The sequence below is a fragment of the Rhinatrema bivittatum genome, chromosome 12 (assembly GCF_901001135.1).
Source record: "Rhinatrema bivittatum chromosome 12, aRhiBiv1.1, whole genome shotgun sequence".
Classification (NCBI taxonomy): domain Eukaryota; kingdom Metazoa; phylum Chordata; class Amphibia; order Gymnophiona; family Rhinatrematidae; genus Rhinatrema; species Rhinatrema bivittatum.
The window spans coordinates 13,689,436-13,758,674 of record NC_042626.1 but is presented as its reverse complement, the minus strand read 5'-3'; the positions used below and the strand labels follow the sequence as shown (position 1 = coordinate 13,758,674).

Genomic DNA, 69,239 nt, shown 5'->3' with positions numbered 1-69,239 from the left:
TCCATATTGACCAACTTGCTCTTACCCATGTGCTCAATTATTTATACCTTCCAAAAAAATTAATAAAGGCCAGACTTCCTTTAGCTAACTTCATGCTGGCTCTCCCCTTTTAAGCCATGTTATCTGGATTTTCTGGAGGCATTTGATAAACCCCTCAGAGGCAAGTCCTTGAGAAAATTAGTGTCACGGGATTGGTAGCGATGTCCTGTGGAATGATAGCTGGTTAAAGGACACGAAATAGTTGCACTGAATAGTCGGCGTCTTTACATGACCTGTAATTCTGTTCATAATTGTTTTCTACCATTTTTGCCTGGCACTGACATCAGACTTCTTGGCCTCTAATTTCCAGGATCAGCCCTTCTCTACAAACAGTATCTTGTTTTGGTCACGCTGTGCCTCTCTGTATAACAGCAGCGTGAGGGAGCCCCATTCTGAGATTTGGCCTTGTAGAAGGTCATTGAGTTGTGTGTCCTTGCCGTTAGACAGCTTGTAATGTAAGTTTGCACACAGGATAAGGGGCTTGCTCAGCTCAGGGTTGGCCACTGATGGCTGTGAGACACAGCAGCGCCAAGTTCTCTGTTCCCTGGCCTTTTTATAGGGACCAGAGCCACTGCTTCCATGGGTCTTCTGTCTGCTATGCCCAGATGCTTTACTTAAAAAAACGATTGCACCACCACACAGTAATGATTGCAAATGGCCCATCCAGTCTGCCCAGAAGGATTTTTCAGAGCGGGATGTCTTGGATCAAGTTGGGGAAAAGGTGCTCCAGGCCTGCGGAAGGTTTTCAGAACTCTGACACAACATCCATGAACATGTTTAAGCCAAAGTGCTTGTTTCATCAACAAAGCAGCAAAAGGTTAGAAAAAGGGGAAAAAAAAATGAAATAAATGGCTCCATGTTTATAGGAGCTACTGACTGGGATATAAACACTTAAGTGCAGCAACTGGAACAAGGAGCCAGCGTTCCAGGCCATGATCTTCAGCCAGAGAACACGGGGCGTGTCTGCAGCGAATGGTCAGACCGTCACCTGGCCCCAGCCCAGAGACTGCAGGGAGCCTCTGTAGCAAAAGTCTGGCCAGCCAGAGACTGCAGGGAATGTCAAGAGTGTGACTCAGCCCCGCGCCAAGGGCTGCAGGGAACATCTACAGCAAGGGCAGAGGCTGTAGCAATGGAGCCAAACTGCCACTCAGGAAGTTTGGGCCATGTGGTATTTACACTCGGTGCTGTTTGCATGGTGAGGGCCAAAAAGCACAAGACTGAGCTGCAGGAGCATCAGACCCAGTGAGTATTCGGGGGGGCTGGGGAAGGGAGGGGTGAACGTGAGCCATGGGGGGGATGAGAGTGGCCAATGAGGGCTGTGCGTGTGGTGGGGTGGGGGTGATCTCTTTCTTTCAATGGGTCCCAGAGATTGCAGGAAGCATCTGAAGCAAAAGGCCTGACCTTCACCAGGCCTCAGCACAGAGACTGCAGGGGGTGGCTGGAGCCAAGGGCCTGACCTTGCAGACTTTAGGAATACCTGCAGTTTCTTGCCTCAGTATATGATCGGCAATCCTTCAGTGATAGGGCTGGAAGGGTTTCTTGGCCATCCCTTGTCTCCCGGAAGGATCTGCCTGAACTAAACTATCCCAGATCGATGCTTATCTTAGCTGCGCTTAAAAGCCTTCAGTGACGGAGGCTGCGTCACCTCCGGAGCTAACTTGTTCTAGTGTCCAAGCTGACGTCTACACTAAGTCGCCCCTACTGCAGTCTACGCCTATTAAATCCTTGAGCCCGTGACCATCCCATAAGTTATGCACGAAGCGCCTTGTTCCATAAAGGGACAACTTTTTTTGAATGAGGGCCTAGGTGTGTCGGTAGACAGGTCACCCCCCCTTCAGCCTGAACATGGGCTTGGTCAGGTACAGGACTGACTTCGGAGAGGATAGATGCCTGATCTGAGGTAGTTGTGCCGGCTTTGGTGATTTTGCTCTTTTCATAGATTCAAGCCACAGTCTTCACTCCCACCCTCAGCCCCATAGCAGTTGGCAGTAGGCAGATCAGGGCCTCTTAACTTGTCACCACGGTCCCAGTCATCTTCGATGCTTTTTAGATATGTGCTACTGCCCTCTGCATTTTTCTCTCCTTTTAAATCTGAACCAGTAGCACTCCCTTCCCCCCCCCCATCACCTCTGCCTGCTGGAGGTCCCTTTCCTTGCAGCCTCCGTCCTCCTGGACCTGTGGCTCCTGATCCAGGTAATGCCAAGGATGGGCTCTGAGTTACATTCTCGGTCGCCGGGCCCTGCTGAGAGGATGGGATTCACAGGGAGGCTGCTGTCAGTTCCCTGCAAAGGTTGTGTACATTAGTGTGAGAAGAGCCAGGCGGTGGGAAGCAAACAGCCATAAACAGATGCTGAGAAGCCACGACAGGCTCGTAAGAGCGTAAGAATGTTTCAGCAGAGGCTCTGCGCACGCCCCAAGCCTTCGGCTGCGCTCTCCTTTTCTACCTCTCTCTTTTTTTTTTGTCCATTTTTAGCAAGAAAAAAAATCTTTCCGAGCCCTGCGGGAGGTCTTCCTGGGAATATTAGCCTTTGCCGAACAGAGGAACTGCAGAAAGGTAAGAGCCAGAGAGAAAGAAGGGAAGAGACAGACAGGCAATAAGGAGAGAGTAAAGAAGGGATTATATGTGAATTCCTGCTAGACTAGAGACACAGGAGACTTTAATGAAGTTGTATCAAACCTGAGTTTTAATTAAATCTGGATGATTTCTGGAAGGGTGACAGCACACCAAGCTACTGAAGTGGGTGGTATAATCTGCACCTAGAGCTTTTTTTGTAGTTGCCCATCTGAAAGCAGCAGGCAGGCCTCAGAGGGCTAGAATGAGATGCTGGATGTTGCTTTAATCCATTATAGTTTGCCATCAACAGCAATGAGGCACCTGGCTGGCACTCCTGTGGCTCTTCCCAGGCCACTGTCGAAAATTCATACGAGCTGACCCTCAGGATCTTCTTTTTCCTAATGTCGATTTTTAAATCTTCCACTGGTGCCCGCAATGCAGTTTTAAACCTCTTGGTAAAAGAGCTCCTTAAAATCAGAATTACTTGGAAGCAGAATTAAGAGTTTCCTATCTTATTTATTTATTATGTATTTAAAATTGCTGGTATTCCGCCTGGATCAGAACTTCTATGCTAAATGTAAATTATTTTGCTCTCGCGTTTTCCTATTACCAACATCCCCGACGACATCATTTTCAGAAGTCAAGAGGCTGCCATCTGTAAAACTGTTCATAACCTTGATCGATCCATCTTTGACTATGCGTGATCACATTAAGCACTCACTCAACCTTCTTTCTTCAAGCTTCGGCTGCTGCGTCACCTAAAAACCTTTACTAGAGCCTCCTCACTTTCAGTCTCTTCTCTTTTCTGGATTAGACTGACTATTGTGTAATTCTCTCTTCACTGGTCTTCCTTGCTTATGCTATCCGCCCTCTCCAAATTAAATAATGCAAAATTCTGCTGCCCGTCTCTTAACGAATACTCCCCTACGTAACCACATCACGCCAGTACTACAGCCCCTTCATTGGTTACCGGTTACTTACCGTGTTCAATACAAGCTTGCTGTTACAATTCACTCTCTGTTGAACAATATCCCTACTCCATGGGTTACTGCTGTGTTGAAATTTTACATCCTTGGGTCGGTCACTGAGATCCTCACATCAAGGATTGTGGGATGTTCCCTCACCGAAGCTGGCTTACCTCGCCGAAAGCAGGGAACGTGCCTTCTCGATGCCTGAGCTGTGCCGTGGAACTCACTCCCTTGGGAGATAAGATCCATCACAAATATGATGTTCTTCAGGACTTTTCTATTTCAGTCGGCATACGCTGCACCTGTCAGACCTCGTATTACAATATTGTTAGCTGTTTAAGAACTGCAGAGGTAGATTTGTATACTGTCTGTATTACTTCTGTCTTGAGTTGCTATGTGTGCTTTTATTGTACCCTGCCCTGAACTTTAAAAGGGCGGGTTGGACATTTTTTTAAATAAATAAAAAATCCATGATAAACAGGAACAAAACATAAGACAAAAAAATTAGGCAGGATTCCCAATCAGTTAAAACAACCAGAGTACAAAAGTGCAGAACACAATAATGGAAAACATGCATGAATAATACAAATGCAACCAAAAAACCCCCCCATAAAACAATAATATAAAATCGTAACATGAAATGGTAAAAAACTGCCAGGAATAAACTATGTTTTGGTGGTGAATTGCTGATCATTTCGCACATTACACCAGAGCCACCCTATCCGTCACAGCCATTGCTTAAGGGTGACACCAAGGCTGTGCACACACCGGGTTTCTGAGGACGTCATGGTCTGTAGCCCTTAGCCGAGGACCGTGGCGCTGATGGTTGGGCTAAATAGGAAGAGAGTTATAAAATGAAGAGTTCAAAAGAAGGGCCAGGGAGTTGTAGCCCAAGTCCGGACTGGTTTTGACTGAGCTGCAAGGCCAAAGGATCAAAATGATGCCGCTGAACCATTCCTCTCCCCCCTCCCCCCCGGACACCCACAAACGTTACCTGTTCAGCAGTCAGACAGAAACATGACGGCAGAAACAGACCGTTATAGCCTCTCTCACCTGCCCATCCACACAACTGCTCGGCTCTACAATCCCTACCACTCCCTCAGAGATCCCCTGTGCTTACCCCAGGCTTTCTGGAGTTCGGATCCTGTCCTTGTCCCCACCACCTCCACGGGGAGGCCGTTCCACGCATCCACCACCCTCTCTGTAAAGAAATGTTTCCTCAGATTGCTCCCGAGTCTACCCTCTCTCACCATCATCCAGTGACCCCCCCCCCCCTTGTTCTAGAGCTTGCTTTCCATAGGAAGAGGCCCGCCTTCTGTGTATTGAAACCTCTGAGGTATTTAAGTGTCTCTATCATATCTCCCCTGTCTCGCCTTTCCTAGGGTGTTCATGTTTTAATCTTTAAGTCTGTCCCCATACATTTTACAGTGAAGATCAGGGACCATTTTAATACCATTTGTCTGGTTTGTGGTCTCTAGAACTGTAGTGAGGTCTCACCAGGGACTTAACCTGGAGCAGTATCACCTCCTTTTTCTGCTGATCATTCCTCTCCCTCTGCAGCCAAGAATCTTCCTGGCTTTTGCTGTTGTCTTGGCCACCTATGTGGCCCCCTTTGAGATCATCAGATACGATCACCCCCCAGCTCTTGTTTCATGCTTAGAAGAATTTCACTTCCTGTACTGGATCACTCACTTGGGCTTTTCACACCACCAGAACCCTTTAAGCAGTCACTAAAAGCCTGTAGGATTGCCGCTCCACAGCTAATCCATCCCTGGTTTTGCCAGGTGCCATGCATGGCATTGTAGTTTGCATTTCCCTAAGTAAAATAGGAACTACGTCTCCATGCAAGTAATGGGGCAGAACGAGACCTGCGTCAGCCTGGCCAGGTGGCATACGGAGCACTCTGTTCCTCGAGTCCTGTGGCCCGGGCTCCTTTCCTGATATTCTGTGCATGTGATGAATTTTTAGGCTTCGGCCAGTTGATACCATAGTGTGGCTGTCCTTGGAGCTCACCGCCTCTCGCTGAATGTGCAGCATGAGATGGGGAGTGCAAATCAGGTCCTCCAGGGCCAGGGACAGTTTTAGTGTGTGTTTTGGGGGGGGGGGGGGGGGGGGGTAGAAAGCCAGGGCAATTGCCTTGGAAAAGCTGAGTGATGCCATCGGGGCAGAGCCTCTGGGCACTGGCTGTGCCCTGGGTCCTGGTGCGTCTGTTGCCGGCCTGGTTTTCAGAACATCCTGAATCGGTATTCATCAGACATGTTTTACACCTTTAATCTGAGAGATTCGATTGCGTATTTTCATTACCCTGAAAACTCGAGGGGTTTGGGGCCCTTGAGGTCCCTGGCGTAAGAGGAGGAGAAGTTTTGTGCTTCTGCCGGTAAAGTTTCCCAGAGAGAGCCGGTGCTCCTGGGTGTGACATAGTAGGTGCGGCACATAAAGACCCATTGGCTCATCCAGAGGTTTAAGAGGTCCGTATTCAGAAGCATTTAAGGGTGTTTGGGAGGGGGGGGGGGGGGAATTTATCTGGCTAAGTCTGGTCCTGCCGGATAAAGATATCCGGCTAACTTTAAGTTAGCTGCACTGTTGAATATACCTCCAAAGTTAGCCGGATAAGTTTATCCAAACTATAACTGAATACGACCTCTAAGTACGTAGGATTGCTACAGAAGTGCAAAGTTTGGGGGGAGGAGGTGATATGGGCCAGGAAGAGGGATTCCAGGGCTGGAGAAGTGTAGGGTGGTCCAGCTTGTATGGCTGACAGGTGGAAGAGCAGCATGGGAGGGAACGACTGGGCAGAATGCATGAGCCCATTGGTCCTTATTGAATTAAATTTAGTAATTTTATTCTGCGATACGCAGCTGGTTGGCCATTACGTAGGTTAGAGCAACGATCTTCACTATGGTGGGGGCCATTTTGGCAAGAAAACTTCAGTGTGAGAACCAGGATCACTGAACAAAGTGGATGATGCTGCGAGCAAGAGGGTGGTGTGTCTACCTCTTTATTGATGTGGCCAGCCTGGTTGCTCAGAAGCTCTTGGAGTCATATGGACTCTCCTCCTCCACACTCGTTCCATCTTCCCAATGCCTCCCCCTTCACCACTCTCTTTGCAGCTCATGCCCCCACACTCCTTCTTCCAATGCACTCTTTCCCTCAACCCCTGACCGCTCTCCCACCAGTCAACTGCCACTCTCCAGTCTCCAGCCCCACTCCCTCCTGTCTCTGGAGTCTTGCTGATGGCGCAGCCTCTGTCAAAGCTGTTCTGTTTCCTTCTGATACTGCACAGCAATACTAGTACACGGCAAGACGTTTCCCCAGTCCTTTACGATCTGCACTGGCTCCCGATTGAGGGAGTGAAGTAAAAACTTGTTTCAGTCATGCACAAATTCATTGATAGCGTTGAGTATCCATGGATTTGTTCTTTACTCCAAGTCTACAGTCTGCAGCAGACACTCCGGTCCTGACAGTCCTAGCTGCTTATTATCCCCCCAATTAAATCTGCACGCCTCGACGAAACACGAGAGAGGGCTTTTCCCATTGCTGGTCCTGTTTTGTGGAATAGTCCTCCAGAATGCTTTAGATTACGTCTTGCACTAAGTCATTCAAGGAATAGCTGAAGACTCATTTATTTAAGTTACCATTTGCCCAGCTGGACTCTTAGTAGTCAGTTAATTGATATTTTTCTCTTTGTTTTCATTGTTTTTGGACTGAATTTGCTGTATTGTTCTTGATTTTTATGCTTGTTAAGTTATAAACCACTCTGAACTCTGCCTAGGCGGTCTATTCCAGTTTATTGTTTGGGTTCTGCCGTTGAAGCAGGATTTGAACCGGTTTATCACCATCTCTTTCACACCTTTACTAGCCAGTCTGGTCGGTATGATTTGGTGTAGCGTCGAAAGCAGCAGAAGGATCAAGAGGCCTGCTTTGTCGTGGCCCATCAGTAGCCATATCTCATCTAATGGATGCCAGGACAGTTTCCTGATTGGGCTGGGTCCAGTCTGTTGGCCTCTTGTAGGTAGGCTGTTAGTTGCTTGGTGACTAGAGATACCAGGAGTTTGGCCAATGTAGAGGTGGGGCCGGTGCAAGGGGATTCGGCGCCCTAGGCACCTTCATCCTTGCCCCCCCTCCCCCCCCCCATCATGCTGCCAGCAGCCCCGACTCTAGGGGCAGGGACCACATGCCGCCACTCCCCCACCCTCCCCCTCCACCCCAAAAAAACCTCACAAACACCTGGTCCAGCGGGGAGCCCGGGAGCGATCTGCTGCTCCCGGGTCGTCGGCTGCCACTAACCAAAATGGCGCCGCTGGCCTTCAGCCCCTACCCTGTGACAGTGGCCACCGGTGCCATTGGCAGATCGCTCCCGGGCCCTCCGCTGGACCACCAGGGGGGCATCGGGAGGGTGGCATGATGTGGGGGGGGGGGAAGCAGGTGAGGCGGGGGCTGGGCAGAATTTTGAAGGGGCACTTTTTGCCCTTTCAAAATTCTGCCACCTGAAGTGTCTGCGAGCGGCGGAAGCGCCCCCTAAGTCTCGGGGCCCTAGGCATAGGCCTAGCTCACCTAGTGGTTCCTCCGGCCCTGTGTAGAGGGGTTTGATACTGGGTAGAAGTTGGCACATTTTGAGGTGTCTAACGAGGTGTTTTTTAGTGTAGGCCTTACATTGGTTGATTTTAATGGCTCTGGGTAGAGTCCTTCCTGAAGGGAGGGGGAGGTAGGGTCTTGAGGAGGGCAGGAGTCTGATGGGGCTCCCTCAGTTCCTAGACACTCAGGGTTTTTTTTGAACATTTCAACTCTATGCTGTAGAATTCTTGGAGGGTGGTTGTATCTTCTTCTTGTGTCTTTGGTGCTGCGTTGGGCTTCATGTCTGTATCCGTCATGGTGGCGGTCTTCACCTCCCGCTCTGACTGTTTCTGGGGAGGTTCACTTTACGCCGTTGTTAATGACAGGAAAGAAAATCAGGAAGCCAGGATTGAATGGACGTTATCCTTTAAAAAAGTGCAGGAGAACCATACATGAAACAAAAAAAAGGTTAAAAAACGCCACTGCCACCTCCCCCCACCAAAGAACCATTCCATATTGTTAACGGTCTAGAGGCCCGCCCAACTTATTTATTTATTTATTTTATTTATTTAACAACTTTTAATATACCGACGTTCGTGAGGCACATCACGCCGGTTTACAAGTAACTCAGTTAAAGGAGGAAATTACAATGAACAGGGGGCCGGGGGATGGGAGCAGGCCAGAAAGGGGGGGGGGGGGGGGGGTAAGGGAGACAGGAAGAAGAGAGGGAAAGATAGGTAGCATGAGTGAGAGTATAAAAAACAACCGTTAACATAAGAAATAAAAGGAACTTATTTACAGAAAAAGGAATATTTACATTAGTGACAATTAGCATAGGATTGATTATATCGGACTAAATTGAACAATTTTGTAAAATTGTAGGAAGATAAAAGGGGAAGGGCGGGCAAGGAGAGGCGAAAGGGAAAGCCTTGGGAGGGGGGAAAAAAGGCCTAAGGAGGGGGAAAAAATGGAAAAAAGGGAAAGCCTTAGGAGGGGGGGGGGGGGGGAAAGGGCGGGTGGGGTGGGGGGATGGAGGCTGAAAATGCCCCCGAGTGTTACCATTAGAAAATAAACAACATGCAGAAAAGAGCAGCCATCGAACCTCTGCCAGATATTAAAATCAAACAGATCGCCAGCCCATATCAGACAAAACAATGACAAAAGAAAACTAGTGTCCCAGCGTTGGGCTATGCATCTGCAGTGCCTGCTGGCGTCCAGCGGGTGGCACACCTGGCACACGCACAGCTCTCTGTCATGCCTCATGCGGGGCAGCACTGCAGAACCCACAGATGGGGAGAGGAATTTTGCAGCAGAGAGAAATGGAATGAAGGGGGCTCCCTGGGCTCATCTGTACTGCGGCGGCCGAGAAGGGGAGGTCAGGGGAGGGTCACTGGGCCATTGGCAGTTCATTTCCCGGGCACCTTGAGGACTAGGCGGGCCCAGTGGGTACATGGCCAGCAGCGCAGATGGGACACTGGACAACAAAGCTCCAGCAGGGACACCTGCTGATCGTGCAGGAGCTGAGCTCCCATCCTTGCCCAGGGGCTGCATATGCTCTGCAGTAAGAGAGACTCGAGCCTGGGTGTCTGCTGTCGTTCTTTCTTCCCTTTAGTGGTCAGCAGCCACAGGAGCAGCAGGTGGAGCAGCTTGTCCTTACCTTCACAGCATCTGCAGGTAAAGGGAGACTGCATCCTGTTATGTGAGGTGGTGCAGTGAGAGAGACTGCATGCTGTGCTGGGAGGCAGTACAGGGAGAGAGATCGTGCCCTGCATTAGGAGGTGGTACAGTGAGAGAGACTGCATGCTGTGCTGGGAGGCAGTACAGGGAGAGAGAACGTGCCCTGCATTAGGAGGTGGTACAGTGAGAGAGACTGCATGCTGTGCTGGGAGGCAGTACAGGGAGAGAGATCGTGCCCTGCATTAGGAGGTGGTACAGTGAGAGAGACTGCATGCTGTGCTGGGAGGCAGTACAGGGAGAGAGAACGTGCCCTGCATTAGGAGGTGGTGCAGTGAGAGAGACTGCATGCTGTGCTGGGAGGCAGTACAGGGAGAGAGATCGTGCCCTGCATTAGGAGGTGGTACAGTGAGAGAGACTGCATGCTGTGCTGGGAAGCGGTACAGGGGGATGGATTGCACTTTGCATTGGGAGGTGGTACAGTGAAAGAGACTGCATGCTGTGCTGGGAAGCAGTACAGGGAGAGAAATTGTGCCCTGCATTAGGAGGTGGTACAGTGAAAGAGACTGCATGCTGTGCTGGGAAGCAGTACAGGGAGAGAGAACGTGCCCTGCATTATGAGGTGGTACAGTGAGAGAGACTGCATGCTGTGCTGGGAAACAGTGCAGGAAGATAGACTTCACTCTATATTGGGAGGTGGTACAGTACATGCTATACTGGGAGGTAGTACAATTAGAGACTGCATGTTGTGCTGGAAAGCAGTACAGGGGGATAGCCTACACCCTGTATTGGGAGGAAGTACAGTGAGAGATTGCTGTGCTGGGGAGGTGATACTGTGAGAGACTGCATGCTGTGCTGGGAAGCAGTGCAGGAAGATAGACTACACCCTGCATTGGGAGGTGGTGCAGTGAGAGAAACTGCATACTGTGCTGGGAAGCAGTACAGGGGAAAAGACTGCACCCTACATTGGGAGGTGGTGCAGTGAGAGAAACTGCATACAGTGCTGGGAAGCAGTACAGAGGAAAAGACTGCACCCTACATTGGGAGCTGGTGCAGTGAGAGAGACTGCATGTTGTGCATCCTATGTTGGGAGGTAGTAAAAGGGGCAAGATTACAGACTGTGCTGGGAAGCTTACAGATAGAGACTGCACCCTTCACCGTGAAGTGGTGCAGTGGGAGACAGTGTACCGTGTGCTGGGATGCAGTACTGACGGGAGAGACTACACCCTGCAATAGGGGGCAGTACCTGTCAAGAAACTGCACAATACGCTGGGAGGTGGGATGGACAGTGGGGGAGAGACTGGACCCTTTACTAGGAGGCAATACAGGAGAAAGAGACTGCACCCTGCACTGGGGCAGTGGCACAGGGACAGATAGTATAGTATGTGTGGGGAGGTGGTGCCAGCCAGAAACTGTCCCCTGCACTGGAAGTGATATGGAGAGGCTACCCCTGCTCTGGGCGTCTAGATCCCTTGCACTCTCCGCTCAGCTTCTCCTATATTTTACAGATCCTGAGAGTCTTGCTGTGGTATCAGTGGGGGTATACAGTGCACTGGCGTGGAGTTCAGCATAATTCTGAGCTGCAAATCTCCCTGTGGAGGGTGCGGAACGTGAGAGGGGCAGAGCGCTGGGAAGTTTGGAGAGTGATCAGGCTTCACCTATCGTTGTATCCTTTCCTCCCCCAGGAATGGAGAGTGACTCTCAAGGAGACTCTGGCAGTGCCTCGGACAGCAGAAAACAGAGCAGCGAGGAGCACAACGAGGTGAGAGTCTGGGGAAGGGCAGCCGGGGTCCCTACGGGATTCCACCTGGATAACTAGGACAGGAGCTGGTGCTTTTATACCGTTACTTATTAAGGACATCAGGGACATTCTATAATGGTTCTCGGCCTGGTCCAATTCCCCCCTCCCCCACCCCATGCCAGTCTGGTTTTCTGCATATCCGCAATGAATAAGCATGAGATAGATTTGCATGCACTGCCTCCAGTGTATGCAAATCTATCTCGTGCATATTCATTGCGGATATAAAAACACAGAAGGCCCCTTTGTACCATTTGTACTGTGATATCCTGAAAACCAAGCTGGGAGTCGCTGCACGGTGCTCCGACACGTCCCCCGTACGGTGATTCTTCTGGAGAGGCTGAGGCTGAGACATTGGCGGGGGGGGGGGTTTGGTTCTTTCACTCCTGCACTGTTCCCGCTCAGACAGGATGGGAAGGCCGAGCTTCATCCGGGTCGTCAATGGTTTCAGAGAGGGCATTGCAGCTTCATCTTTTTTTCAGTCTCACATTCTTCTCCCCCATCTGCTGTCCCCTCAGGATGGAGCAACATTCGGCATCACTGACGTGAGGGAAGTGAGCGGAAGGTCGGGAGACAGCGCCGATAGTGACGAAGGTTGGTGAGTGGGTGTCCTTATCACTGGCATCGCGTATTCCCGGTGACTTCTGCACCTCTGTTTTGTATTTGCCCTCTAGTTTGCCCCTCCATTCTGCTGGATTCTGCTGACATTTGATCTGTCTCCTCCTCAGTGCCACAAGGGTGGCTAATGGAAAGCCAGGCTTGGTCAAAAGTATTGACTTTTGCTGATATATAGAAACATATAGAAACATAGAAATGACGGCAGAAGAAGACCAAACGGCCCATCCAGTCTGCCCAGCAAGCTTCACACACTTCCTCTCTCATACTTATCTGTTTCTCTTAGCTCTTGGTTCTATTTCCCTTCCTCCCCCACCACCAATGCAGAGAGCAGTGACGGAGCTGCATCCAAGTGAAATATCTAGCCTGATTAGTTAGGGGGTAGTAGGGATAGTAACCGCCGCAATAAGCAAGCCACACCCATGCCCACCCGCCTTAACCCAGACCATGTCACACAGCCCTCATTGGTTGTTTTTCTTCTCCCCTGCCGCTGAATTTCAAAACTTCACAACTAGCAAGACTATCTAATAGCTGCTGTGTCTTCCTGGTGGGCTACTTGTAGGCCAGTGACCTGTAGGACCACCACAATTAGCATGCTACGTGTGTTAGAGCACCTCTGAGAGCTAATGGAAGCAGCATTGCTTTAGACCTTGGCTTTGGAGATGCCATCAGGTAGGAGAAGGGAATAAATCAAGGCTCAGGATCAAGGTAACATATGCCATCGACCCCTGTGGTAGATGTTGGTGAAGGTCTCAGCCTTTCCTTGCTACCACTACTACTATACACTACTTAGCATTTCTAGAGCGCTACACGACATACGCAGCGCTGTACAAACACACATAAAGACAGTCCCTGCTCAGCAGAGCTTACAATCTGGCAAGAGGAGAAGTCCATTACCTGCTATTAATTAAGTTGACTTAGAAAATAGCCACTGCTATTACTTGCAACGGTAACATGGAATAGACTTAGTTTTTGGGTACTTGCCAGGTTCTTATGGCCTGGATTGGCCACTGTTGGAAACAGGATGCTGGGCTTGATGGACCCTTGGTCTGACCCAGTATGGCATGTTCTTAAGACAAACAGGACAAGAGACTTGGTTAAAAGAAAAGAAACTTGGTCACGACTAAAAGCAGACAATCAGGCCTAAGACTTAAAAGCGGTTTCAGAAAGGTGGGTCTATGGATGGGATTTAAACGCGGCGAGAGAGGGAGCAGGACGCAGCAGCTCAGGAAGGCAATTCCAAGCGCACGGCGCAGCCAGGCGGAAAGCAGGGAGTCGGGAACTGTTAGTAGAGGAGAAGGGCACGGATGGGAGAGGCTTGTTTGACGAGAGGGGTGCGCGCTTCCATTCGTTCTGCGACCGTCTTTCCTGCAGCTCTGTGGAATGGAGATGGAATCTGATTTTTCTTGTAGATAATTTGCTAGGGGAGCCACTTGCAAACTCCTCCACCGAGCTCTCCATCCTGGAGAGGCTGGGTCTGCACAGGTAAGAGGGGCAACTGCTCTTTCAAGCAACTTCCATCAGCACCGACGCGTGATGCGATGTTTCCGCAGCGTCCGTGACCGTTGGGCTGGGAGGGGTTGGTGATCAGTAGGGATGTGCGTTAGTCGCACCTGGTTTCGGTGAGCATGCGTGTACCTCGCCGACGTTATTGGTCCACGTGGGAAAATGCATAGTATGCAGATAGCTCATTATTAAAAATACACGCATAACATCCGGTGTCCGCCTGCAGTAGAAAGACGACGAGGTGCACACGTAGCTGCCGAAACGGATGTGACAAATGCCCGTCCCTAGGGATTAGTGTGTTCGTGCGACCAAATACAAGCATTTCTTGCTCAGCCATGGGCACCACAAGTCAGTCTCACTACCGCTGCTATGTTTCTCTTGCAGGGTCTCCTTGACCGAGCAGGATGTGGAGGTAAAACGATCGCCGGGGTCACAATATCACCATAAATGTCATAACTCTAAGTTCCACTGTCCGGAGACACTCGGCGCATGATTTTCAGAGGTAGCCAGGGGCAGGGTTTAGCAGGGATCGATGGGAGGCGGGCTCCAGGCTGCTGGGTACAGTAGCACCCCAGCGGCGTGACCTCAGGGTGCGAGGGTGACCCAAGGGGAGTGGTCTGGACAGGCAGGAACCTAGCTAAGAAAACTGCAGCGGTTATGCTGGCTTTCTCCATTACAGACTGCAGCCGATCAGAAGGCAGAGATTAGCATTTCCACTAGGAGGATAATCCTCCTAAATCCGGGTAGATTTGGGGACATGAAGTATGCCCGGTCTCTAGGCTGCGGTAGGAAGAAGCATTTCGCCTAGGTCACTTCGTGCTTACCCTAGCATCTTTGAGTTTCTGTGTTGGATGTCAGAGGGGACCTCCTGGGGGTCAGCCATGTGTGTCCGCTGATGGCAGTCCTGTGCTCTTTCCTCCCCCCCCCCCCCCCCCAGGCAGCGTTTGTGCACCTGTCCCTGGCTTTCCGCTGTGACACCTTCACGCTCCGGCGGAGGGTGCAGGTGGAGGAACGGGCACGGGATGTGGCGGAGGAGAACATTCAGAAGGAGTTGGAGGAGTGCTGGTCCATCCTGCGGGTGAGTGCCCAGGCCAAGCCTGTGCCAGTCCATCCCTGCCAGTCAATGTTCACAGCATGGCAAGTTCCAGGGCAGGGCAGGTCAGTGCTAATCCATCCTCCGGATCAGGCCAATCCGCCCCTGCTCCGGATCAATGCCCAGTGCAGGATGGCGCAAGTCTATCTGATCTGTCAGCGCTCAGGGCAGTGCCCAGTGCAGATGCTGCCACTCAGAGCGAGCCCCTCTTTCTTGCTAACATGGATCACTCACAGAGCGCCCAGCAGCAGCAGCAGCAGCCGCCTCTTCCAGGTCTTTCCATGTCCCCCGCTGCTTCCTGCAGCAGATCCCAGCAGCAGCAGCCGCCTCTTCCAGGTCCTTCCATGTCCCCCGCTGCTTCCTGCAGCAGATCCCAGATCCCCCCAGCAGGGGGGAGACCCTTACGCGCTGGTTTCATTCATAAATCCCGGGACAAACCCCATCCCTTTTTCGGCCGAATGTACTTGTGCGCGCGGTGGGAGATCCGTGCGTACTGGGGCGGCTTTCAAAACCCGCTCGGCGCACTCCGGCCCGAGATACTCGAGTGGCTCCCAGTTCTGGTGCACACCCGGGGCTTTTAAAATTCACCCGTTAGGTGCACAAAGCACTGCAGGAGTTTTCCAGGCAAGGGACGGACTGTAAGGAGCTGATAAAGGTGCTGGTGGGGGGTGGGAGATCCCGGGGAGCGGGGAGGTCCTTCCTTGCAGCCTTTGCTCTGGGTTTTAGGGTACGTGGAAGGGGGAGGGGCAGGTTTCCCCCCTCACTTCTTGCGTGGTCTCCTTTGTGTCCCAATGGCAGAGGCTGACGGTGGCCTGCGTGGACGAGAAGCAGAAGGACGTGGCCGAGCAGTTCCAGCAGGCTCTGACCGTACTGGCCGGCTCCATCCAGAGAGTGACCAAGGCAGCTGAGGTGCTGGGAGCCGTCCACCAGGTCGGTGCAGGACCCCCGCTTCCTTCTGGCTGTCAGACCGTGTGGCCGGAGGACCAGAGGGATGACTTAAATCTTAGATTGGAGAGGGTTTAATTACTGGGGGGGGGGGCGGTCAATGGATTTCATGCAAAGGCTGAGCAAGAGGTTTTGTAGCCTTCGACCCCACCCTCTCCGACCATGCTGTCCCTGCTTAAAGTGAGGCGCCATCTGATGTCCATACAGGGCCCCTTCCACTCCCTCCCGTCCGTGCGTCCTCTTAGCTGCTGCTCGACTGCCTCCTTCCCTCCCTCCCACAGGAGGCACGGATGTGCCGGGCAGTGGAGGTGATGATCCAGCACGTGGATAACCTGAAGAGGCGGCACTCGCGGGAGCACACCGAGCTGGAGGACATGAAGAGGCTGATCCAGCAGAACTCTCGCAACCGGCAGCTGGCAGAGACGCGAGGTAAACGCGCCGAGCGAGCGGCGGGCAGACCAGGAAGCTAAGGCGCATGGGCTGGGAGGATTTCTGAGAGGCGACGCAAGGGTGGAGGGGCGATGGGTGCAGGAGCACACGTGTTAGGTACAGAGCGTGGGACAAAGGGGCCATGATCTCCTGTGGCTGAATGAGATTTTTCATCTTCCAGATGAAGGAGAGGTTAAATCAAAGCATCACCTGATGCGAGCCTTGCACCAGGTAAAGAAGCCAATCCCATCCTGTCTCCTTTCCATCACTGCATGCCACTGCACTCTCATCACACACACACTGCACACCCTCTTATCACTGCATGCCTCTGAACCCTCACTACACTTACACTGTACCCCCTCCTATCACTGCATGCCACTGCACCCTCACCATACACACACACTGCATCCCTTACTATCACTGCATGCCACTGCACCCTCACTACACTTACACTGTACCCCCTCCTTTCACTGCATGCCACTGCACCCTCACCACACACACTGCACCCTCTCCTATCACTGCATCCGCACACATACACACTGTATACCCTATCGCTGCATGCACTGCTCCCCTCATCACACTCACACTGCACCCCCTCATTGCACTTTCATCATGTACACTGCACCCATACCATGTGCACTGCACTCATTTCACACACTCATACACACACTGTACACCCCGCTATCACTGCACACAACTTCTCCCCTCAATATACTCACTGCACCCCCTCCTATAACTGCATGCCACTGCACTTTCATCACACATACTGCACCCATACCACGTGGACTGCACTCCTCATTTCACACACACATACATACACACACTGTACACCCTATCACTGCACACAACTACTCCCCTCATCACACACACATTGCACCCCCTCGAGTCACTGCTTCCCTCATCACATAGACACATAGTTAAAGATTGAGTGCCCTCTGTGTCACTGTACAGCAGAGACCAGCACCTCATCCTAGTACAGTATCATTGCACCCTTCCCTGCATACACTGCCTCCCTTCTCCCATGCCCACAGGTCCATGTCCCCTCCCCATCTCATTCTGCTCTAACTCTGGGCTTGTTCCTCTCCCTTCCTCAGGCTTCCTCGCGCCGCCGGGTCAGCATTGCTGTCATTCCTAAGCAGTTTATGGTAAGAGCAAAGCTGCCTGTTCCAGGATAGCTCTGAGAGCAGCTCCCAGTCATGCATATGTACATATACCCAGCAGCATAGGTGGGCATGCATGCAGGCACACACACACGCTTACAGAGAGCAGATTGGACTCCATGGATCTTCTTTCAACCAACCACAGAAACATGATGGCAGAAAAAGGCTGAATGGTCCATCCAATGCCTTTAGTTAATCAGGCCGTAAATTTTGTATGAAGTAATTTGTTCAAGGTCACAAGCAGCAGCAGTGGGATTTGAACCCTGCTCTAACCACTAGTCTACGTTTCCACATACAGATTTGAAACTGTCCCTCATGCGAATACATACACGTGTGCCGTCACAGATTTATCCCAGGCGTGTGTGTGTTCCTCTGCCATGCCTGAGAACGGTTCTTTTGGTACTAAAGACAGGACCCAGACTAGATCTGGCATTGACAGGGCAGAGCGGATGGTGAGCTCCTGACTGGCAGTGCCACACGCTGAGAATTCTTACTTCATGTTTCGGTGTGAGACCTTCGGGACTGCTGTCCTGTGATGAGCGCACCTTTCCTGATGCTCCTATGTGTCTCACTGTCCTCTTTTTGGTTCTATTCAAAGCCGTTTCACAGCTCTGAGAATGGAAAGGGAGCTGACTGTGAGGCAGCGAAGCTGATGGGAGACAACGGGGGCAGCACGGAAGGGTAAGCTGAAGGTCATAGGTGTACCACTGAAGGTCAGGGGTGTACTGCTGACAGTGGGATGTACACGGCTGAAAGTCAGACGTGCACAGCTGGGTAGTGCAGCTTGTGGGCCCAGCATCCTCTCATCTCTGAATGGCTGGGCTGTCGCCTAACTGGAATCTTTATCTCTACCCACCCCATTACACTCAGGACCTGGGCACAGTAAGAAGCAGGGGTCTGGTTAGCCCCTGAGAAGCTCAGGCGAAGGCTGTGGGGGCTCCAAGCACAGCTCCCCGGTTCAGCTAGTACTCTGGAGATACAGTTCAGCAAATGATGGGGTAGACGGATGGCAGGAGACCTAGGTCGACAGGCACTCACCAGCTAACTCCAGGCATCGGAGATGGACTGTGCCAGTCCTGTCTTCCCCCATGGTATCTATGGATGTACAGGTCTGGTTCTGGTTCTCGTGGGATGAAGATGTAGTCCAGAGATGTAGTGGGAGGGAAACCAAGAGTGGTTCGGCCCAGCCCCTTATGACATGGAGCCATTTGGTGGCATGGATAGAGGCGTAGAAGGTTCCGGCACGTTTACCTTTCTTGTTTCCTTTTCAGAAGGCAGCCCCATGGCCTCCAGGAGGACCCCGCAGACGTCTCCTTCATGTTCCGCACGGACTCCACCTCCTCACGGAGAAGCCTGCAGGCCGTTGATAGCAGCGAGTGTGATGGGGACGCCAGCTACTTTATGGATGGGTAGAAACACTTTCAGTGTCCCGTTGGGTCTCTGTTTTATCCACTCAAGCCCATGTTATCCTCATGTTTCTTCTGCTAGTTTCTTCCAGCCCTTCGCCTCTCGTTTACTGTTCCCTCACCCTGTACTCTTTCCATCAGAATCGGGGAAAAATATTCCCCCATAGAACTCAATGGAAGCTGGGGAGCTATGCTACAATGAGTCTATAATACGAATAATAATTTAAAAAAATATATTATTTGGTCACTGTGTACAAGTTCAAAATAATTTATTTATATACAATTTTTCTAATACAGACCAGAATGGTTTACAGTTTAAAAACATACATAGTATGTTTAATTAACTTTAATATCAAACTCAAACGAATTTAATTCATAATGTTTAAGCTCAACTTCAACTAAGTCATCATGTCCAAGCCGTCAAGCCACCAAGTTATCAGGACACTTTGTAAAAATTAGTTGCCTGTTAAGTACTCTACGTTATTAAGCTTTCCAAGTTACTCTGTATCTCCTAAGTTGTTAAGTTCTCCATGTTAGCCTGTAAAAATAAGCAGCCCATGTCTTATTTGCCTTCTCAGTTTCATGTGAACCGATGTGATATCTCGATCTAATGTCGGTATATATAAACAAACATAGCAGAATACTTAAAAAAGCAATAGAAAGATAGATACCTGCTCTCTAATTAATTTGAGGAAGCCATCTCATAGAGCCATGTATTTTAGTTCTCTCTAAAAGTTTTAAATTCAATGCATGATCTCAAATACTCTGGCATTGTATTCCAGAGCATAGGACCTGCTATGGAAATGGCTCTCTCCCGGACTTCAGTCAGACTGTGAGGTTTGACAAAGAGCGGCTAGTTGATGTTTTGAAATAATTTCTAAGTTTCAGTGTGCTGTGTTTCATCTCTTTTACTGTTCTTGTTTCCCGAAATTAAAGATGGCCGCCATGGAATGCCAGAGTGTTGGCGACATGGCCGCCTCTCTGCAGCTCCTGTGCGTCTCACTTCCTGCCTTCTGTTTTTAGACCAAAACTGGTCATTTCTCAGTTTGTACACAAAAGGAACTGAAGAACTAGCAACCAGAAAAAAAAACGCATAACTATCAACTTATATTAATCAATGCAGGGCACCAAATAGGTCGCAGATTACCCCTATATTCATCCTAAAATATAAATAGTATAGTTCCCTTTTTATTAAATCTGTTTTAGAGAATTTCCAGCTAGGTGTCAGGTTCCCTAGCCACACTGGTATCCACGGGTAGGAGTATGGAGTTGAGGCAAGGGGAGGTGTCCCAGGATGCTGATGCTGGAACCTGGAACCAGAACTCGAAGCAGGAACATGGAGCTGGGATTTAGATATTTAAAGGGGCAGCGTCCTTGATAGATAAGAAACATTGGGGAAACCTCATCTCCAGAGGTTCTGTAGCTCACGACAGAAGGCATAAAAGGCCAGCATTTTTGGGTGACAGGTCTCTGTGCTTCTTTTGTAGGTCAGAGCTGGAGCTGCTAAGGCGGGAAAGTGTAGGGAAGCCACTGCCAGAGGGGATGAATGAAGAATCGGACAGCGGGGAGCTGAGCGAAGAGAACGAGGAGGCAGAACAACAACTTCTGACGTAAGTCACCACCATGGAGCTCCGGCACCCTACTGAGAGTCTACGGGCAAGGACCCTGCTGAGAGCTCAGAGAGCAAGGACAGGGCTCCAGCATCCCACTAAGAGCCTCTCAAAGTAAAAGCTGGGGTGACTCAAACTGCTCTGCAGTGGGAGTTTTAACGTTTTCCCTGGCAGAGGAGCAGACATGTGCAGGGGAAGGTGACGCACAGGCGAGGACGAGGAGTCTAACGTGAGATATGGGATTGTCCGCAGTGAAGATCAGTACAGATTTGGCTTTTGCCCATCAGCCACGTGAAGTGACTGGCTGGAAGGGGAGGAGAGGGGGGAGGAGAGAAGGGATGAAGTAAAGCTTTCTTGTCATGGGCTGAGAGGACCCAGCATTATCCCTGCTCGGGTAAGACTTTGCTAGTGAGAGCGCTTAGGACTCCTTTTTGTCAGTAAGTAGGCTGTGGGCTACCAGCCATGCAGGAGAGAAGCCTGCCTTCTGTGTGGGGCAGGTCACAGGTCCAAAAGGCCTGCACCACGGCCCCGCCTGTGTTACAGCTGGAGCCGTGGAGTTCCTTGTGCCACGGAATGAGAGCTGAGCTTGAGGGAGGAGGCCCTTGGACGACTCCTGCAGTGCATTGTGGGATCTGTAGTACTGCTGCATCCATTTTCAATCAGCACTACAGGTGTCACAGTGCACCCAGCAAGGAGGGAGAGTGACGCCAAAACCCCCAACCCTGGCCTTCAGTATCCCGCCAGGACCTGGGGCCCATGCTTGCTCCTGTGCACAGCCCCCCCTGCTCCCCCAAGCTAAGCATTAGCCCAATAGGAGGATGTGGATGGGCTTTTGACACCACACAACATGCAAGCATCCAGTTTTTCCAGGACTTCATATGTCTAGAAGAGAACTGTGCTAGGTGCCAAATCATATTGTAATTTCTTGTTCCTGCGTGGCCTTTTGGCTAAGGTCCAAGCGTAGAGCGTTTGTCCTGAGCTGAGGATGTTTCCTTCTTGGCCTTTGGGTTGGGATTGAGAACCTGGAAGTGGGACATTATCAAGTCCCCACTGGGAGCAGTGCCAAAGCAGGAGGGTGAAAACTCCTAGTTTTTTAGTTTTACGTCTTGTTCCTGTGTGGGAGGGAGTGACTGCATCAGGTGGCCTGGTCCTCCCTTACTCAGGACTCCGGGAAGCGATGTCTGCTGAGGCACTCTTGAGTCACACAAGCAATGTCTGTCTGTCTGTCTGTCTGTGGCGTGTCACTGGCGCACACTGCACTGCACAGGAGAATCCCCACGCTGACCCCTGTCCCTATCCCGGGGAGCTTAGGATGTGAGCATGAGTGTGTCTTTCTCCCGGTCCCCCAGTGAATGTTTAGGGGAGTGGAAGCAGCGAACCACACTGCAAGGATAAGAGTCAAAAGAGGGGAGCGGCAGGGAGGAGAAAACAGGTCACATAACTAATCAGTGGAATGGTAATCACCGTCATTAAATACGGCAGGAGGCAAGGCTCTTCCTTCATTCCTGCCGAAATCTCCTTCCAAGAGGAAAGAAGTGAATTCACTGGCACGCTCCCCTCTCTGACCGAGATGCTCCCAGACACAGGGGCTCTGTCCAGCAGGGACCCCCCATCACCTCGCACACAGAAATGCACACAGACACACACACACACACCCCCGCCGCTACACTAAGATATGCACACAGACTCGCACAGGCAATAGTACAGCCCTGGACATTTCGCCACAAGACGAATCTCCCCTCAGCGCTGGAGCACTTTCAAACGTATTTACCACCCTGCTGTGCCGTCGGGTAACCTTGTGCCCCCTTCATCCTCCTCCGCAGGTCCAAGGGCTCCACTGGGCAGCGCTGCAGGTTCTGGTTCTGCCGGTCGGACTATTGCTGGGCTCTGCTTTGGCTCATCGTCCTGCTCGTTTCCAGCCTGGCTCTGGTCTGGGTCCTGGAGCTGCAAGGAGTGGAAGAGAACAGCAACAACTCATAACAGTGACCGAGTGAGAGGGGAGCCTCGGAGGAGAGAAGGCGTGGAGGGACTCTGGAGCGGAGAGATGGGGGGAGGGGGCTGTGGAGAGGAGGGGCCTGTGAAAAAGCAATGGAGGTGACAGAGGGAGCTAAGGGAGAGAGAGAGGCTGAGGAGAAGAGGTAAGGGGTGCTGAGAAGTGGAGAGGAGGAGAGGCTGAGGAGAAGAGGTAAGGGGTGCTGAGAAGTGGAGAGGAGGAGAGGCTGTGGAGAAGAGGTAAGGGGTGCTGAGAAGTGGAGAGGAGGAGAGGCTGTGGAGAAGAGGTAAGGGGTGCTGAGAAGTGGAGAGGAGGAGAGGCTGAGGAGAAGAGGTAAGGGGTGCTGAGAAGTGGAGAGGAGGAGAGGCTGTGGAGAAGAGGTAAGGGGTGCTGAGAAGTGGAGAGGAGGAGAGGCTGTGGAGAAGAGGTAAGGGGTGCTGAGAAGTGGAGAGGAGGAGAGGCTGAGGAGAAGAGGTAAGGGGTGCTGAGAAGTGGAGAGGAGGAGAGGCTGAGGAGAAGAGGTAAGGGGTGCTGAGAAGTGGAGAGGAGGAGAGGCTGTGGAGAAGAGGTAAGGGGTGCTGAGAAGTGGAGAGGAGGAGAGGCTGTGGAGAAGAGGTGAGGGGTGCTGAGAAGTGGAGAGGAGGAGAGACTGGGGGCCTAAGGGCAGGCAGGGAGTGGCTGGGGAGAAAAGATAGAGTGGGAGGGTGGAGAGAAGAGATGGGGTGCTGAGGGATAGAGGGGCACCCGGAGAAAGGTTCAGAAGAGGAAGGGTGAGGGCTAAGGAGGAGAGAAAGAGGGAAAGAAGGGATGAAAGTGGAGGGGCTGGGAAGAAGGTGGAAGCCAAATAAAGAGAGGCAGTGTGGCTAGTGTGGACTGCCATTAGGCATCTGGCCCGCCCGAGAAGGTCCCCGTGGCCAAGGAAGCATAAAGCAAGAGCCAGTCCATATTGAATGTGTATGTGTGGCCGCCTCGAGCACTGGCGTGGGCGGCCTGGAAATCATCTTAAATAAATAAGCATCTGCTCCACGTCTGATGGTGTCGGCACGCTGACCACTGGCGTGGAGGGCAGAGGGTAATCCTAGGCTTAGTCGGTGGAATCGGAAATCCTGTTAGCAAGGTAAGATTTTATAATGCGTCCATGGAGGGACACAGACAGGAGGAGGAGAGAGGAGAGGGGATAGATCCACACACAGACATGTACGAGAGAACAGGGGCGCAGGAGAGAGACAGAAATGAAACACGAGTTTCAATGCAGGAATGTCTCGGGAATTACAAAACGAGCCATCTCTGGTTTTCCTTGGTGGTCCCTGAGGAAGGCAGCACAGAGAGCGGGGGAGCAGGGAAAGACCCGGTGGCCCATCTGGTCTCTCCCAGCTTGGGCAGAGGCACACACACAAATTCTCCCCCTCCCCACTCATCCTCTCCACCCTGCTCTCCCACACCTGTCCCAAGTGTGTCCCTCTCTTTCATTTTTCCTGCCTCTCCACCAGTCATCCTGCAGGTCCAGGGCATCCACGGTAACCAGCACCTGCCTGCTGCCTGCCGACTCAGTTCCCGTAAGAGTTTTATGAGCGTCCGTGAACCCTCCCTGCCCCCTCTCAGCTCACAGGCGGCTCCAGCGACATCAGCTCTGGGAAGATGAGACTGCAAGGGGCGGAGACCCTTCCCCCAAGGCAACCCCTAAACTGCCCCGAGCGGCTATCGGCTGCTGCAGAGTGACCTTTGACCGTGCCCAGAACACAGAAGTCCATTTGTGGAGCTGTTTGTTAGAGATGACAGGAAACAGAGAGTAGGATTAAATGGTCAATTTTCTCAGTGGAAAAGGGTAAACAGTGGAGTGCCTCAGGGATCTGTACTTGGACCGGTGCTTTTCAATATATTTATAAATGATCTGGAAAGGAATACGACGAGTGAGGTTATCAAATTTGCGGATGATACAAAATTATTCAGAGTAGTTAAATCACAAGCGGATTGTGATACATTGCAGGAGGACCTTGCAAGACTGGAAGATTGGGCATCCAAATGGCAGATGAAATTTAATGTGGACAAGGTCAAGGTGTTGCGTATAGGGAAAAATAACCCTTGCTGTAGTTACATGATGTTAGGTTCCATATTAGGAGCTACCACCCAGGAAAGATTTAGATATAGTTGCACTGGAGAAAGTGCAGAGAAGGACGACCAAATGATAAGGGGCATGGAATGGCTGCCCTATGGGAAAAGGCTAGAGAAGTTAGGGCTATTTAGTTTGGAGGAGAGACGACTGAGGGGGAATATAATGGTCTACAAAATCATGAAAGGTCTTGAACAGGTTAGTGTAAATCAGTTATTTACTCTTGCAGATAATAGAAGGACTAGAGGGCCCTCCATGAAATTAGCAAGTAGCTCATTTAAAACAAATCTAAGGAAATTCCTCTTCACTCAGTGCATAGTTAAGCTCTGGAATTCATTGCCAGAGGACCCGGTTACAGCAGTTGGTGTAACCGGGTTTAAAAAAGGTTTGGATAAGTTCCTTTAGGAAAAATCCATAAACTACTTTCCCTGAACGTACTTGGCTTGGCCACTGTTGGAAACAGGATGCTGGGCTTGATGGACCCTTGGTCTGACCTGGCATGGCATTTCTTATGTTCTTAAGCTGCGCAGAGCCGATGATTCCAGCACCGTTTCTGGGCTGTGCGAGGACCTGCACCCACGAACAGTCCTCACTCGTCGGAGCTGGCATGATGGACACGCAGAGCATTTTGCCAGGGTAAACGGGAGGAGATAGCCCTGGGTGAAAGCGGGTTTCCCAGCTCATGTGCTTTTATCTGCAAGAAGAGGTACTCCCGGAGTTGGGGGGAATGCATTTAGGTCTGGGGAGTAAACCCACCCGCATACATTTTATTTTCATCTGTGCATGTGCTATTGTCCCCCTGATTGGCTGCCTGCAGATCTCCGCAAGCCCTTTCAGTGTGGATATATTAAAGACTATTTGAAAGGGCAACTATCTGGGCAGTTTTCTTTTGAAAATTAGATACAGATAAATAAAAGTTCCCTCTTGCATTCGCAACAGCGCGGGCTATGCAGAATTTCCCCCAGTGCAATGCTGATTGCCCATGTCCAGATGTGATATAAGTGGTCGTTATTATTCTGTTGCAATAGTGTCCATCAAGTAACTTGACCACAGCATGGAAAAAGAGGCTTTCTTATAACTGTAAGAGGTTGTCACAGCATCGTGGCTGATATGACAAAAAGCAATGGAACTGAGTCCTTGGGGCATGTAGGGTTGCCCCATCACACCTGATCTCTGCTAGGTTCATGACTTCTACTGGTACCCAAGCACGAAGCATCCGAAGGTGTAAGTCTCCTTCCCCCGTCCTCCACTCTCCTGTTAGTTCCCTGTGGTAGAAGGCACCAAATACCCAGGGCACAGAGGATCCTGTTTTTCCTTGCTTTAGAGCCGCAGGGCAGTGAAATTTCAAAGGCGCATCACCACCTCCCTGCTTGCTGATCTGCCTGTGGGCACCAAATTCTTGAATCCAAGCCTGGCAGGAAGCAGTGCTGTGACCTAAGCCAAAACGTGAGGTCTCAAGTCACTTGCGGGTGATGCTGCAGGTGCTGAAATGTGACCTTGGCTGAGGACTCATTAAAGGAGAAGGCTTATTTGTAGGCGTAAGCACCCTGGAGGCAGGGCCACGGGATGGAGTGTGGCTGGGATGCTTCCCAAACCTGTCCTGGTGAACAACCCCCATCCCCACCCCTCCAGGATATCCACAATAAATTATGCAGGGGATAACTATACCCCATGCATATTTGTGGAGAGCTTGAAAACCAGATTGGCTGTGGTGGGGGAGGGGTCGCCAGGACAAGCTTGGTAAGACCTGCTTTTGGGGGATACTCTGCTCTCCCCCTCCCCCCAATTTTCACATTTCATGTTTCACTCCCTCAGAACTGGCTGTTAGGTCTCTGCTATATTCACCTGAGAAATGTTACCCCCCCACCCCCCTTCCCAGTGGTGGCTGCTGCAAGCTTCCCCTTTCACTACTGTGCTGCCGTTCTCTAGTCTCCAATGCCTCTCCTAACTTTTCTTATGGGAAAAATAAATTATCCTTTGATGCCCGCAGTCAGATTTTTTTCCCCCCAAAACACATTCTAGCTGACAATCTGATCCCAGCATGATCTCCCCCGTGCTTAAAGGAAGAGGTTTAAGAGAATCCAGGCAGGCTCCTTTCAGCTTATCTGCTGAAGGAGCTGCTGCAGCCTCCCCAGGTGTGCATCTGCTGCAGCCTCCCCAGGTGTGCATCTCCCCAGATGTGCATCTGCTGCAGCCTCCCCAGGTGTGCGTCTCCCCAGGTGTTCATCTGCTGCAGCCTCCCCAGGTGTGCATCTGCTGTAGCTTCCCCAGGTGTGCATCTGCTGCAGCCTCCCCAGGTGTGCATCTCCCCAGGTGTTCATCTGCTGCAGCCTCCCCAGGTGTGCGTCTCCCCCAGGTGTGCATCTCCCCCAGGTGTGCATCTGCTGCAGCCACAACCCCTCTCTGTGCTGCACGTGTAACGCAGGCACGGGACTCTTGTGAAGCTCCTCTCTTCAGCGCATTCTTGTTTTACCCCGTGATGCCTGCATGGCAGCAGCACTTCAGATCCAGCTTGATTCCTGATGGAGGGAGTAGTTAATTACAGAACTTTTAAAAGCTTTAAATAACCTCTCTTCGACGATCAAATAAAAATTAGAGCACAAAAGGGAGAGCTGAATGAGTTTTTTTTTAATATGTTTTAAATGCCAACTAAACGATTTAATAAAATAGCTATTAATACTGCTGATTTAAAGATCATAGTCTTGATCCTAAAATACTGGGGTGTGCTTCCTCACTAAGAAACTCCCTATCACGAAGTGAAATCGGTGTTAGGGGCCTCCAGTCCCATCTGCACTACCAGCTCCGTCCTGCAGGGGGCGGGTGTGCTGCTAACAGCCGCCTGCAGCCTGCGCTCTTCAGACTTTGGTTCCCGGAGCACGTGATTTCCAGGCGCTGATAGCGGGCGCCTGCGGGCAGTGGCTCCTTCCTGCTCTACTCGCAGAGACCCTGCAAGAGGGATGGTCCAGAAGTGGGAGACGAGGTCCTGGAGGCTGTTTAACATTGTAAGTTTTTGTCCGGCATTTTCCGGGGTACTTTCTTGTCTGAAGCAGGGATTAGCGTGCACACGTGCGTTCATTCTTGTATGTAGGGAACATGCACCTACGGAGAAAAGCACGGGTATGCAAAGCTGCCAAGTGACCCAGATTCTGCGCTGTTCTTGGATTGATGTCCGAATGCATTGTGGGATTCGTAGTCCTGCTTTTTCCACTAGAATTTAGCCTGACAGTTGCCAAAATGCGCCGGGAGTCCATAAGCCAGGGCTGGTGGTTTAAAGTCTGGCCAGACCCTGGGAGATTTGGCAGCTCTGCATACTTAATGGAGCCTTGCACCTAAAAGCAAACGCCCACAGACACCCAGAGAAGCATTAGGCAAGCTTTCTTGTATTTGTTGAGCTCATGACTATGAGCTGGTTTGTATACATAAATAGCTTTGCTTGCCTGGTTCAGATCCTGTTAACTTGATAGGAGGTTACTGGTGGAAATGCTCACCCATGTGTTAAATTTTAAACCAGACCACTGAGAATTGTGTGAAAAGTGAAATAAGTCCTTGCATTCATCTGCCTCTAGTTCAGCCCTGGGTTAAAGGGTGTGTTTGCTAAATGAGCCTCAGGCCTCTGAAAGAGACCAGCTAGGACAGTCAGATGCTGGGCAGCCCTAACACACCTGTGTGTAACCAAGAAGTCCCGTGTTCAGTTTGTTTTATAACGAAAACCCTCTGTGCAAACACAGCGGGAGACCCAACTTCCAATCATACTGACTACGATTATTTTTATGCCGGCTGCCTGGAACATAGAAATGATGGCAGAAAAGGGCCAAATGATCCATTCAGTCCGCCCAGCAGGCTTGTGGTAGTATCTGCCTTGCCGTACGGGTCACCCCCCATACTTATCAGTTTCCCAGACTGTAAAAGTCAGAGCCCTTGTTGGTTGCTATCTGAGTCCAATCCCCTGTTATCTCTTGCCGTTGAAAGAACAGGGGTCCCCAGTCTGGATTTAAGGAGTTCCACCACGAATCTACATGAACTCCATCTGCATGCATGCACCCTCCCCCTCCTCCACTGTATGGAAATATAACCTCATATATAGTCACTGTGAAACTCCTGAAAACCCAACTGGTTGTAGTCCTTGAGAACCAGATTGACCACTACTACTTAACATTGTTAACGCACTGCTAGACCTGTACAGAGACATATAAAAGGTAGCCCATGCTCCAAGGAGCTTACGGGCTAGTCAGCACTATAACATACATGCCAAATGAGAGTCCATCAGAAGTGTGTTTATGATAAGGAATTGTATAGGGTTTAAAAGCAGGTGAGATTTTTTTGGACTGTACTAGAATATGGCCAAAGATGCACTGAATCAGGAAGTCTGTCCCATGGCCTATGGTGCAATAAGGTGCAAAGCACGGATGTGGCATTGGCGATGGAGGAGTAGGGCACAGATAAGAGTGACTTGCAGGAAGAACAGAATTCACAAGGGAGAGACGAGAAGCTGCAGAGTGACTGCATTTGTAGAAGCATAAGAGAGAGAAGTTTGAACTGTATGCAGAAGCAGACAGGGAGGCAAGGTAGGATTTGGGGATCTCTAACCTTGAAAAATCCTATTTTGTTTGCTGCTGTGCTTTCTGCCTTTTAGAAGTTCAGTGTATTCCACCCAGAGAGAGAGAGAGAGCGCGCGTGTGTGTGTTATGTGTAATACAGCTACACCCGAGCAAACTCCACCCAAAGCAGGAAACGTTACCTAAGTGAGTCTAAATACAGTTGTGCTCATAAGTTTACATATCCTTGGCAGAATTTGTATGATGTGTAGTACTAAAAAAAAAACCAAACAAACGTGAGTGATCAGACAAAACACGTCTGTTATTTTCGATGTGTTTCAAATTAAAACTATTACGCATCACAGAACGACACCATCATTAAACAAACCATAGCAATAAGGGAAATGACTTATGAGCACAACTGTATCTGGCTCCACACTCGGGTAACATTTTGTGTTTGGGATAGAGTTTGCCGTGTGTGCTCGGCAGGAAGCATCGTGTCCCGCCTCCTTACTTGTCCCGGGCGGCTTTGGCCTACCTCTGCCATGCGCCACCAGTGCCAGGGTCCTCTCCACTTGGCGATGCCCAGGTCCCAGCCTGACATCTGCCCACAGCTGTGCTAGCAATGGCTGTAGCAAGCTTTGTGTGTCTGGATAACTGTACGCAAAGCGACCACTGTAGATACTGGGGGGAAAAAAACAAGAGCCCCCCTCCCTCTCTCTCCAAGGGCTGTGTCTTATGTAGTCTTCCAAAATGTTAGAACTGTAAACCATTGATGATCAGGTTTGGGAGAAAAATGCCGTGAAAACAGCAGTTCAGGAAGTACTCGCACTGAAGTCTTAAATTGAAACTGATTTTCCCATAGGAAATAAGGTTCCAACACTAAGGCTAGCAAAAGGCTGCTAGGCTGAGCGATGAGACACCTGCCTTTCCCAAAAGCTTTCACGTGGGTCTTGCTGACCTTTTCAGATGCTCATTAACGGGCACACTTTCCACTTGATATTTTTGGGTTTTTTTCAGGGAACAGCGTGCGCTCTTTTGCTGCACTGCAATCCTGCTAAAGTTAGTAGAGCTGGTGGCTGATAAACACCAGGAGTTGAGATATAAGTGAAGAAGGTGTCTTCTGCATATCTCCCACTCCTGATGTTAACCCTCCATCCTCGCCTCCCCCAATCGCCCCAACCCTGCTCTTCTCCAGTTTGTCACCACCTTCTGTCACTTACTCTGCTGGGGGGAAATGATGTGCCGGCTGCAGGAGGAGTGGCCGTGAGTGCAGAGCCAGCAGACGTGGGTGTGTGTGTGTGTGAGTGTGAGTGTCTGTCTGTCTGTACCTTGTAACTGATGGCGGTGGGAGACATTAAAGCTTATGTCAATGGGGGTGCTGCTTGCTAACGTTGGCGCCCTGCACCACCAGAGCCTTCAGCTGGGTCACAAACTAGATCCAGAGCAGGATGCAAATTAGAAGGTACGTAAGTGCGGAAAGTCATGGATTGCATGACATAATCAGGAGGACTTCCTGCAATTATAAGCGTAACGAGCAGACATAGGCTAAGTTGCCTTAATAACTACTCTTCTGAAAGAAAACTCCTAAGCCAGGAAGACGTTAGCAGGCATGCATCTTGGTCAGTATCTAGTGCTGAATTTCTATTGGATAAAAGGTGGTCTTTATATCGTAGATGTGTTATCAATAAGGGCAAAGTCTCCATATGGGTTTGTTTTGCGCATCTCATGACAGGAATGGACCTTTCTGATTGGATAAGATTTCGATCTCTCGACTTTATTATTAGTGCTGCTCTTAATTTTTGCATCGTGGCAAAGTGAGCGAGGTCATAGGATGTGTCAGGGGCACCCAATCTAGTCGGGTTTGTTTTTGTATCTTGGTCTCTGATTGCTTTTCCCAAGTGTTGTGTCACTGATGCTCTACAGAACATAAGATGTGCCATGCTGGGTCACACCAGAGACCCACTGAGCCCAGCATCCGGCCTCTTAACAGTGCCCAATTTGGACCCTACACACCTGGTAGACCCCAAAGAGTGGATCCATTCCTTGGTGCTCACTTCCAGAGATGAGCAAGGGCTTTCTCTAAGTCTCCCTGGCTTAATAACGATGGACTTTGCTTCCCGAAACTTGTCCAAACCTCTTTTAAACTCAGCTATGCCAGAAGCCTTCACCACATCCTCCGATAACAAATTCCACAACTTGGACTGTGCCTTGAGTGAAAAAATCCTTTCTCCAATTTATTTTAAATTTGCTGCCTGCTAATTTTAATGCAGTATTTCTTAGTTGCTGCGATATTAAGTCTGGGGAACCGAAATACATTTTTAAAAATAAGTGTGCAGGCGGTCAGGTTAGGAAAAAGGGGAGTTTAGTTTTAGGAGCGTCCGTTTTCCTAACCTGTGCACCGCGCCCGGGAGCGGGCGTTCGATCATGAGCACCCATTTAACGTGCGCCGATATCGCATTGGCCTGTTTATTTGTAAGCGAGTACCTTCTCCTGCCTTTCTCATGCTTGTTGCCCTGCTCTATACCTTTTCTACTTCTGTAGCTTTTTGGAGATGAAGGGACCTCAAGGTGGTGGTCTTGCAGTTTTCTGTCTTTACCATCTCAAAAAAGATATAGTTGTGATGGTGAAGGTACAGAGAAGGGCAACCAAAATGATAAGGGGATGGAACAGCTCCCCTATGAGGAAAGGCTGAAGAGGTTAGGGCTGTTCAGCTTGGAGAAGAGACGGCTGAGGGGGGATATGATAGAGGTCTTTAAAATCATGAGAGGTCTTGAACGAGTAGATGTGACTCGGTTATTTACACTTTCGAATAATAGAAGGATTAGGGGGCATTCCATGAAGTTAGCAAGTAGCACATTTAAAACTAATCGGAGAAAGTTCTTTTTCACTCAACGCACAATAAAGCTCTGGAATTTGTTGCCAGAGGATGTGGTTAGTGCAGTTAGTGTAGCTGGGTTTAAAAAAGGATTGGATAAGTTCTTGGAGGAGAAGTCCATTACCTGCTATTAATCAATTTTACTTAGGGAATAGCCACTGTTATTAATTGCATCAGTAGCAAGGGATCTTCTTAGTGTTTGGGTAATTGCCAGGTTCTTGTGGCCTGGTTTGACCTCTGTTGGAAACAGGATGCTGGGCTTGATGGACCCTTGGTCTGACCCAGTATAGCATGTTCTTATGTACCACAATGTCTGCTTTTCTTGCCTGGTTAGAATGAGCTCCCAATTTCTTTGCCCTTCTCCCAGGGTGGTGATACCAGTGGCTTTTTCTTATAGTGTAAGGTCTCCAGATGCGGATCCATTTATATGCATTTGCCAAGCAGGAAAGTTTTGAGACTTGGGCAACAAAAAAAATAAATAAATAAATTCCCAAGGTTGGAAAGGATCGGAAAGCCGGACCGTGTCCATGAGGCTTTGCTGTGCCCGGCCGCGCTAGCCATCCCTCGAGGCTGGGTGGCCCCTTTTGCCTTCAGCCCGCCCCTTTCCTGCCCGCTATAAAAGCGAGGCCCGCCCGCAGCCCCAGCACAGCTGGAATCCAGAGGCTGCGCCGAGCCAGCTGTGCTCTGCCGCCCCAGCAGGACCCTCCCGCCTCGTAAGTCTGGATCCGGGGGGATCCCCTACCCCCCTCCGCTGCTACTGAATGAGCCCAGGCAGAGAGGGCGCCGGGGCTGATTGTGCAGCTCCCGCGGGACTGGGACCGAGAGCTTCGCGGTTTCAATCCGGATCCGTAAAGCGAAGCTGAGGAATGAATGAACGCTGCGGAGCCTCCTCTTCGTGCCTTCTTTGGGTCTTGTTCCTGGATTAGAGTGAAACAAAGGGTGCGCCCGTTATGGGATGGCTTCCCCTTACCCCTTCTGTGTAAGAATCGCTCTTTTGTGAGCCCTTCCTGCTGTTTGATGACGAGCAGCACAGCAGCGCCCCCCGATTTTATACAAAACAGTGGATGTGCAGTTGTTTTCTAATTCTTAAACGCTTGTGACGGCGGGAATTAGAAAGGCAGGGGATCTTAAGTTTTGAGGTCATTTGATGAATCTAATATGCCTGTAAGGAGTGTAGTGCTTTTTCCGCTGTCTCCTGGGATGCGTAATGAGCAAGATGTAGTCTCTGAATCGTCTGAATTCATGTCTGAGTTTTCTTCTTAAAGGTACAGTATGATTCTTCATGGTCCTCCTCTTTCTTTAGGTCTTAAGTAATTACCTCGAATAATGCATTTAATCTTAACTGGGAAGTTCTGTCTTCCATGGGTGTAATGTGTGTGTTTTTTGGGGGGGGGGGGGGGGTGAGTATATTTGAGTCCAAATTGGAAGGTGAAGCCCAACTAGCTCCATCATATTTTTATTTATTTATTTTTTGTGAGAGGCTAATCCAGTCCTGGTTTTACCTCTTTGCATGGCTTGGTTTGTAGTTCTGATTTGTATTGCTCTAAGAAAAGCAGGAATTACCGGGGCAAGGAGGCATAAATCCTGACTGGATCAGACTGTGCTTTTGTGAGCTTACAAAAAAAATATCTTCAGCTGTCAGTGAAAGGCATTAAAACAAACCCCCCCTCTCTCGGTGCTTCTGGCAGGGGCCCAGCTCTTCAGGGAAAGGCGATTCCCAGCGGAACGGCAGTGCTTTCGGCTATGGGGGGTGAGGAATGGGGCCGCTGGGGCAGCTCCTCATGGAAACACTTCTGGGAGGTGTTTGAACAGCAGGGAAAAAAAGCAGTGGGCTTAGAAGAGTAAACTGTTCCTCTGTGAGCTGGAGCTGCTGGAACATGTGGCTCGTCCTGGACCTTTCTGTGCCCCGGCCCTCGCCCAGAGTTTTTCCTAGGGGTGGGTGCTAGTTTTGGGACTCTGTGTGGGCTTTTGTGGCTTGCTGCCTACAGATTCTCCAGGGCTTTTGTTTGTGCGGGACTGGAGCTTAGTAATGGGGCTATTACTGTTTCTCCATTTATTGCAGTAAGGAGCTGGTAGCACTGCTGACTGGGGGCTGCTTGTTATGGTTTCTGCTTCCCTCTTACATCAGGTCACTAATTATGTGTTTTTGGATGGAGTAACCTGTCTGTGCAGATGCTGTTAGTCCCAGCCAGATTCCTGTCTTCCGAGAAAAGCAGGCAGGTTACAGGAGTGGTTCCCAGAGTTGAGCCTGGAGGCATCCGGAAGTGAATATTGATAGGATATGTTCCATATTTAGGCTATTTTGAAAACTGAAGCTGGTTGTATTACAGCATGGCACCTTCTGTACCCCAGTTAGCCTCACGGGCAGGAGGAATCTATTGAGTTATTTTGTTTTTGTTCTTCTTGGCAGTTTTCTTACTTTTTCTAGAGGGACTGTGAGGGAGAAGCCTTTTGATGGTTTTGGGAATAAGAGAAGTTGATGGATTTCAGTATAAGTGACACCTGGCGTGTCTGAGGACACCTGAGAGGCTCCTGTGAGAGTGAAGGTTGGGGTCCTGGTCATTCCCAGCCTGGATCAAAGGTCGGTGCCTTGGTCCGCCCGAGATCCGGGTCCCGTGAGAGAGTGGAAGGAAGCGGAGGCTGTTCCTGTATTGCACCAAGGTTTGGTGGTTGGAAGATGTTTTGACAAAACAATTGGCCCAGGTCTGAGTTTCTTTCTCTGTTGTGACATCCTGTGGTATATGGGAGCTGGGCAGGGCCGCAGAAAAGGGCCACGCGGCCTAGCTCATCTGCCCATCTCTGCAATCCCTCCCTGGGAGATCCCCCTGGGTTTACCCCAGGCTTTCTGGAACTCGGATCCTGCTCTTGTCTCTTCCACCTCCACGGGGAGGCAAGAAATATTTCCTCAGATTACTCCTCCGTGCCCCTCCCAGGGTCTGGTTGCCGCGTGACTTGCAGATTGTGTCTGCTCGGTCCGGCGGTAAATATGGCTCTCCTCAAAGTGACTTGTGCTAGGAAATCTTCCCAATGTCCGCTCGTGCAAGACTCTTCTTTGTCTGTTGCCCCGGTGGGGGGCAGGGAGTTGTTTCACCAGTGCCCATCAGGTTTAACTCGCACAATTGATTTTTCTGGACGATGGAACATTTTACGGACACAATTTTTTTTTTTTTTTTTGGCCATTGCCATTCTGTGGACAGGTCGAGTGGCTCTGCCGAGATTCTCCCAGATGTAATCTGAGTCTGAACTCCCAGCCCTGGAGAGCCGGTGCCCCCATGGCTCAGGACATTTTTACTGCCCTGGAGTTATTTTAAGGGCCCTGCCGTTTGTTTTTCTTTACTGATTGCAGCTCCGGTGGTTGTCCTGCTTCAAATGGGGTAAGAGTGTGTAAGGGGGCAGATTTAGGGATTGGGCAAAACCGAACCCCAGGCTCTCCGGCTGGCTTCTTACCACGGGCTTCGAAGTTGGGCCTTTCCTACTATTTCTGAAAGATGGGTGGAGGGGAACTGTAGAAAAGCAGAAAAACCTTGTGTGCAATTGCTACTGGAGGCACAGTCCAAAAATTGTGAGCCGGGACACACCGATAGGAGCCACAGTGGCACCGATGCCAGGAGCAGGCTAAGCTTCAGCCCTGGTATTTGGCACCCTGGGCAGTTGCCTAAGCCTAAATCCGGGCCAGTCATGGGGGGGGGGGGGGGGGGAGGAGGGACAGGAGAGGTGTGATGTCATTAAACAGCTGGATTATCTGTGCAAACCTGATGTGGCTGCAGCGCTAGCTGAGCCTTCTGTCAAGCTGACCTGACGATGTAGAATGGAAGCAGTAATTTAGTGTCCGCCATGTTAACGGTGGCAGCGCTTCCAAAACAGTCACCATGTGTCTCTAACTTCAGGGGGGATGGGGGGCGGGAGGCTGGGAAGCTCCCCCACTCTTCATTGCTCGGCACTGAGAGATGAGCAGTTCCCTCTTCTTCCCAGATTGCTTTATTTATGTATTTCTCTTTACAGGCTCTTATATACCACCCGTATCGGGGTACCTTGCTGGGCGCTTTACAGTATCATAACAAAACGCAAGGAATACACAAAAACAGCAGCTGTTAAACAAACAAGACAAGGCAATAAACATGTAGCAACAGGCATACAATGAGCAAAACCAGGAGGGTTCAGCGAATTCACTTCTGCACTGGCTGAGGCCTGCCACAGCTGTTTGCATTCTGGTTTATTCTGCACGGCTAGTAAAGCTCCAGATCTGCCCTCCCAATGGATAGAAGAAGCCAATGGGCAGCTGTAATGGAGAAATGCTACTAATTCTGAGCCGGACTTTCCACTAGCGCAGACTCTGCATGGGAGCCAACTTCTCACACATTGCCCCTTCCTGGACACAGTGAAGGCATTTGCTCAGCATTGGGGGTGCTCGGGCACCCACACTGTAGCCACAGAGATGGCACCTATGCTGCGGAGTGAGAAGCTATTTGCACATCTGTTTCCTGCAAGAGAGGAGGGCTTTTTGGCCAGGCTTCAAATCCTGGCTCTTCTGTGCTTCTGTCTAACCTAGAACAAGTTACTGTAACTCCCAAGAAGCCGATGTACTAAGCCGTGAATGGCTTCACAAGTGTCTAAGCAGGTTAAAAGGGCAAATGCATCCATAATTGCGATTGGAAATTTTAATGCACACAACTTGCTGTTTGAACGTGTGTAATTTGTGTGTGTGTGTGTGTGAAGCCATTCACAGACATTATGCTAAATTAATGAGCTGAAAAATCATGCAAATTGGCTCATTTGTGATTCAGCAAAATTACACACGCACAGTTTAGCAAAAGTGGAATGTTTTGCAAAACGTAAGAACACCTCAGGAAGGAGTAGTTGCATTTGACTCTCATTTAAAGTTTGTGATATTGTGCAAACTTAACTTTTATCGCAAGAGAAATGTTGCTAAACTGATCCGAGTATTATTTGAATGAGCCATTTTGGGGAGAGAAAGCTGGCAGCTTAACGCGTCTGGCTCCAAGTTTCACTTGACTAAGCTGGGCCTGTGGTAAGCGTTCCAGCGCCTCCATCCCAGGGGTGGCAGCGTGAGTCTTTCTGAGGCGCTGCGATGCTAAAGGAGATTCTGGTAGTCAAATGGCCGGCGTCCTTCATTTGTCCTGCAGTCCTGAGCCCGTGTGCCCAATCCGGCACCTGAGAGTCGCAGCGAATAATTCGGGTGTAGTAGGTAAGGGACGCTTTGGGGGTTTAGGGAACTATTTGAGGGTGGCCCTGGGGCTGGAGACTTGTAATATTCTAAGAGCTGTTAGCCCGAACATTGGAATCGTGTGTTAACGTTTTATTATTATTATTTCTTTATTAATTTTAAACCGGTATAAATCAAGAAACCTTTTGACATTGGAATCAGATGGAACAATACACATAATATGCATGAGTAAAAAAAAATTACAAAAAGAAATTGAAACTTTGTCCCATTCGTATATAAAGCACAATGGAGGAGAAAATGCAATGAAACAGTAATAGGAACAATTCCTAGCCATTATATATCTGGCTCGTACATATTGCATCCCAGCAAGTCGAAAGTTGATTCTGGAGAAACTTTTGTAATTGCTCAGGATTGTAGAAAACATATTTGACACCACCCAAACTGATACTGCGCTTACATGGGAAGTGCCTAAGGAAAACTACCTTCAAACGCGATAATCCCACTGTCTTTATCTGGGAGCTGTTTACGCCTACTCTGCGTAGCTTTAGAAACATCGGGGAATGCTGCAGTCCTGTTACCAAGAAAAGGCTTCTCTCACTAAGGCATTTCTATGGGGAAAAAGCCTTGAGGAATCGGGCCCTTAATTTGAAAAACCGCGATAACGTCGCATTTTTAAATCAGATTCTAAGGCGTAAACGACAAGTAAAGTAGCTCCCGGGACACTGATTCCTGAGATTCAGGCACCACAGTGCCCATTTCGCCATTCCCAGTCAACGAATCTGCTCTGGCTGAGGCTTGGGCTAAAGGCTCCCCGATGTTTCTAGCTGAGAGAGAAAATGCATTAATTATAGAAGGAAGAAACTCCGTCTAAAATCTCCTTAACGTGTCCAAGGATGTAATATGCCTGCTTACAAAATAAAGGCTTCGGCTTCTTCCTAACACGCAAAGTCCTGCTTTCCCCTTAAAACCTCTGGTAACCTATTCCAGGCTCCTGGGCCTGCAAATGAAGCCTCCCGCAACCTCTAGTCCTGCAGGGAGGGATCCTCCAGGTGACGTTGAAGCTTTGGAACATAATGGATGAGCGTTCTCATTTATGAATTATGCTAATAGTTTAAAGAGAGCCCTCTTTTTGTGCTGAAAGGCAGTGCAAGCCTTCGGTTTCAGAGAAATGCCCTCACAATATCCGGTACCTGCGGTAATCCTGGCAGCCGCGTTCTGTGCCGGTCGTAAGACACGGGGAACATGTTTTATCCTGGGGCGTCCCATTTCCATGCCGCGTCCCTGGGGGGAGGAGGCATTCCTAGGTTTACGAGAACTTTTCTGCTCCTTTTCTCACTCCAGGGTTGCTGGGAGCAGAGTCCAGTCCCCCGTGTGCTCCCACAAAACTGCTCTGCTGCATCCCAGGCGGCGTAAATTAGGTTGAATGTAGCACCCCCCCCCCCCCAATTGTTTTGAAAAGTTGCCTCATATCCTTCCTGCTGGTGAGTTACTATTTCTGTTTATACTGCTTGTGGGCGCTGGGACGATGGCGTGAGTGGCATGGCTTTAATTTCTCACTGCTGTCAGCCTCAGGAAATGGGGCAAGACTCTCTCTCTTCTCTCTCTGCTCTCGCTCTCTTCGCTCCTCTCCTCTCTCTTCTCTCCTCTCTCTCGCTCTCTTGCTTCAGCACACTGGGGTTTCCTGCCTCACTAGCATTTCTGTCATCCCTCTCGCTCCAAGTGAGTTATTTCAGCATTTTGTGGTGGTGATGGTTTTCGGAGGTTTGCGTGGTTGTAGTAGAAAATTGGCGATGAATTTTGGCATCGATTTTTTTTTTTTTTTTTTTTTTGCTCCCATCCCGGTGCGCGCATTCTGCGCGGTGCTGAACCCTGGACGTCTGGGTGGACGTAACCTGCCTCGGTTTGGTAGGGACCTTTTGTCTTTTTGAAACGGAAAGCTGTGGGGTCGGTTTCTGCCTCCTGATTTATTGTAGGAGGCAGGCTGCACAGAAACGTTTAAAGTGATGTTACCAATACTGCGAGCTCTCTCACTTTGGCACGATTTCACGCTGTTCTGCATCATTTCTTTTTTTGTTTCATGTGATTTTTACGATGTATGGTTTCTGTTCACCGCCTTGGGCCCGTGGTTTCGGTCATCCAGAAATACCAATTCATGAATACAGAACCGCTATTGTGCGTCTTGCTAGAGACCAAGCGACTGCTGTCTTTTTTTTTTTTTTTTTTTGTTCTGCACTTTCACCTTTGCCCTTTGTATGCTGGAAGATTGTGAAGAATGAAATGCACAATAAATGGGGGGGGAGGGGAAGAAAAGAGGCAGTTATAAAGCAATCGGCAGATACAGGAAGCGAGACCGTCTCGCGCTTCCGTAAGGTGCAGCGGTGAAACTTTGCACGTCCTTGCTTGAGGTGCTCGGGAGGAAGGCCTTGCACTAACTCGCTGGGGGTCTGAATTTGCCCATGAACGTGTTTTTTGGGGGGGGTTTTTTTGCATACGACCTCTGCGTCCTGTTCGCAGCAGGGTATTGCATGTCCCCAATATTCAGATTATGCTGTTACTATGCTTAGTTTGTGATGTCGCTTTTCTGTGTTGCTCTAGGGCCCGTTCGTCTGAGCGGCAAGGATGGTCCTGCTCAAGGAGGCCGGGCAGCTGAACCCTGCGCACGCTCTGTTCGAGCGCTTCCTCCAGGCCCAGCAGTGCAAGGAGACGCTGGGCACCTTCCAGGAGCTCTGCAAGTGCCTGCAGCTGGAGCACGAGCCCGGCGGGCACCTGCACTTCTACAACAAACTCAAGTCCAAGCTCAACTACTGGAAGGCCAAGGCCCTGTGGACCAAACTGGACAAGAAGGCAGGACACAAGGACTACAGTCAGGGGAAGGCCTGCAGTAACACCAAGGTAAGAGCTTGGGGAAGGAGGCCACTGAGCAGCAGTAGCCAAGGGACGGCTTTCTCTAGCCCGAGGAAACTTTTTTTTTTTTGCTTTCTTTTTCCAGTGCCTGGTGATTGGAGCTGGTCCCTGCGGACTCCGCACGGCCATCGAGCTGGCCTTCCTTGGAGCCGAGGTGGTCGTGGTGGAGAAACGCGATACCTTCTCTCGCAACAACGTGCTGCACCTTTGGCCGTTCACTATCCTAGACCTGCGAGCGCTGGGAGCCAAGAAGTATTATGGCCGCTTCTGCTCGGGGTCACTGGACCACGTCAGTACGTATGGGGGTGTGCGCTGGGATCCCTCTTTCAAGGACAGGAGGGGATAATGCCACTTTGGGCAAACGTTTTGGATAGATAAGGTGGGGTAATTAATAATAGAATAGGTGGATGCTGAGGATCAGGAAGTGAAGCTGCTTCTATGGTCTTCATGGCCTGTGGTGGTAAGGGATGCTGCGCCAGGAGGGATGGGTGGGGAATGATGGAGAGGCAGGTTTTCATATTAGTTAAAAGGCAGGAGTGAGAATCTAGTGAGAGAGGGTGCATCCTGAATCAGGATAAGTCACTAGCTGGCTATTCATTCAGATAAGGGAATTATAAGCCCCGCGCTATGGGGGATCTTTTTCAAAATGTTCATGGAAGCTGCTTCCTGTGCACTTCTACGCGTGCTGCAGAGAGGTGTTTCCGGGGGTGGGGGGTGGAGTTGGGGGCAGGGCCACCGTTTATTCGCTTGCTTTCGGTTTTTCGGAGGTATGCGCATGAACGTTCTCTCTCTACATGCGTGTGCACCTGCGCCGCGCTAGGGTCCGCGCGGCCCCGTTAATTTTCAAAGCAGACGTACGCACATAAGTCTGCTTTGAAAAATCCGGGCTGTGCCTTTCGCCCCCCCCCCCCCCCCCCAGCGTGTGCTGTTCTAAAACTGGACTCCTGCCCGCTGACCTCTTGTCTCCTCCAGGTATCCGTCAGCTGCAGCTGATCCTGCTGAAAGCCGCCTTGATCCTGGGCGTGGAGGTCATCACTGGTGTGCAGTTTAAGGGGAGCCTTCCTCCCCCGGCGGGGGCACGTGAGCCGGGTAAGGACCTGCCCTTGGATTTGCAGGCAGGCGGCACCGCCGGCTGGGGCAGAGAGGGGCGTGGCTTGTTAGCGGACCACGTCTCCTCCTGTCGTGGTGTCCCACTGCGTGCGAGGGAGGGGAAAATGACATTCTTATGTATTTACTCTGTTTTTTAATCCATCTCTTGTGTGACCCTGCTGAACAAGAGGCCTTTGTGCTCCCTGTATTTGTTTTTCCTGTCTTGGGATGGGGTCAGAACACACAAACTCCCAAGATGCAAAAGGATGAGGCGAGTGCAGAATAAAATCTCGCTGTGGGTGGATCCTTTCTGGAGAAGGCCAAACAGAATCGTATCATAAATCCAGGACCAGCGGTTCCCGAGCCTGTCTTGGTGGGAGGGAAACCCCCCCCCCCCCCCCCTGACGGTCAGGTTTTCGGGATATCTGCAGAGAGACATGCATGAGAGAGATGAAATTTGCCCGCATTGCATTCAGTCTCGCGCATATTCGCCGCGGAGGTGTGAAAACCTCACCCGCAGGGAATTGCCAGGACAGGCTTGGGAGCCACCGGTCTAGCGGCCTGATAATTTGTCCCCTTGAAAAGCAGTTCGTTAAGCACTGAGGGACCAAAATTCACAAGGGTTTATCCGGCTAACCTTTTTGAAATCAGCCAAGATTTGAATCCTCTTTCTCTTCCCGCCCCTGCTCCGCTGAGCGGTTACATTTTCACTGGATAACCTTTGCTCACCTTTTCTAGCGGTGGCGCTGGGGTAGGGCTGAGTTTTATCCGGTTAATGGTGGCTAGAAAAATTCCTGTCCCAAAGTTAACCGAATAAAAAAACCTAGCGCCCTAGGAGAGACCAAGTGTTCCGTCTCCGCTGCCACAATATCTTAAAAATAATTGAGGCCAACCGAGCGATGCTTCTCACCACCCCCATTTACTTATTTACCTGCTTTTCTACAAAAGCTGCAGGCGGGCACAGAACACACAACAACATTTTAAAAAGGCATCCTCTACTTAAAGAAATTGTGTGCCGAAATCAAGCTCTTCCCTGCCCCCCCCTCAAAGTGTCCTCCCCATTTGAGGGTGGAGGAGGGGCTCTTATCGCCTCCATGTCAGAGTGCAACGAGCACGTCCATACTCTGTGCTGGTAGCTGTCAGCGCTACGGACGCTTAACCCCCTCCGGCGACCCCGTAATGCTAGGAGCCTCGACCTCCACCGGTGAGGCGTTTTTGGCATGTAGTTTTTTTGGAGGGGGGGGGAGATCATCGCTTGGTCAGCAATGTTTATTGTATAAATTGGGAGGCTGGGGAGGGGCTGCTGGGCTACCATTGTAAATATTTTGGGTAGGGGAAGGGGCTGCTGGCTCGGATAGAATAATTTTACATTTTGTGTGTATGGGGGGGGGGGGTGATTACTGCTAGATTTTTGTTGTAATTGTTTCAGTTCCCAATGAGCCGTGAGTGGCGAGGTTACCTCGATAACATTTTCCGGGTAACTTTAGCAGAGTATATGCTCAGACCGTGCGGTTAGGGGCTGAATATCAGGGATATGTCTGCCAAGTGCATTGAACTGCCTGCCTTTCCCTCTCGGCAACTGCTGGAATAAAACAGGAGAAAAGATCACCCCCCCCCCCCCCCCCCCAGATATTTCTACCTTTTCAAAAGGATCAGGAGCCTGCAGAAAGGCCCTCGATATATCTGACGCTGATGACATCATTGGAGGTGATGAATTTGCCGTGCATTAAGCTGTGGGGACGGGGACAGGGGGGCCGTGCATTGCAGCAGTAACGCGTCTGCACCTGCAGCGGGGCTTTCGCCCCAGTTGAAGGCAGGTCAGGAGATGTCGGGGGGCCTTTTCCGCCCGGAAGGTGCCGTGCTGCGGGCTGTGAGGACAAAACGCCGCCCGCTGTCCTAATGCTCTGACTCTGTCTGCAGGGAGGGGCTGGATGGCGTCCTTCCACCCAAACGTGCCTCGCCTCCGCCAGTTTCAGTTCCACGTCCTCATCTCGGCCGGAGGAAGCAAATTCATTCCAGAAGGTAAAAAATATTTCTTCCTCTCAAAACAGAGTCCAGCCTCCCCCCACCCCCAGCCCCTTCCGTTTCAGGCATATTGGGGGGTGAAGGAATGAGAGACATTTCAGAGCAGGGAAGATTTGAAGGCCCCGCTGTGTGTGTGGGGGGGACCTTCCTTGATTCCCTTCACCTCCTGTGCTCGCCCTTAGACGGGGAATTCCTGACCATGTGACCGCTCTGGCACGGGCTCCGTGTCGGCGTTGCTCACGGGAGGGTTTCTGGGGTGACCCGCGTCCTTTTTCAGCGAGAGAGTAGCGTGGGGCTGGTTTCATAAACGGATACGCGAGGGGCTCTTCGCATGAATTCGTTTCTAAACGGCAGCTGCGGAGTTTCACAGCTCTCGTTGGGTTATTTGTAGAGAAAAGCTGATGGAAGCAGGGCTCCAAAGCTCCCACCTGTGAGAACTCTCCGAATTCCCCCCCCTACATCCCAAATGTACCTCCCCCCACCCACCTGTGCAGCCTGAAGTCTGTGTTGGCCCCAGGCGTGGCCCTGCGGACGGGGCTTTCAGTTCTAGGAGCTGATGCTGACATTCCTGCTGGTTTTCTGCTCCATCTGATGAGGTTTCCTTTCCCCCAATGTCCTACAGGGTCTCACTCATGTTAGTGGGGGGGAGGGTCTTCTGTCACTTCTGTTACTCATGAGCAAAGGAAGAACTCTGACAGAACTGGAGTGCTCGCAATGATTTTTTAATTTTTCAGAACAGATTCAGTTCTGGTTTCACTCAAACCCCATTGCATGCTGGGCAGTGCACTGCTTTCCCTCGCAGAAGCAGAGGTATAAATTTTGTGAATGCACGGGGGGAAACGAGGACTGGTTAGTCCATCCTGAAAAAAAATGGAGCCGGGTGGTAACACCTAATGCCAGGAGGAGCCCTTCCTCGGGGTCACTTCGTAAAGTCATTTCTCGGCACCTTTTTTTTTTTTTTTTTGAAGGTTCATCCAAAGGAGACAGAGAATGAAGCTTGGACTTCATGCCCCATTTTCTATGACTCTGACTGGACCCAGTCGGGAATGGGCCCAAGTCTCTTCCTCGCACATGCTCCTCACTCTCCATTTTTCTCGCTAGGCTTTAAGCGGAAGGAGATGCGGGGGAAGCTGGCCATCGGCATCACCGCCAATTTCATCAACCGCAACACATCAGCTGAGGCCAAGGTGGAGGAGATTAGCGGTGTCGCTCGGATCTACAACCAGAAGTTCTTCCAGAATCTCTTTACCAAGACAGGTCTGGTTATGTTCTCTATCTGTAGGCTTCTCCAGGAGGTCATAGATAGAGCTGGGCTAGAACCTTTCTCTCTCATCCTTAGATCCAACACAATGAACTAACCCTCTGGAGATAAGTCAGAATGAGATCTTAGGGTATTTGATCTCCTAAATTACTTTTATTTGATTTATAATCCACTTTTCCAACAGCTTAAAGCAGAAATACAGCAAAACATATCAAGGTCCATATTCAAAAGGGTTTGTTTTCCTAAGTTTAGGGATTAGCCAGACAAACCTGGGGTTAAAATGTCCCCCGTACCTCTTGACTAGATATATTTTTTACCCTGATGTCAATGTGTACTGTCCACAAGGACTCAAAGATCCTTTTCCTGGGTGGTGACTCCCAATATGGAACCCAGCATTCTGTACCTGTAGTTGGGATTATTTTTTTTCCTAATGTGCATCACTTTGTACATCTTCCACATTCAATTTCATTTGCCATTTATGTATTTAAAGACTTTTATATACCGGTATTAGTAGGAGACATCATACCGGTTCACATTTGAACAGTAAGGCTTGGAAAGTACATGTTAACAGGGGGTAGGAACTGGGAGAGGGATAACAAGGTGCAGCGTAGAAATATAGATTTATAAGAATATAACTGCTGTACTGGGTCCATCAAGCCCGATATCCTGTTTCCAACAGTGTCCAAACCAGGTCACAAGTATCTGGTAGGGTTGTGCATTCATCACATTCGTTTCGGTGGTTGCGCATGTACCTCACCGACTTTCTAGTACTCGTGGGAAAACAGTATGTGTGTAGTTTTAATAATGAGATACACACATTCTCCATTTTTCTGAATGTACTAGAAAGTTGGGGGGTATATGCATACCTGCCAAAATGGATATGATGAATGCACATCCCTAATATCTGGCAGGATCCCAAGTAGATAGATGCCATGCTTCCCCATCTCCTCCTGCAGCAACTCACGATTTGCTGCTGTTTTAACGAGTTTGAAACATTTTGTCATCTGCAGATTTGATCACCTCACTTGCTGTTCCCTTTTCAGATCATTTATGAATAAGTTAAACAGCACTGGTCCCAGTACTGGTCTCTGTGGTACTCCACTAACGACCTTTCTCCATTTGGAAAACTGACCTCCGTTTCCTGCCTTAACCGTTCACCAATCCACAGCAGGACTCTGCCCCGATAAAACAGAAAAGGCGGTTCTAGCTGGTACTTTGTTGTTTCTTCTTGTGATGTTTTCTTTATTTTTCACACATGCAGGTATCGATTTGGAAAACATTGTTTACTATAAAGATGATACTCATTATTTTGTAATGACTGCCAAGAAGCAGAGCCTGATAAAGACTGGAGTCATTTTACAGGTGGGGAAGGAGCCTTGCATTCTGTCACAAGGGAAATGATTTGTGCCACTGGCCTTCCTCCTTTTTTTTTTGGCCCTGCAGTTTCGCCCTTGACCTGCATTTCCTTTGGCGGTTCAGCTCAAGTCGTCACCGTTGAGTGATGGCTGACGCTCCCTCCCTCCAGGAAACTGTGGCCGTTTGATGTCTCTGACTACTTTAAAACTAACTCAAATGAACTGGGGAGACTCTGGCCAGTCCTGAATTTTTTATCTTTTAAATTCCCGTCCCTGAGCATTCTAGATCTTGCTTATCTTGTTTTCATCATTTAAGAAGCAGGACTACATATCCCAGCATGCTTGGACTGGAGAGTTGAAAATCCCTGATAGACCGGAGCGAGTCTCTGCTTCCTTTTATTTCTTTATTTTTTTGGTTGTGGCAATTGTCCATGGTGCGAGTGGGGAATAGCAAGAGCCATATACCAGGATCCATTATTGGATTTTCCACCTTCGAGGTCGCTGGGCTTCCCCTCCACCAGCTGGGTTCTGATGCCAGGCAGCAAACCTGCTAATTCTTCCTCTTTCCCCCAGGATAAATCTGACACGGAGAGCTTACTGTCTCCTGAGAACGTGAATTACGAGGCGCTGCTCCGATACGCCCGGGATGCTGCCAACTTCTCTACCAATTACCAGCTGCCGCAGCTGGAGTTTGCCCTCAACCATCGGAAGCGCCCAGACGTGGACATGTTTGACTTCACCTGCATGTACCGTGCAGAGGACGCCGCCATGGTGCACGAACGCAACGCCACCCGGCTGCTCGTTGGGCTGGTGGGAGACTGCCTGGTAGAGGTCAGAATCTCTGTTCTGCATGCCCTGAGCCCATCTCCTGCTTTGTATGTCTGGAGGACCCTGGGCACTGGGTGGCTTGTGGAAAGCGATGACTTTTTATTTATTTATTTATTTATTTATTTGGCACGTGGTCCTTACTTGAAGATAAACTCTTTTTTTTTCCGCTCTTTGCCTCTTCTTGCCCTGTCTCTGCCATCAGTCCACTTTGTTTTGTTCCTGTCTTTTTTTTTTTTTTCCCCATGAGTTTATGTAAAATTGTTCCTCCCTCCTGTTGGAAGTTGGGCGATTGATTGTGCCTTGCATTCGAAACCTGTGCCGTCTGGCTACACGTAGCGAGCTTTCCTGATGCTTTGGCTGTAAAGCCTCCTCGGGCACTGGTTTAGATGAAATCTATATTATCCTCGTCGAACCAAAACCTCGACTGGCTTCCCAGGCCCATGTGGGTTTGAGAGATGTGTTTGGTATTATGTAAAAAAAACAAAGTGGAGCTTTCACATGGCCTTTTGTGACCCCACTGGAAAAAAATGGATAGGACCAAATTCATTAAAAAAAGAAACGGGGAGGAGGAAGCTTTGACTAGGCCGGGGGTGCTCAAACCGGTCCTACGCCCGCCCCCCCCCCAGCCAGTCTGATTTTTCAGGATAGTGCATGCAAATAAATCTCATGCAAATTCATTAGGGATATTCTGAGAATCGGACTGGCTGGGGGTGGGGTGGAGACCGGTTTGAGCACCCCCGGCCTAGTCAATAGAGTAAGCGGCCAAAGTGCGCGTTGGCATCACGACTTCTGGTGCAGTGGATGCCGCCCATAGTACGGGCTGGGCCTCTGGGGACCCTCGGTCTGTGCGCCTGCGTAGTTTTAAGGATCTCTTAAAAAAAAAACCCAAAAAAAAACACCCCACAACTTGAGCCTCACAATTTTTTTTAGATTAATCTTTTTCTGAAAAACTTAGTTTGTGGGAAGGGGGCTTATCACTTTTGCCTCAGTGTAAACCTTACTTCAGTTCCTCCCCCCGCCCCCAGATGTCTATGCCATTGGGTAGAGGCATCTTCTCACTGCCGGATCTGGGGTATTTTTCTGCACAGCAGCTGCCGTCGCTTGGGCTCTGTCTCAAGAGACGTGAAGTTGCAGCAGGGTTTTAAAACTCCAGCACACAATTTGTTTATGCGATTGGCCTCTCTGAAGACCCCTCAGGCAGACCCCCAGCCCCCCTCTAAAGCACCCGTGTCTTCCACAGCCAGACTGAATTTACAAGGCCTCGGTGCGGTTATGTACTGGATGCCTGCCTGATCCCGTTGGCATAAGCCGCCAGGAGTCAATAGATGGAGATTTATTATCGGGATAGTAACGACATAGGGGAAGTGCTGGAGGGGTAGGCGTGGGCCTGCCGGTGACTGAGGCTGAAATGAGAGCCAGGTTTGGATCCTGTCCCCCTCCCCCATGGCATCCTGCACCAGCTCAGACGGAGCAGGCCCGTCAAACCTATCCTTATCGAGGGCCCCTGAAAGGGGAATCGAAAAGCCTGACCCCCATGGCCTGGACCCGGGTGATAAACATGAGGTTGAGGGCCTGGGTTTCTACCTTTTGGTGGCTTCCCTCTTACCTGGTGCCGGTGCCACCCTACATCTGACCTTTTCTGTGGTAAGCACCCCTCCCTTCTATGTCTATATGTTTGAATGTTCAAGGTGAACGATGACAGCTTGTTTGTTTTTTACCTTTTGTTTAATCTGTGTGTGCTTAGAGGACTGAATCATATGATAGATCAGTAATGTGTAGGCTCCACCTCTTCTTTCAGGAAGACAGAGCTTCTGCCACGCCCCGAACCCCTGGGTACCCACTGTCCCCTTTCTGGAATGCACGAGTTGTATCCGAGAGGGGAGGCTGAATGTTCCCCGCTGAGAGGTGACTCTCTCTCTCTCTCTCATATTTCGTGATCTGGTTTGCAAGGCCTGGGGCGGGTGATGTGCATGGAACCCACAGGTGAACGCAGCAGATTCTCTTGGGCAGGAAAGGAACAGCTTTTCCCCCCCCCTGCCCTCTGATCCACCCCTGGACCTCTATGCCCAGCCCTAAATACCTTAAATAAATAAATGACAAACTCCCTTTCTCCTCCTTGGGGTGCAAAGCACTGGAGAGCAGCAGGACGTGGATTGCTCTGCTGGCGCTAGACCCTGGAAAACAGCTCCAGGTGTGAAACCGCACGTCCTGTTGGTCGCCGCGCGTCCTCAGGAGTGAAATAGGTAGGAGATAGGTCTTGGTTTTTGCCAATTGTAGGTTTGTTTGTTTTTTTTCCTCTCTCTCTGTAGCCATTCTGGCCACTGGGCACTGGTGTGGCACGGGGCTTTCTGGCCGCTTTTGACGCGGCCTGGATGGTGAAGAGATGGGCAGCGGGTGCTCCACCACTGGACGTTCTGGCCGAGAGGTAAGGGATACTTGGCGACCGCGTGACAAACATGGCGTGACAGTTTTAAGGTCTGAAGGCTTCTCTTGTCCCTGGAGGTCTTTCAGCAAATAAACTGGGCGAGAGCTTTTTGAAGCTTTTTGAAGCAGCTCCTGGTCGATTGGCTTTGCCTTTTGAGATGAGTAGAAAAGGTCGCGCACCCTCGGTCGTGCATTGCTGTAGAGCTACAGGTTTCTCCCTTGCCTCCTCAGGGAGAGTGTTTACCAGCGTCTGTCCCAGACGTCTCCTGACAATACCAACAAGGACATTGCTAGCTACAGCATTGACCCTACCACCCGCTACCCCAACCTCAACCTGCAAGCCATCAAGCCCAGCCAGGTAAGCCGAGCCGTGCTTCGGGGGAAGGCTGCAGTGCAGTCTAAGTATCTGCTCTTCTCATGAAGGCGGTCACCTTACGGTCAAGGCAGGGGTCACAACGAAAGTAACTGCATGTCTGGCATTACGGGGGTAAACGGGGCTACCTGCGGTTACTGTTCCAGGTCCGCCACTTGTACAACAAAGGGAGCGTGGAAGTGGACCGCGGCTCGTGCGAGGAGCGGAATGAAAGGGCAATGTTCTCTCAGAAAGGTCAGTGTGGCGCTGCCAGGCCTGGGCATTTTTTAACGTCCTTTGTTGCTCCTGAGTGCTTCCCTTACACGTTGCACTGAATTTTTGTGGCAATCCTGCTACGGTCTGATAGTGAGGGGTCAGAAGTGCTGCAGTCTGGCCTGGGGACGTGGGGGGTTATCGTTTCAGCTCCTGGAAGCGTGTCCGGCCTTGCTTGCACGAGGGACTCCAGTTGTGTTTTCGGCTGCTCTGCTTACATGGCGAATCGCATGAGGGGCTGTATTTATTTATAAAGCCGTGCTGGCTGAGGCCTGTGATAGCACAGGTGCCCCGGTCAGAGAGCCCCCTCTGTGCCTCCTGCTCTCATCATTCTCCCCCCCTGTCCTCAGACTCTCTGGGCGTTTACGATGAGCTGCTGAGCTGGTGTCAGAAGCAGACGGCAGGCTACCGCAACGTCAAGGTGACGGACCTCACTCATTCCTGGAGGAGTGGCCTGGCCTTGTGCGCGCTGATCCATCACTTCAGGCCCGACCTCATGTAAGCACCACATCACCAGGGAGGGGATAGCAGCCAGATGCTCGGGTGGCTGTTCGCTTGTGAGACATCGCTAAAAAAAAAAAAAATCCAGTTACTGATCCTGGAGGCAGGGTTGGGGGGCGAGAAGTGCTTAAAAAGCATGCGAGTGGACGCGGTTTCACCGAGAGGGTTCACCGAGGGCATCTGGAATAGACTTTTACGGAGGTGAGGAGGAACCAGAATTGTGACCAAATTCAGGCCTTCTCGGGTCAGGAATAAAAGGGCCTTTTAGTGGCAGAGCAGAGGAGGGAGGAGATCAGTACAGAGGGGGAGAGCCAAGCAGATCCCCCTCCTGTCTGCCGCCTCTGCTTCTCTCCCCCTCTGCCACCCCCTTGGGCTTGGATGCACGGACTGGGCCTCGTGAACGGCTCCAGGATGGATGACTGTAAAGGTTTTTCCTTCCGCAGAGATTTTGACTCCCTGGACCAGGGAGCTGCTGCCAGGAATAACCAGCTGGCCTTTGACGTGGCGGAGCAGGAGCTGGGCATCCTGCCCGTCCTCACCGGCGCAGAAATGGCGGCCGTGTCAGAGCCAGACCGGCTCGGCTTGGTCACTTACCTGAGCCAGTTCTATGAAGCTTTCCGAGACGCTGCTGTCCTCTCTCCTCATCCTCCAGGTAAGGGGCAAAGTTCGGCCTTTGCTCGTGCATTAAATTAAATAAACCAGGAGAAATGGGAATGGAATTTAGATAGGAAAAAAGACCAGATTAGTTGCAGGCGCCATTAGCTGAATAGCTTGAAAGGAGACATCCAAAGATGCTGCGGTGTCCGACTGCCGAGGACCCTTCTGTAGGAATCTCAAGACCCTCAAAGAATTCAGGGCCCAGTATGGCTGCTCGATTCGGCCCTGCAAGGTGAGGAGGAAATGGAAGGGTCCTGCCAGGAACAGAGCGAGGCCCATGGTACAACGCTGGGGCCGGGAGATTGTAACGTGAGATGCAGCTAGAATACCTCCCACCCTGGATTGTAAGCAGTGGTGGTGGCCAACCTTGGCTCTTGTATCCAAAGAAATCTATTAAATTCTGTGATCGCAAACAGCTCCTAGTAGCAGGAAGAGTAGTGTATTAGTAGCAGGAAGACGTTGGTCCTGGAGAAAGCTGGGAGCTGCAATACCTTTTGGATTAGACTGGCATGATCTTTCGGAGACCAAATCCATCTATGAAGAAAAGACCCAGTTCATTAGGCTTCCTGATTTTAGTGCATGAGTGTTGTCCTCTGGTCATATTCAAGTCCAGACTGAACACTCCTCATCTGCTTTTAAATCCTAAACACTTCTCTACGATAAATACACGTCCCATTGACTCTTGTTTTGTCATGTATGTTTGTCTTGACTAGACTAAGCTCTATGGAGCAGGGACTGTGTATGCCTAGAAGTGCCTCATAAATGATAAATAATTGTAGTATTGATATTGAAAATTACATTGTGATACGTGAGGATTTGGTTGTGTGTTCATTGTGTACCTAGAGCAATAGATGTAGGTGGCATGTACATTTGTCTAATAAAACTCTGTATCACTTACCCCCAGCTATCATACATTTTTAACATTAACTTTCAATCCCTTTGCCACTACTGCCCTCCATGTCTTATTACCAATAAACCACACAGCCATCGTTGCCCAAAACATCTGGCCTCCCCATGTTCCTTAAAACTTGGGTTTAATCATGGGCACTGCGTGCAAGTCATCCAATGCCAGCTTGGAAGCCAGATGCAGATGTACCACTGCTGTTGGGGTCACCAACCTGCTGCTCTGGGCAGGTTACCCCCACGGCCTGCCTGTGGTTTCCACTATCCCTTCATGTTTTGTATGTCTGCGTCTGCCCAGTCTCCATCTCCACCTCTGCCTGCTCTGGTATCCGAGTCGCACCAAGGCCCTATCCTGATGGGGGTTTTCTCTCCATGCTGTTGTCACTGGGACATTATGGCTTGTGTTTGTCTCGTGTGCTGTACCATCTTCAGTTCTTAATTTAATTTTAATTTTTTTTTTTTTTTTTAACTTCCGTTTTCCAGAACGAAGTGATGGCAGCACAAAGATCCGGACTCTCTCGGGGGCAAAATCTGCCATCCTCTTCCTCAACAAACTGCAGAAGACTCTGTCACTCAAACGCACCTCACAGGTAATACCCTGCCCTTCCAGCTGCCTCTATGCCATGCAATGTCCCGTTGTGTCAGCGCCGATCACCGGTGCCCTCTTTAATGCCAAGCATCATCGGGGGGGGAAAAAGTGCAAGCGCTGTAACCTAATGCGATCTATTTTGTGTCTCCCTGCCAAACAGCAGTGCAAGGTTATTTGGTGCCTTACTGCCAGCCCTGGTGTAAGATGGTCCGCGGTGCCATCCCTATCCCTCACTGGCAGTGCCATCCTGCTGAGTCCTAAACAAACTGAAACTTTTATTGGTTCGCGTGGCCCCATTACCAAAATTAGTTTTTAAATAATTCATTCGCTGGGGCGAGCAGAAACCACAACACGTTTGTTTGTTTATTTTTTTTGTACAATTCCTGGAGGCATTGGCAGTGGTTGCAGCTTAAGCAGTGCACCAAGGGAGCAGGTGCCAGATAGCAAAACTTGGGGGGGCCTCAGTTATATCCAGTTCTGGACCTGCTCTTCCTCCACCTTCTCACCTCGAGGGTTATTGTTTGCAAACTGTCTCGTTGGATCCCTTACAGAAGAGGTTGGGGGCAGGGAGGGGCCGGGCCCATGGAAGGAGATAGTTGTGCCGTTTTCCTTCCGGTTGAGCCTGTTCTTATGATTTCAGGAGCTCGAGGAGCCAGAGAACAAGAGGAAGAGGAGCCACGAGAATGTGAGTCCCTGACAATTAGTCGCATCCCTGCTCTCTGCCGTGGGAAGAGGGGGTGATAAATGGGCTGGGAGGTGAGGGTAAGTCACTGTGGGCAAAAGCTTTTCAGAGCAAGCAGTGCACATCCTGGCTCGTCTTGGAAAGCAGCCCTGCCAGGCAGTCTGAGGCACAGCGTGGGGAAGGGGAGAGCTTGAGATCCAGCAAAGCCGCTTCACGTGTCTCGTGGCGTTGATGTGCAGGATGCAGGAATGATTCAGTGCTTAGTCAGAAACACGTGTGGAAAGAGGGACTCTGGCTCTCTCTGCCTTTCGCACCAACAGCTGCTGCTGGATGAATTCAGAGTTACAGCCCAGAATGCGCCCGGCCGGGCAGTGCCCCTGACCCTGAACAGCGGAAGCTTTCGTGATAAAGGCAGAGCTTAGCGCGGGGCAGGGGCAGCAAAGGAGAGAGGTTTATTATGAGTGAGGGAGGACTGAGGGCTGAGGGAGGGCGGATTGTGGCTTTTGGTCCGGGAGAAGAGATTTCACCACGGGAAGGAGCAAGAATGTCGGGTTGTGCCGAATTATAATTAGGAAGGCCCAATGTCCCAGGAGAGCAGTAATTTTGTTTTGCACAATCTTCCATATCTGCTGCCAAAACATCTGCTCTGCACAGAATTTGGCTACAATTTAAAAAGCAAAAAGAGGGGGGGGACGGGACGGGGACTTTTTAAAATCTGCACTTTCTTGTCCATTAACGCTGAGCCGTAGTGGGGAAGTGTCCCGTCTGATGTGATTTCCCTCTTTGGCAGGATGCGGACGTATCTCCCCCGGGACCGGAGGATCGCCTAGAAGTCCTCCACCTCCAGAGCTGCCCACCTTCGCCTATGAAACATCAGGTAGGACTCTCCACCTCTAGAAACACGAAGGGGGAGGGACACACAGAGTACAAATAAAGACAAGATTTTTAACAATACATTGAATGCTGGCAGCCTGGAAAATCTTGATTTGTAGTCTCCTGTGCCAGAGAGTGGACAAGTGCAAGGTGATGCATATAGGGAAAAATAACCCATGCTATAATTACACGATGTTAGGTTCCATATTAGGTGCTACCACCCAGGAAAAAGATCTAGGTGTCATAGTGGATAACACATTGAAATCGTTGGCTCAGTGTGCTGCGGCAGTCAAAAAAGCAAACAGAATGTTAGGAATTATTAGGAAGGGAATGGTTAATAGAACGGAAAATGTCATAATGCCTCTATATCGCTCCATGGTGAGACCACACCTTGAATACTGTGTACAATTCTGGTCGCTGCATCTCAAAAAAGATATAATTGCGATGGAGAAGGTACAGAGAAGGGCAACCAAAATGATAAAGGGGATGGAACAGCTCCCCTATGAGGAAAGACTAAAGAGGTTAGGGCTGTTCAGCTTGGAGAAGAGACGACTGAGGGGGGATATGATAGAGGTGTACAAAATCATGAAAGGACATGAACAAGTTAATGTAAATCGGTTATTTACTCTCTCAGATATTAGAAGGACTAAGGGGTGCTGCATGAAGTTAGCAAGTAGCTCATTTAAAACAAATTGAAGAAAATTTCTTTTTCACTCGGCGCATAGTTAAGCTCTGGAATTCATTGCCAGAGGATGTGGTTAGTGCAGTTAATGTAGCTGGGTTTAAAGAATGGTCAGATAAGTTCTTGGAGGAGAAGTCCATTAATGGCTATTAATCAAGTTTACTTAGGGAATAGCCACTGCTATTAATTGCATCAGTAGCAGTTTTTGGGTACTTGCCAGGGACTTGTGACTTGGATTGGCCACTGTTGGAAACAGGATGCTGGGCTTGATGGACCCTTGGTCTGACCCAGAATGACAAATCTTATGCCATGCAGGGTGGTGGGCTTGGACCTAGAGAGGGAGGCAAGGTGGCTGCCATTGCTCTACCAGCTGAGGGTGCATCTTTTTGAAGGCTTCACCCTTCCAGCCCTCAGGCCAGCAAAGGTCCCCGATTCACCTGAGCGAGCTGCCCGAAAAGAAGGAAGCGGCAGGTTCCACTGTGGGGGCAGAAGCCAAAACCAAAATAAATAAAATGGAGGTAAAACTTTGCTAAGCCACAGGGAGAGACAACGCCTTGGGGGAGAGGAGCAAGGGAGCGAGATGTTTCCACTTGGAAAGGAAACGCCCGAGGGGACTGTTCTCTCCGTCAGTGGCCCATGGAGCCCAACATCCTGTTCCCAACAATGGCCACCCCGGGTCTCCTGAAGTACGCAGCAGTGTCATTTCCGGTTACCCTCCCGGGCTGTGCAGGGCGGCAGCGCTTTCTCTCATTGCTGCGGCCCAGCCCGGCCATGGATTTCGTCCCCGTTTTAAAGCTCTTTTGCGCTTCTGACGCTGTAGATTTTTGCTGCTCTTGGGTCTTTTTTAAAAAGCTGTTTGTCTTCCTCTCTCTCCCACCTCCACCCTTCCTGGACGGACGTGCACGACGCAGCCGCTGTCTCCCACGGGCAGCAGCGATGCCTGCTACTTCTGCGGGCAGCGGGTCTACATCGTGGAGCGAATGAGTGCCAACGGCCACTTCTTCCACCGAGGCTGCTTCCGCTGCCACCAGTGCGGTGCAACCCTGCGGCTGGGGAACTTCGCTTTTGATGAGGGCGCGGGTGAGTCTGGGCGGGGATCTCTGTAAACTTGACGAGGGGACAGCCTCTCCCCCCTGGAGGCTGGACGTTGGGCGGGAGATGACATTGAGCAGAGCATGGGTGCGTGCTGGCCCGTAATAAAGGCAAAAGGTGTTTCTAATGGAGCCCTGTGCCCTCTGTCGTCTGTGTGGGGATCCTTAGACTCGAGCAGTGGGGGAAACGGCAGGTCAGAGCTTGTGGGGGTTCCCCAGTTCTGGAGCAGGAAAGGCTGTTGCAGCGCGGAGCTGTGGGCGGCACTCCATGCTGGGTTCTGCAGATGGTGTGAGCATGGGGATGGAGATTTCTTTGCAGAGTGCCTTGGTTGGTCGGCATACAGGGTACATGCCCCCTTGTGTCAATGCAGCAGGCCTGTGTTTGCCAAGTTGGTGTTCCAGGAACTGGTGCCAGCGTTGTGTTCCTGCCTTTGTAGCTGAGTCAAAAGAACAGATGGGTTGGTCGTTGCTGAAAGGTGTATAACACTCTACTGCAACTTTCCGTAACATTTCTGGGTGACGTTCCACTTCCCGTCGCCGAGACCTTGCGATACTTGCCTGAAGTAACCATGAATCCAAAAATGAACATGTAGGGGAGTGAGGGGTCTCTCTCTCTCATGTGCTATCTTTGTAATATTTAATATTGTCTTCCTTCTTTCTGAAATTATCTTTTTGGTGGTTGTTCTTCTCTTCCCAGGGCAGTTCTACTGCACGCTGCACTACTGCCACGAGCAAGAGGGCCAGTCGCATTGCACCGTCAATAAGGTAACGGAGGCATCTGGCTCTCCCTTCTCCAGCTGGGCCCCCGGTATCTTGGAACCGTAGCCCTCCATGAACGTTCAGGGTTGGACTGAAGCGGGTCAGGGGCTTGCCTTAGCATGGTTCTTGCCAATGGTGCTTCATAGGTTCTGTGCTGTGTCCATGCACCTAGGGCAGAGCTTGCGCGTCATCACACGACCAATAAGTGTTCTCAAAGATAACAGGATGCACGTCGATGCAATGGCGGGGGCTTGGGTGGCTCTTCCCATCGGGTCTTGTGAGGTTTTTGGACAGTCCCCTTGGTGATGTGATAAAATGCTAAATCTTCAGATAACATGGAGACAGATGCCAGCCAGCGGAGCATTGCATGCTGGGATGCACTTTTCCGCTGGCTGGCATCTGTCTCCATGTTATCTGAAGATTTAGCATTTTATCACATCACCAAGGGACTGTCCAAAAACCTCACAAGACATGATGTGAAGAGCCACCCAAGCCCCCGCCATTGCATCGACGTGCATCCTGTTATCTTTGAGAACACTTGTTGGTCGTGTGATGACGCGCAAGCTCTGCCCTAGGTGCATGGACACAGCACAGAACCTATGAAGCACCATTGGCAAGAACCATGCTAAGGCAACCGTGTGGCAGCATTAATGTAATTTTTGATGTAACTCCAACTTTGCTCTCTGCTTCAACAGCAGGGAAAAAAGGGGAATTGGATTTAGAGAGCAAGCAACGAGGGCCCTGCCTTTTATAGTCTGCAGAACTGATAAGCATGGGGGTAACCTGCACAGAGCAGCAGTTACTACCCTTAACAGAAGGCATGGGGGTAACCTGCACAGAGCGGCAGTTACTACCCTTAACAGAAGGCATGGGGGTAACCTGCACGGAGCGGCAGTTACTACCCTTAACAGAGGGCATGGGGTAACCTGCACAGAGCGGCAGTTACTACCCTTAACAGAAGGCATGGGGGTAACCTGCACGGAGCGGCAGTTACTGCCCTTAACAGAAGGCACGGGGGTAACCTGCACGGAGCGGCAGTTACTACCCTTAGCAGAAGGCACAGGGGTAACCTGCACGGAGCGGCAGTTACTACCCTTAACAGAAGGCATGGGGGTAACCTGCACAGAGCGGCAGTTACTACCCTTAACAGAAGGCATGGGGGTAACCTGCACGGAGCGGCAGTTACTACCCTTAACAGAAGGCATGGGGGTAACCTGCACGGAGCGGCAGTTACTGCCCTTAACAGAAGGCACGGGGGTAACCTGCACGGAGCGGCAGTTACTACCCTTAGCAGAAGGCACAGGGGTAACCTGCACGGAGCGGCAGTTACTACCCTTAGCAGAAGGCACGGGGGTAACCTGCACGGAGCGGCAGTTACTGCCCTTAACAGAAACATGGGGGTAACCTGCACGGAGCGGCAGTTACTACCCTTAGCAGAAGGCACAGGGGTAACCTGCACGGAGCGGCAGTTACTACCCTTAGCAGAAGGCACGGGGGTAACCTGCACGGAGCGGCAGTTACTGCCCTTAACAGAAACATGGGGGTAACCTGCACGGAGCGGCAGTTACTACCCTTAACAGAAGGCATGGGGGTAACCTGCACGGAGCGGCAGTTACTGCCCTTAACAGAAGGCACGGGGGTAACCTGCACGGAGCGGCAGTTACTACCCTTAGCAGAAGGCACAGGGGTAACCTGCACGGAGCGGCAGTTACTACCCTTAGCAGAAGGCACGGGGGTAACCTGCACGGAGCGGCAGTTACTGCCCTTAACAGAAACATGGGGGTAACCTGCATGGAGCGGCAGTTCCTACCCTTAACAGAAACATGGGGGTAACCTGCACGGAGCAGCAGTTACTGCCCTTAACAGAAGGCATGGGGGTAACCTGCACGGAGCAGCAGTTACTACCCTTAGCAGAAGGCATGGGGGTAACCTGCACGGAGCAGCAGTTACTGCCCTTAACAGAAGGCACGGGGGTAACCTGCACGGAGCGGCAGTTACTGCCCTTAGCAGAAGGCACGGGGGTAACCTGCACGGAGCGGCAGTTACTGCCCTTAGCAGAAGGCACGGGGGTAACCTGCACGGAGCGGCAGTTACTGCCCTTAGCAGAAGGCATGGGGGTAACCTGCATGGAGTGGCAGTTACTACCCTTAGCAGAAGGCATGGGGGTAACCTGCATGGAGTGGCAGTTACTACCCTTAGCAGAAGGCACGGGGGTAACCTGCACGGAGCGGCAGTTACTACCCTTAACAGAAACATGGGGGTAACCTGCATGGAGCGGCAGTTCCTACCCTTAACAGAAGGCATGGGATTACTACCTTCAACCAATAAGCCTTGGTGCTTTTGATGCAACTGCAACATCGCGCTCTGCTTCGACAGAGGGGGAGGGTGGAGGGAAAGAGGGATCTGGATTCGGGGACAACCAACACGAGCCATGACTCTTACAGTCGGGGGTACTGATGCACAGACATTAAGGGAAAAAACACAGGACTGCTTTTATGGCCAAGCCCCTAAGCAAAGCCCGTCAAGCAGCAGTGACTGATACGTGGGGGTAACCTGCACGGCGCGGCAGAGGCTACCATGGGAAGCTTGCTGGCAGACTGGATGGGGCACTGGTCCTTTTTTGCCATCATTTCTATGTTTAAAATGCTGGGTATACTTCCTGTTTCCCCTCTTACCGTGGCTATACAAGGTGCAGGCCTTTTTTTAAATTCCACAACCACCTGTGAATGGGTGAAAAAGTACGATCCATGCCCTTTTTTTTTTTTTTTCCTTTCTACGCCTGTACCCTACCCCCTCCACTATCCCCTGCAATCATCTTTCTCCATTAACTTTCTGTTTGGTGGTGCAGTGGCTCCATTACACCTGCGCAGGAGCTGCCGCCGGTCTTATCCGAACAGCTCCCAGCTCGCTGGAGCTTGGGACCTTTCACCTCTTGACTCCCATGAGCGTCACAGGCGAATGCATAGTCGTGCCTGACTCGCTTTGGTCTGATGAGCACAGGACAGCACTGGTGGGATGGGAATCTGTGCAATATGCCGGGGCAGGTGGGACACTTATCGTGCCAAATGCTGGTGTGATTTCTTCATCTGTGGCACATGGAGCCTGTGGCTGGTTACTCCCATGTGCCAAGCATTAGACCCTTTGGCGTAAGCCTGGTCATGCAGCAGGAGACATCTTAAGCAGACCTCTTTTTATGCTGAGCAATAGTAAAGGTTTCACCCTTTAATTTATTTTTGTTTTGTTTCTTTTTCTCCACTTTTGTTAGACGCTCTCTGCCAGTGAAGTGCCCTTCACGCCTCCTGCTTCTGGAGACGCTGACCTGAGAGCTCCAGCCGCAGTTGATTCTGCTTTCCTCGTCTCCTCTGTGCATCCTGACCCTGAAGAGCCGCTGCGCTCTGCCAGTCCGCTCTCGGCGTTTGCTCCTGCGGATGCCGCCTCCCGGCCTCCACGTCCCTCGCCGCATGACCCGCTTCAGCTGCCATCTTCTCACCTTCCGGCAGGGGCTGCTGAAGGCTCTTCTGATCTTCCTGGAGCTGGCAGAGTCTGGTGTGACGGGAGCTACAGAAAGTCGGCGTCTTGGGAAGAGGAGCAAGGGGGAGAGATGTTTCCACTTGGGAAGGAAACGCCCGAGGGGACTGTTCTCTCCGACCCTACTTCCAGACCCCATGCTTTGCCTCTGGACGATGTGGACAGGACCCCACCAGTGAAGGAGATGGACTCTGAGAAGAGCCGCATAGCCAAGAGGAGAATCCTGCTCTCCACGCTCGAGAAGAAGCAGCTGGCCAGGCTCAATTCGAACTCGGACTCGGAAAATGAAAACCAAACGGGCCGGGAAAGGCCCGGACAAAAACCTCTGAAGAAGAGCCAAGCCATTCGCCTCCGAGATCCGGCGCAGATTCTAGATCGCTCGCACTTGGCAGAAGAAGAGGACACCCAAGGCAAGAGGCAGGTTCGCTGGGTGGAGCCTCACCTCGGCGAGGAGAAAATCGAGGCCGTGAACGCGACAGATGGTAACGATGCTTGGTTCTGCGTGCGGCCATTGATTACCCGAAGCAGACCCCATTTTAAGCTCTCCTTGAAAGATTTCTCTGCACGATATGAGGAGCCAAAGGAACAGGAAGCACTTCAGGATTTGGGTGCGTGAGCTCCCTCAGCATCATCTTTACAATTCCTGCTTTCGAGGTGTAGTGCAGCCTTCTGAAAGGAGCCCCCACCTCAGCCGGTTTCTCCCTCTCGCACCCTTGCTCTGGGCCAGCATGCTGCATTCTCTCTTCCCCTTTTTGGCTTGCTTGCCCCTTCTCTCTCTGTGTGCGGCTCTAGGATGCTCCCTTTCTCCCCGCCTATTCTTGCAGCTGGATCATCCCTGAATAGGGACCCCGAGCGGTCAGGCTAGGGGAGAGGGAAGCGGGGCGGGTCATTTAAATGCCCTCTCCTCTTCCTTCCAGGCTTTCAGGAAACAGATTCCAGCCAAACCGAAGAATCGAGTGAGGAGGAGAAGGATGGAGCGAATGAAGCTGTGGGATCCACTGACAAGACGGTGAGTTTGGAGGTCTGGGGCACTGCACCATGGTGGCTCTGATTCATTACACGAGAGCATTTGGGGGTGGGTGGGGCCTGAGTCCTCGATGTCGCACTTTGAACTATCTAGTCGAAGGGGGCGTGGCGTGGATTCTGCTCTGGGATGAGCAGTTTCCTCCCTTGCGCTTTTCTTACCTGCAGGCCCTCTCCAGCCCCGCTGCACTTGGCCAGATGCTTGGCTTTCAGACTGCGTGTGTGTGTGTGCACGTGTGTGTGTGTGTATGCGCGTTGAGAAAGGGACGACGGGTGCTAAATGTCTTATAAAGGGGCGTTTTATGACGAGCAGGATAAATGTGTCCGGGATTGCCCCGTGTAGTTGGCATAGAGAGGAGCCCAGCTCTTTGGAGGTGCTAAGTATCGTGCCCGTGATTTCAGCCTGAAGCTGACGTGTCCAGGGGGCGCGAGATGAAGAAATACGAGACATGGAAAATGAGAACCCTGCAGCGGAGAGCCAAAGAGGAGGAGATGAAGAGGTTTCATAAAGCGCAGGTATTTTTCTCTCGCCTATTTGGCTCCACCACGTTCCCTTGGGCGTCCGTTTCATGCATCCATCACCCTCTCTGTGCAGAACGTTTTCTAATGCGACTCCTGAGTCTGCCCCCTTTTTTTTCAGCCTGGTTCTAGAATTTTCCTTTTCACGCTTGTAACATCAAACTAAAAAATGTAGTTTGTGACTCTGTGAATCGATGATGGTCCAATATTTGTGCATTTTAGAAAAGCATTTAAGCGATGTTTCTGGCTGTCCTGTCCGAGCAGGCTGCATTAGAAGGGATTCAGGGGCAGTGGAAGATTAGTGTGGATTAGTCCTCTCTCCCACATGTATTGGGTCATGCATCTTCCAGATCTTCTTTGGTTTTAGTTACTGATTTGGTAAAATTGGAGGGCTACAGGATTCTTGTCTCGGAAGTTGACTCTAGGATTCCATCCTCTTGCCACACATACTCCTCCCCAGATCACTTTTCAGCAAGGCACAGCAGAGGACGCCATCCTATCTTTAGGGAACCCACTCCATGCTCTTCCCCCTGCTCCCTCCTCCCCCCACCCCCAACCAAAAGTTGCTGTGGTTATCCCGTGAAATCTCTTGGTTTATTTGATACTTTTTTTGTGATCCAGTACCCTCTTTATCTTTTAGTCAATCCAGAGGCGCTTGGAGGAGATTGAAGAGCGTTACAGACAGCTGGAAGAGCAGGGAGTAGGGCTGGAGCTCTCTCTCAGAGAAGACAGGGGTAAGTGTCTTGGGCTGACGGCCAGGAATGCTGCCAGGGGGGGCCTTGGCAGATGATGGCCTAGGTGTTCAGGATGATGGTTGGCAGCGGGGTATATACTTGTAGTCCTGCTATATCCGTTCTTGGTGCTGTTCACCCCTTCTTCAGAACGGTCTCCAGCCAGAGACCCTGCGTATGGTTCTGGGGTGATGGTTTGGAAACCTCAGCCGGTGATGCGCTACCACACTCTTTGCAAGGGACCGGAGCCAGCTTTGCAGCATTTGGCCAGATGCTTTCTATTCATAGAGTAATTTTAGGAGCCAGCGAATCACCTTTTGCATCTCATGACTTGAGTCTGGTGTTCTGGACAGTGGGAATGTCAGACTTATTAATAAAGATCTTGGTCATTCCTTGCCTGTAAAGGAGGAGGGTCACTTCCTCACTGAGAGACCCACTATACCTTTTTCGCCCCCCCCCCTAGGTAGACGCTTTCTTTCTGATCTATTTTGGGCTTCTAGTTAGATGTGAACTGGCCCTTCCTAGGGCCTCAGCACTAAGCTTTTGCTTACAAACTGGAGAGAAAGCCAGGTTAGCTGCAAATAATCTCCTCTGTCGCCCAAGCATTGCAATGACCGCTCCTTGGCTTAGGCTGGCTGAATTCTGAGTCTGGCCAGTAGGAGAGGGGCGCGTTGAGCAATGGAGGCCTTAATCTTCTAGCTTAGCTCACCAATCTAGATTTGGAAAGCTGCGTCTACACTGTAGGCTTGAGAGCAATGGTCTTCTACAATTTAAAAAGAATGAATTCTGAACAGCTGCTTTGTTTCTATGTTGTCATTTCTGTTCAGAATCATCTTATAGTTTTTGGGGTTTTTTGTGTTTAATTTTTCTTCCTCTGAGCCAGATGGTGTGCTTGATGGCCTGTCCTCTTCTCTTTCTTCCCCTCGTAGAATCAGGAGGTCAATCGGAGATGATAAATCGGTGGCTTCTGCTGGTCCAGGAGAGGAACCTTTTGGTCTCTGAGGAATCCGACCTCATGATTGCGTAAGGCCCACCAAGCATTTTAGAGTCTGTGACCAATGTCAGAAGAGAACTGGACCAGTAACCAGTACAGAGTGGTGATTCCCTCCCCCCCGAGGGTCTCGTGCAGCGAGGAGCTGCCTCCCAGTTGTTCTGCTGCATAATTAAGTCTGGCTTGAAATGGACTTCAAACCCAATGTGACGCCTTTAGAAATACTGAAATCTCCTGCTCTTCCACACCTCAAGCCATTAATTTTAGAACGGAAACCATTTTTTTGGTCCGGGGGGGGGGGGGGGCGCATTCTCTCCCTTTAGGTTTTTCTTTAAAGTCTGTTCCTTGTGGCCTTATCCATTTCTATCCTGCAGTAACGAAGCGCTGGTGATTTATTTTAAATCCAGTAAACAGCGCGTCATGAACCGTCACAGTGAAGGCTACGTTTTTGCGCACTGACTCTCGCCACAGGAAGCTCTCCTTAAGGCCTGATGTTTTAGGGTTATTAAACAGAGCTGAAGGGATTATCAAAGTGTAAAAAAAGAGAAGGAGATGGTGTGGAGAGGGTCCCTGGGGATTGATCCAAAAAGACATCCTGTGCGCGTGCTTGGTTGGCAGGTTGACATTTTTTGTGTTTTTTTAAATTAGTGTTGTCATGGGAGTTTTGTTTCTCCATCTCTTTGCCCAAATTCTCCAGTACAACTGTGTGTAGTCCTGGCTGAGGTGTGGAAGTGAAATCCTCCGAGGAGGCTCACTCCTTTGGGTGTCAGAAGGGGTTTCCGTGTCTCCATGGCCATCGCAACGCCCTCTTGGGAGGCCTCAGCTCATTGCCTGCACTCGGACGAGCTGCCGTTGCATCGTCCAGAGGTGCACCCTGTACAGGATTGAGTTTGTCCATGAAGACCCCCCCCCTAATGCGTGCTTTTAGCTAGCAGTGCTGCCCAGCTTGTTACAAGAGTTTTATCTATGTTGGAAAGAGGACGGGGTAAGGCACCTACACTAGGCCGTAAGCTTCTGAACCTGGGCTCAGCACAGATGGTACAGGCATTACCTACAGAGGAAGCCAGGGCTTAATGAGGTTGTCTTGCGTGTTACGCGCATTACATTAGTGTTTGTTTTGTGTTTTTTTAATATGTAGTGCACAGGAGCTGGACTTGGAAGAGAGGCAGAGCCTTCTGGAGCAGGAACTGAGGAGATGGATGGATTTGGATGGTATGAGCAGGTTCGCTGCAAACTGTATGCACCAACTCTGCCCTTTGGGCCTAATGGTTTGGATTAAAAATTATCCTTACACACTTTAAAGGGATTCAGTACATCCTCCACCATGATGCTGAGGGGGTTAGATTGCTGCACTGGTGGAGGGTTTTGGGGTTCACAGAGGGGGTAAATTTTGTAACAGCCCACGTAAAAAATGTGCAAAAGTCACTGCCCCACCAAAACCTACCCCCTCACAATTACCCCTCCTAAATGTTATGCAGTGGTGGAAAGCCTTCCCCCCCACACAGGGGAAACTCATGGGTAAGGTCACCGGCTTAGCAGGGGGGCAGCTTTTTATTTACTTTTTTTTTTTTTTAATTTCTGTGCGTAAAACACGGCTTCACCCCCAGCGCTCCCACCCATGGTGAGGTTACCCTAGTGATTGATTTCAAGCTTCACCCCCGGTCCAGTCCTGTTTTATGCTAATTCTGATTAGAAATTCTGGATCCCCTTTTGCCTCCGACCTTTCTGACCCACAGGCGGATGGGTTTATCCCAGCTGCACTGCTGGCACCGGCCTCGTTGCTGAGCCCCCTTCTAGAAAGGTTGCGTCATAAGCGAGTGCTGTGTAACAAGTTAATAGGGATCGGCAGCGCAGGAAAGCAGCTGTGGTAGATTTAAAACATTTTGGAGGCAGTGCGCATTTCGCCTGTGGAAGGAGTTGCCAGAGGCCGTGGTTAACGTTATTAGTACAGGTGCGTTGTAAAAAGGGTTTGAACACCATTCCTTATGAGAGAGAGCCATGAACAACTATTAGCCTAGCAGTTGTGAGGATTGTCGCTGCTTCCAGGCCTCAGCAACAGTGACTGGCTCTCCCCGTTAGGGTGGGTGGGGGTCCGATTTTTGCCAGCGTCGGGATGCTGGTCTTGACGGACCCACTGCTCTGACCTGGCGTGCCACTTATGTGCTGAAGGGAGGGGTTGCCCCAGCTCAGACCATACAAAGGCTGTCCAGGCAGGCAGGGGCCGGTGTTTGAAATAACCATGGACCTCGATTTTTCCGCATGCAGATCGCCTAAAGACGCCCCAGGACAAAGCAGAGGAAGAGGAGACGTTGAACAGGATGCTGGAGGTGGTGGACCAACGCAATGCTCTGATCACCTACCTGGAGGAGAAGCGGCTGAAAGAAATCACGGAGCAGCTCTATGGACTATCGGATCTGCAAGGCAAGCAGCAACTTGGTAACCGGTGATGGAGCAAGCAGCCGACCAGCCTGTTATAAACACAAGTGCTGAAGCCCGCAGTGTAAATAGCAGAGTGTGTGCCAGCGGCTGAGAGTAAGATGTCCTACGAGAGCTCTCCCAAAAGTAAGCCATTCCCCACTCCCTCGCTTGTCATGACATCTGTAGGAAAGAGTCCGGTGAGGCTGTGGTCCTGACTGCTTTCCTCCCACTCAGGGTGGCTCTCTAGGGATGTGCACTTTAAATTAAAATAAATACAGAATACTCCTCTTTGGGACACATCACAGATCCAGCTCTGGCTTACCTTTTTTTAATTGATTGTGGATGAGCTCACAAAAATTCTCTCCCATGCAGACCCTCCTCCTACCTATACATTTTTATGCCTCACTCACTCATACATAGTTACACCTCATGTTTTGCATGTTAACTACCTTAAAATAAAGATGCTTAGGTTTTTACCTGGATTTGTATTTTATTAGTAGAAGGAATGGTAAGGCAGAAGCTGTGTGAATTTGTTTTTAAACAGGGAAGGAAATCTTCCAAAGCTATTTAGGTGGAGATCAATCATAGCCAAACGTTCTAGAAGTTGGGGAAAAATAGGCAGGATGCGGCTCGTAGGGGTGTGCGTTCGTGTTGGTGGGTACATGCGTACCTCGCCGCCTCTCCTTATTAAAAACACATGCGCACTCTTTTCCTGCATGTACTAGAAAGCCGGTGAGGTATAGGGGTAGCTGCCAAAACAGAAGACATGAATGCACATCCCTCCAGGGCAGAGGAAGCAATGATTATGCAGTCTTTTGAGGAAAAAATCTCTGCAGGTTCTTTTTCGGCGAGATCCTTTTTCCTAGGGACATTTCAAAGTTACTCCCAATGGGGTATATTTTCAAAATATTACCTGCTTAAAACTGAGCATCTATGCCTATAAAGTAGCCCCTGCTCCTCTAGCCCCCATTTTATAAAATTTGAAAAGACCTGTATAAAAAGAGGGCATTTATGCACAGAAGTTGCTAAGTGATATTATGTACTGCTGCCTGGGTTAGGGGGACCTCACCCTGAAGAAGCAGGAGGGTCTGCATGACGCAGTGAAGGACTGGGTGAACTGATGGACGAGCCGCTAAAACTGCTCTGTTCCTTGATGTGTACATGGTTTTTTAAAATACAGATGCTCCTCTAAGGACTGATCTATGCAAATGTGTTTCTCTTCACTTGTGTGTGTAAAAGATACATGTACACAACGTTCACATGCAAAGATTTTCTTTTGTAAACTTCGTAGCTGTGTTCACAGTTGTATGTTATGAGGCAGTATAATGGGATTTCTGCTGTAGATGAAACGGTCCTCAGATGCTTTAAACGAGGACGGAAAAGCACCTGTATTCCATGTAGTGAGAGATGTTCTCTTGTTGCACTGCATGTATTTGTCTTGCAAATAATGTATGTGCATACGGTGCAGGGTCAAGGCACGTGCATTTTATAAAACATGTATGTGCATTGCATGGGTTATAAAATACGCGTGCAGATCCACTCCCAGCCATCGGTGCTGTCATGTGCATGTATCTGAAAGTTATTGTCCAGGTGCTTTAGGAGGGGAGAAGCATTGGCAGGGGCTGAAGTGTAGTGAATCCGAAATCCCCTCCCAGGAGTGATGGGTGAAACGAGAAGGAACACACAGGCAGGGCTCAAGCCTGGGGGTAGGGAACTACCCCTCCTACACCTCTTGGAGTCAGAGGTAAAGGTCAGACCCCCCCCCAGCCCTGCTCCTACCCTGTACTGGCCTGGTTGCAGGATACAAGATGCTGCTGTTGTGCTGAGGACTAAAGGAGGAGGTTTTTGTTCAGAACGTGGGATGTTTCGGATCCTACAGCAGCTCTGGAAATGTGATCTCTTCTATCTTTAGCTGGTGTACATGACAGGAGCCCATGAAACCCACCCCTGCCTGTAACCAGTAGAAGAAAGTAAGGAAAATAGCTACAGAACCTAAAAATCCCATTTCTCCAGTACAAAAAACCAGTGAAACCCAGGCTGCCCTAAACCCTACAGCCACACAGGCCAAGGTTTAAAAGAGCTCTTGGGCAGAGCCACTTACTAAGCACAGAACGAAACACCCTTAGCCTAGGCCAGAACAAGAGTCTCCCACCTGCGCGTGATGCAGAAACCTGTGCACAGCAACCAGCAGCTCGGGCACCCAGCCTCGAAGCCAGCGTGGTTATAAGAAAGAGAGTAGCAGGGTTGATCGCAGTAGTGATGGCCTGATCTGGTTTTAGGTGTTCCCGCTGCACTGTGTATGTTAAGTTGGGAGCAGCTTCAGCCTCTTGCCCGAGCTGCCTCAAAATAAATAAAAATCCAAATCTGATTTTGTTCTGGGCTGGAGTGACTCCATGCTGCACCTCCGTCAAGAAATTAACCCTGCAGCTCTCACACAAGGGCAAATCCATAGCCAAGAGCCACTACTGCAGCCCGTGTTAGACAGTTCTCTAACAGGGGAATAGCTCCCATTTCTTAGGTCCACCAAGAGTACAGGCACCCCCCCTATTCAACAAGATTTCATTTGTGACCACTTTTATAGATGGTAAAATCGAAAGCCAGTGATGAGTGAACACAGCGCTGCAGCAGTGGTCAAAAGCATGAATTATACCAAGCAAGGGCCTAGCATTAACCCGCAGGCTTAGTATTAGTCAACTGTCCTGCAGCATCCTTACCCTCCTACTGGAAGGGCCAAACCAGACTCTTGGCAGCCCTCACCTCTTTCCCGTACAGCAGATCTCGTTGATCCCACTGCAAGTCAGCTTTTCAGTGTAGTCCCCTTGAATATGCATGAGGTACATTTGCATATAGGGGGCCTTCACTGTTTGAGAAGCCCTGGGGTAGAGACCTCCTGTAAAGCATGGGCCCTACCTCTGAAGCTGGAAGGCAAAAATTTCAATTCTCCATTAAACAAAAAAACCACCCTCACTTTTTACTTAAATAAGTATAAGGCAGATGGGGGTGGAGGACTCCAGTCCTCGAGGGCTCCAAATAACCCTAATAAACGTGCATGTAATACAGCTGCATGCAAATTTAAGTGATATCCTGAAAACCTGACCCAGCTGTGGTCCTGAACCGAGCTGCAAACCCCTACAGCCGAGCCGCCCTTGGCCTGACGCAAACTGCACCTGGGATCTCTGCACTGGGTGTAAAGCAGTGCAAGAAAAAGCCATACAGGCCCTCTGTGCAAAAAAAGAGACACCAGAACAGCTGCAAGCCCTCTGCCAAACCCATGAGACTTATTTCATTGCATCCTTTAACCAGGTCTTACATACAGTCCTGCTGCCTGGGCTCCAGCATTCACCACACACACTATACAGACTCCCTCCAGCAACACTGCAGCTCCAGCTCTGCCCCAGAACTCCTGCCAGTGCTTGCAGACACTTCTCCTTACTAACCCCCCCAAACACCTCAGTACTGGTAACAAACGCCCAGGGGCAGGTTTCAAAGCACGATGGGCCGTTATCTCGTGCACTAACGCCCTAACGCACACGATAACGACCGCCTCGATAGCTTTTAAATGAGGGAAAGCAGAGGGTTTTGCTTGGGGTTTAAAAAAAACGTTGGGCCCGGTTGTGCTGCCGGGGATGATTTTTTCCCACTAATTACCAGCAGTAGCACTGGAAATAACTGCACCTTTTGCAGAGGTGCGATGTGGGTGGATAGTGTGCATCGCGGCCGCAACCACGG

General features: G+C 50.4%; 3 protein-coding genes across 10 annotated transcripts in view; 2 read left to right on the top strand and 1 right to left on the bottom strand.

Annotated features, from left to right (window-relative positions):
• Nucleotides 1-2,566: 2,566 nt before the first annotated feature.
• On the top strand, nt 2,567-23,529 carry LOC115074441 (lymphoid-restricted membrane protein-like). Its single transcript, XM_029573902.1, has 15 exons — nt 2,567-2,593; nt 9,728-9,789; nt 11,475-11,551; nt 12,106-12,181; nt 13,615-13,687; nt 14,093-14,120; nt 14,646-14,786; nt 15,600-15,731; nt 16,028-16,175; nt 16,357-16,406; nt 17,270-17,320; nt 17,934-18,016; nt 18,607-18,744; nt 20,229-20,351; nt 22,175-23,529. The coding sequence occupies exons 3-15, from the start codon at nt 11,477-11,479 to the stop codon at nt 22,329-22,331; spliced, it is 1,275 nt and encodes a 424-aa protein (XP_029429762.1). The 5' UTR covers nt 2,567-2,593; nt 9,728-9,789; nt 11,475-11,476; the 3' UTR covers nt 22,332-23,529.
• A 3,774-nt stretch (nt 23,530-27,303) lies between these two features.
• On the top strand, nt 27,304-65,986 carry MICAL1 (microtubule associated monooxygenase, calponin and LIM domain containing 1). 6 transcript variants are annotated; one of them, XM_029572851.1, is made up of 25 exons: nt 27,304-27,456; nt 39,648-39,944; nt 40,042-40,249; nt 40,929-41,045; nt 42,966-43,067; nt 44,172-44,327; nt 45,593-45,693; nt 46,260-46,517; nt 48,824-48,939; nt 49,170-49,296; nt 49,458-49,545; nt 49,914-50,061; nt 50,508-50,716; nt 52,108-52,214; nt 52,854-52,898; nt 53,686-53,772; nt 55,362-55,530; nt 56,239-56,306; nt 59,566-60,436; nt 60,746-60,837; nt 61,254-61,367; nt 62,011-62,104; nt 63,031-63,124; nt 64,231-64,304; nt 65,358-65,986. In XM_029572851.1, exons 2-25 carry the CDS (start codon nt 39,672-39,674, stop codon nt 65,537-65,539), a joined length of 3,900 nt encoding a protein of 1,299 aa, XP_029428711.1. In that variant the 5' UTR covers nt 27,304-27,456; nt 39,648-39,671; the 3' UTR covers nt 65,540-65,986. The 6 variants fall into 6 exon arrangements, with proteins under 6 accessions (XP_029428711.1, XP_029428706.1, XP_029428707.1 ...); XM_029572846.1 differs by having other exon boundaries at nt 64,231-64,314; XM_029572847.1 differs by lacking the exon at nt 27,304-27,456 and adding an exon at nt 32,523-32,580 and having other exon boundaries at nt 64,231-64,314.
• Nucleotides 65,987-69,147: 3,161 nt separating this feature from the next.
• SMPD2 (sphingomyelin phosphodiesterase 2) overlaps nt 69,148-69,239 on the bottom strand; it is a 15,418-nt gene continuing 15,326 nt past the window's right edge. For all 3 annotated transcript variants that reach the window (XM_029572854.1, XM_029572853.1, XM_029572852.1), the window contains one exon: nt 69,148-69,239. This exon is cut by the window's right edge. The gene's annotated coding sequence lies outside the window, so the exon portion shown is untranslated.

Coding starts and splice junctions, on each gene's coding strand:
- MICAL1 (XM_029572846.1), top strand. CDS start 39,672: ATGGTCCTGCTCAAGGAGGCCGGGCAGCTGAACCCTGCGCACGCTCTG. Junction 52,215..52,853: donor CACTCAAACGCACCTCACAG/GTAATACCCTGC, acceptor TTATGATTTCAG/GAGCTCGAGGAGCCAGAGAA. Junction 60,437..60,745: donor GGAAGCACTTCAGGATTTGG/GTGCGTGAGCTC, acceptor TCTTCCTTCCAG/GCTTTCAGGAAACAGATTCC.
- LOC115074441 (XM_029573902.1), top strand. CDS start 11,477: ATGGAGAGTGACTCTCAAGGAGACTCTGGCAGTGCCTCGGACAGCAGA. Junction 12,182..13,614: donor CAGCGCCGATAGTGACGAAG/GTTGGTGAGTGG, acceptor TTTTTCTTGTAG/ATAATTTGCTAGGGGAGCCA. Junction 20,352..22,174: donor GCAGAACAACAACTTCTGAC/GTAAGTCACCAC, acceptor CCTCCTCCGCAG/GTCCAAGGGCTCCACTGGGC.